At 52.3% G+C, this 71,437-nt stretch overlaps 1 pseudogene; it reads right to left on the minus strand.

Annotated features, from left to right (window-relative positions):
* Positions 1–30,611: 30,611 nt before the first annotated feature.
* LOC140901061 (syntaxin-binding protein 2-like) lies at positions 30,612–43,581 on the minus strand (annotated as a pseudogene).
* Positions 43,582–71,437: the final 27,856 nt, after the last annotated feature.

Below are 71,437 nucleotides of genomic sequence, written 5' to 3' on the forward strand. Positions count from 1 at the left end.
GGCCTAGAGAGCGCTAAGCCCCTGCTGTGCCCTGTGATTCTGCTGCAGAGAACGACAACCTCCGGCCTTCTCAGTGCAGCTCTCCCCTCTCCTGCCTGGGAGCTGACCCTTAAAGCACGCTTCCCCGGATTTGTATTAGGCGTGTTTTGTAGATTGTCAAACTGAGGCACAGAGAGGCCAAATGACTCTCCCAAAGTCACAGAGGGAGTTGGTGGCAGAGCTGAGCATGACAACCTGGAGTCCTGGTCCCCTGCCCACCAGGGGAGATGGTGCTCCACAACCCCCCGTGTCTTATCTGGTTTGACCTACATGGTTCCAGAGAAGGCCTGGCTGTTCATCTGCCTTTGTCAGGGCAATGTGCATGAAAGGCCAGGATTCCCTGAGCCTGGGAGGGAATCTGTTACCCTGAGTAATGGTGGGGCAGAAGGGGATTGAAGGCCAGAGCCTGAGAGGTGAGAGTCGAGAGGCTGCTCCCCTGTGTCCACTGCTAACTCTCCCCCTTGAGCGTGTTGCTTTGGGCCAGGTCTGGCAGAGCTGCACCCAGTAGTGGGTTTGCGGTGGCCGTGGCATCTCCGATGAAAGGCCGAGTACTAATAACAGGTGCCCACCATACCGGCAAGCTGCCTGACTGCCAGCGTCACACCAGTGCTGCTGCCGAGCTCTGCTGTGGGTCCAGGGCCAGGAAACGTGCTCGGGAACGGGCACTCGTGCAGCCCGCGGAGCTAACCTAGGGGCGGCTGTGTGTGAGGAGCCCAGCTTGGCTGTGCCAGGCCCCCTGTGTCCTAGTGCATGGGCAGCAATGCGGACGCACTGACGGCCAGGCGAGAGCAGAGCCTGGGTATTCGGGCTGCTGCTCACAGCTGGTGTGGACACGCTGCCTCCTTTGCTATGCGAGAGACATGCCTGGCACTTCCCATGCCAGACGCCCTGCGCAGCTCTCAGCAGGAGCCCGGCCTTTACACCCTGCTGCAGCTGCATTGCCTGCTCCTGCTGCTGCTGGAAGGGCAGATGCTGGTTCCTGATGGGGAGCATCTGGCAGTGCCCGTTCTGCTGGGGCCAGTCACCAGGGCAAAGTGTACTTGGCAACGAATTGAAAAGAGAAAATGGCAGAATGAATGCCAAGCCAGATACCAATGCTTCTGGGAATGCCAGCCTGGGCCCCAACTCCAGCTAAGGAGGGTGGCAGATCTCCTGCCTTCAGAAGCCTGTCTGTGGCCAACTCCCCCTTCTGTCTGAACAGCGGCATGCAATGCTGTCAGCCCCTCTGGGGGTGCAGTCAGCGTCCATCTCACAGTTGTCTTGTGGCTGATCTGCCCAGTGTGGGGGCTGCTTTATTGGGGCGTTGAGTTCCCTCCTTTGCCCGGCACCAGCTCTCACTAAGGCTGTTGGCCTTCTGGAGCATCCTCCTTTGCATCTAGCTTGCAGCCGAAGGCACAAACCTCGTGCACAAGAGCAAGTTGACACCTCGCTGCCTCCCACCGGGCATTGCCATCCTGTGCAGGGGTGAGGTCACTCCCTGAGTAGTTCTCCTCACAGGTCGCTGCTCCCCACTTGGAGTCTCTTTTTCGCATTGCCCTTCTCAGCTAATGTGTTGTGTGTGGACACAGCCCCTAATGTGAACAAAGACCTGGACCCTGCAGCTCCAGGCCAGGCCACGATTGAAGAGACGCCATCAGCGTGGGGCTCGCACCAGCTGCTGGGCAAGAGGGACCCTGGCTTTGATTCCACCTGGCAGTTCCTGTGGGCCTAGACAGCAGCAGGTTCAGGAGAGTGGGTGTTCTGCACTTGTTAGACTCTGCACTGAGCTCTGGGAGCGGGCGGGGAGAGTGAGTGGGTGGGTGGGTGGGGGGGCTATGTCTACACTGCAGTGAACCCCACAGCTGGCCTGGGTCAGCTGACTTGGGCTGAGGGGCTATAAAACTGCTGGCTGGGGGACCTGTGCTCTGCTTCCCTGCAGAGAGGTGGGGGAAATCTCCTCCTCGGTTGCTAGGTGTGACTGCCCTGGCTTTTGGGCCTCCCCTTGTCTTTTCAGATCCTCCACTGACACGGGTCAGTTTCAACCAGTCCTTAATGACCCATTCATTCAACTTCAGACAGCGTGACCCAACACCTCTTAAGAACGGCCATACAGGGTCAGACCAAAGGTCCATCCAGCCCGTATCCTGTCTTCCAGCAGTGCCAAGGTGCTGGAACTAGGAGTGCTGGGGGTGTGGCAGAACCCTCTTGCTTGAAGTGGTTTCCCTCATATAGTGCATTTAGTTTTGTTCAGTGGCTTTGAGCACCTCCACTATAAAAATGGTGCCAATGCCCCTACAGCAGTGGCCAGTGCCAGACGCTTCAGAGAGAATGACCAGAAGAAGGCAATTTCGAGTGATCCGTCCCCATCATCCAGTCCCAGGTTCTGGTGTTCGGTGGTTTAGGGACACCCAGAGCACGGGGTTGCATCCCTGACCATCTTGGCTAATAGTCATGGATGGACCTGTCCTCCAGGAACTTCTCTCATTCTTTTTGAACCCAGCTGTATTTCTGGCCTTCACAACATCCCCTGCCAATGAGTTCAACAGCTTGTCTGTGCACTGTGAAGAAGTACTTCCTTATGGTAGTTTTAACCCACTGCCGATAAATTTCATTGGGTGACCCCCTGGTTCTTCTGACACGTGAAGAGAGAACGAACATTTCCTTCTTCATTCTTTTCACACCACTCGTGATTTTATAGACCTCCCGTCGTTGTCAATTTTTCCAAGCTTGTGAAAAGTCCCAGTCTTTTTAATTTCCCCTCCTACGGGAAGCTGTTCTACCCCCTTCATCATTTTTCTTGCCCTTCTCGGTACCCTTTCCAACTCTAAGATACCTTTTTTGAGATGGGTCAATCATCTGTGCATAGTATACAACTTGTGGGCATACCATGGATTTATATAGAGACATTATGGCATCTTCTGTCTCATTATCTATCCCTTTCCTAATGGTTGCTAACATTCTGTTCGCTTTTTTGACTGCTGCTGCACACTGAGCAGATGCTTTCAGAGAACTATCCACAGTGAGCCCAGGATCTTTCTTGAGTGGTAACAGCTCATCATTGATATGATAAACCCCTCTCATTTTATATGTATTGTGGGGATTATGTTTTCCAATGAGCATTACTTTGCACTTACCAACATGGAATTTCATCTGCCATTTTGTTGCCCAGTCACCCAGTTGTCTGAGATGCCTTTGTAATTCTTCACGGTCTGCTTTGGACTTATCTGTCTTGAGTAAGTTTCTATCATTTGCACTTTTTGCCACATCACCATTTACCCCCTTTTCTAGATCATTTATGAATATGTTGAACATCACTAGTCCCCGTACAGATCCCTGGGGGACACCACTGTTTACCTCTCTCCATTCTGAATATTGACCATTTATTCCTATCCTTTGCTTCCTGTCTTTTAAGTTACTGATCCATGAGAGGACTTTCCCTCTTATCCCGTGAGTGCTTACTTTGCTTAGGACCCCCACCAAAGCCTCTTTGTCAAAGGCTTTCTGAAAGTCCAGAAACCTCATGTCTCCTGCTTTGCCCCATGGGCATTTTAACCCTCTGGACCCATTGGGTAACAGTGTGAAGTGCAGAGGGAAACTGAGGCATGCATAGAATTAATTAAAAATATTACAGAAAATTCCCACTTTATTATGCTCTGGTAGGTTTTAAACCTGATGCTGCACATGGAAATGTGTCCAACTGTCTCTCAGGCATGGGCCATGCCCCTTGTGTGCTCCTTTCTCCCCAATATCACACTTGTGACAGAGTGCTCCTAAGCAGGGCACAGCTGGGCACCTGGGAACAGAGCTGAGCCTCCCCTGAGCACAGCCAAGGTCACTGACTCTCAGGAGAACTGGTGGCTTTCTTAAAGTCCCAGCTCCTGGAGTCATGTGAATTTGTGAGAATTCCAGTTTTTGCGAAGCCAATGAAGTCAGTGTCTAGCGCTCATGGCTGGGGAGCACAGTCCAGCAGCTCCATGGAGAGATGAATAAAGAATCCAAACTGATCAGTTTTGTAATCCCATGATTTTGGGGGCCTCACTTCTGAGCTCTGAAGCTGGTGATGCTGCATAGATGGTGGGCTCTATGTGCCTATTAGCTCCAAAGTACGCTAGCAACAACCAGCACAGAGATGTCCTCTGAAGTAGCTGACAGTGTTAATGAGGGGAGCTGCAAGGCTTAGCTGAGCCACTGGGTGGGAAAGGGTGGGTTGTGGGTTGGGATGCTGGGTGGGGCAGGGCAGGCTGGAGAGAGTGAGGTGGCAAGTGGGGAAGACTGATTGGGCGACGGAGGGAAGGCTGGCTGAGGGTGTCAGGGAAGGCTTGTGGGGAAGGGGGTGGGGCGGTGGCAGCAGCAGGTGCTGGAAGGAGGGTGGCAGGCACTGGGTGGGAAGTTGAGGGGGTGTTGGTTGCGGGAGGCTGGGTTGGGGGAAGCAGGTGCTGGGTGGGAAAAATTGGGGGGCTGAGACATGGGGGGCATGGGCGGTGGGCTAGGAGGCGCAAAGGCTAGGCTGGGATTGGCAGATGCCTGGCAGGGAAGGCTGGGCTGGTGGGGTGGGGAAGGCCACGGGCACTTTGCTTGGCCTTTCCACACAGCATCTGTCTGTCCAGCCCCGTTATCAGGGCGTGGCCTCGCTTGCTGATCAGTTTTCAGAGGCTGTTGCTGCAGTGCAAAGGCAATAAAGAGCTGGATTAACCTGACTGCTTCTGCTCCATGCCTCAGTGGGCATCCTGCATGAGAGCCGGCATAGGGACCCTTGCATCCTTAGCAAAGCTCCCTGCCAAGGGGTTCTCCCAGGCAGCCTTTCCTTCTGTGCCAGAGCTTTGGGGTGAGAGGAGATGGCTGCCCTGGCAGGAATCTGGGGTGAGAGGAGATGGCTGCCCTGGCACGAATCTGCGTCCCATTGATCCAACACCCTTTGTCCCTTGGGTGGCTGTTAACATCATCACGGGCTCGTCTGTGAGCCTGTGTGGGATAGAGGGCGGCTGCAGTTCATTGATCCCTCACCCTCGTTATCTGTAGCCTCTTCCTGGCCGATAAGGGGGCTCGAGGGTGAGGGCAGGGCGGGGCCTGGAGCCTGAGCTTTGGCAACCTGCCACCGACTGCCATGCCGGTGTTACGGTAACACCAGGACTCTGATTTGAACTCTGCTTCATGCTGTCACCTTGGGCCTGGAGCTTCGCCACCTGGCGTTCGCCTGAAGGTGGCGAGTGGTTTTCTTCTAATGTCTGAGCCAAATCGGTGCAGCTGTTTGAGTCCCACAAGGTGGGTCTCTACGCTGTGATGTGGAGAATGAACTCCGCGGGTGGGGCAAGGGCTCTGCTGCTGGGGCAGCGGGGGCCTACTCGCCAGGCCAGTTCTCTAAAGTCAGCCCTTGTATCTTAAGAACATAAGTGTAACCTTTCTGCCTGTCAGAGTTGGCAGCAACAAGGGCCGGGGTCAGTATCTAGGGGTTCCATTCCAATAACACAATGGAAAACCGGCTCGAGCCCCCACCCAGTGACCTGGGACAAATATATACCACCCCCGCTGGGCGCCTCCATGAGGCAATATTTCCCCTCTCGCAAGCACAGAGTCTGAGTGTAGCAAAAAGCCTTTTAATAACAGAGAGAAACAATGTGGCATTATGTTGGGGAAACACCACCAACAGGATTCATAACACAACCCATGAGCCAAAACCCCACCCCAAGCAAATTGGGGCATGTCCTTTCCCTTTGGTTCTTGAGTTCAGCAACTCAAAATCACCCAAAGTCCCGAAAGTCCAACGACCCAAAAGTCTCTGTCCCTGGTCAGGGCAGCCCCAGAGTTCAAAAGTTTATCTGCAGAGTTTTACCTCCCAACCTGGGTGGAGACTGGGGTTAAGGGGCACCTTAAATGGTCCAAAGCTGATGGCCCCACCTCTCCATGGGGCTCTGCTTTGCCAGCCACCCCATGAGTTGCTCTCGGCATCCAACAAACTGCTCTGCTCCCCGAGCCGCTCTGCTCCGCTCGCCATCCCGCAACTGCTCCACCATATGTCTTCAGCCTCCCCCACTACTTAACACAACACTCAGTGATTTCAGCTCTTAGTAAGTTTAGCTCTTTCATGATTTCAGCTTCTAGTAGGGGAGCCTCAGTGTGGGTGCACCATTAGCCCAAAGTGAATTCAGCTCAGCAGCCTGTAACTAGACTCCTAATGGAATCAAAATTATAGTGGAAAGAGGAAGAAGTGCAATTAGCATGTAAGGCCCTCACGAAAGGCGGGGGGGGGCGCATACCACCAAGTATTAATACCTGTCCCCAGCCTCTCTCCCTTCACAGAGTTTTGGAACCCATGTTCCTTGCCTAGCGAGTGAAACTTAGTTGATGGAGAGTCCCTCCATCATAACAAAAGGCCAAGTACAGTTCCATTGTCCTTGATTCCCATAATCAGGGTAATAACAATTTATTCTTCCTGCCCCAATAACAGAGACAATGGGGATCCCACAGCAGCCAAAGTGACCATTTGGGCAGCTATGGCCTCATTCTAGGCGGGCTGGGTGTGCCTATGCAAATGAGATCGGCCCCTGAAGTTCTTTTCCACAACTTGCCACACCTCACCACCAGATGTCAGGGTGGAGCTCATCCCGATTCTGCTTCCGAGAGGAAAGTGATCAGGAACAGTCAGCATGGATTCACCAAGGGCAAGTCATGCCTGACTAAACTAATTGCCTTCTATGATGAGATAACTGGCTCTGTGGATGAGGGGAAAGCAGCGGATGTGTTATTCCTTGACTTTAGCAAAGCTTTTGACACGGTGTCCCACAGTATTCTTGCCAGCAAGTTAAAGAAGTATGGGCTGGATGAACGGACTATAAGGTGGATAGAAAGCTGGCTAGATTGTTGGGCTCAGTGGGTAGTGATCAATGGCTCCATGTCTAGTTGGCAGCCAGTATCAAGTGGAGTGCCCCAAGGGTCGGTCCTGGGGCCGGTTTTGTTCAGTATCTTCATTAATGATCTGGAGGATGGCATGGATTCGTGTTTGCAAGTTTGCAGATGACACTAAACTGGGAGGAGAAGTAGATAGGCTGGAGGGTAGGGATAGGATACAGAGGGACCTAGACAAGTTGGAGGATTGTGCCAAAAGAAATCTGACGAGGTTCAACAAGGACAAGTGCAGAGTCCTGCACTTCGGAGGGAAGAATCCCATGCACCGCTGCAGACTAGGGACAGAAAGGCTCGGCAGCAGTTCTGCAGAAAAGGACCTATGGGTTACAGTGGACGAGAAGCTGGATATGAGTCAGCAGTGTGCCCTTGTTGCCAAGAAGGCCAATGGCATTTTGGGATGTATAAGTAGGGGCATTGCCAGCAGATCGAGGGACGTGATCGTTCCCCTCTACTCGACATTGGTGAGGCCTCATCTGGAGTACTGTGTCCAGTTTTGGGCCCCACACTACAAGAAAGATGTGAAAAAATTGGAAAATGTCCAGCGGAGGGCAACAAGAATGATTAGGGAACTGGAACATGTGACTTATGAGGAGAGGCTAAGGGAACTGGGATTGTTTAGTCTGCGGAAGAGAAGAAGGAGGGGGGGATTTGATAGCTGCTTTCAACTACCTGAAAGGGGGTTCCAAAGAGGATGGCTCTAGACTGTTCTCTGTGGTAGCTGATGACAGAACAAGGAGTAATGGTCTCCAGTTGCAGTGGGGGAGGTTTAGGTTGGATATTAAGAAAAACTTTTTCACTAGGAGGGTGGTGAAGCACTGGAATGGGTTACCTAGGGAGGTGGTGGAATCTCCTTCCTTAGAGGTTTTTAAGGTCAGGCTTGACAAAGCCCTGGCTGGGATGATTTAGTTGGGGATTGGTCCTGCTTTGAGCAGGGGGTTGGACTAAATGACCTCCTGAGGTCCCTTCCAACCCCGATATTCTATGATAAGTCTCTGCCTGCGCTAGAGCTTAAGTCTTTGCAGTTAATGTAACCCTTCTGAAACAGGAGGGAAGTTACTCAATGTTCAAGCTGAGGCCACGTCTATATTGGGAGCATTTTGCCAGTACAGGTAAACTAGTGTGGACATAGAAGAGCACTACTGTCCCCCACTGAATGAAGAGCCTTTACCCTTAGAAAAGAGCAAGAATACAAAGAGGACGAACCCACTGCTCAGGCTTGCTCTGCATGGCTTTTCTATCACTATAGCGATGTTGGCTAGGGGTGTGATTCCTAACCAATACCATCATACCAGGACATCATCTTAACACGTGGATGTGCTTATACCAGTACAACTAATATACACTAGCACTGGAGAGCTTAAAATAAGATACTAGACTGAGAGGACAAAAGAAAGGAGCAGATTCTCCTCTTAAATATACAGCATTCTCGCCCAGGATAGAAGACTGAGAAGAGGGACTTGCAGACAGATGTACACTGAATAGAGTTATTAGCAATATAAAAAAAGATGGCTTAGCAGCTCTCCTGCTCTGATTGCAAAGTAAAGAATTAACTGCAACATCAGATCACTTCTGCTTTGGCCAGCCAGAAGGCATCCATCTAACACTGGCTGCATTTGCTCCATGGCCTGTATTGGGAAGTAAATACCCTGGTCCCATGAGTGAACTGTTGGAAGAGAATAGGATCCCATCACTGAGCTAGGTATTCTGAAGAACCTGTTTCGCCTTTCTTCAGGGTAAATGCACTGATCTGAAGGGCATGACTAAATATGAACGGGATGCTTTTATGAAGTGGTAAATGGATGAGCGATATAAATATGAAATAAAGACGGCTTCTTCCAGCCTAATAGCAAGTGAATGCATCCTTCTAGCAAAAGGCAGCACAGCGTACTGAGCTCACCATGCATTAGCATTTACAAAAATATGATTTCCCAAGTGCATTAGAGACCTTAACATCCCATCCTACCTTCCTGCACTTTATAAGATGATAGGGAAACCAACAGGCCCTGATTTGATGATAGTTATCATAGGGACATTGTATTAACCTCTCCGGATCCAAAGCATCAACTGGAAGAGAAGGAATAAAAAGACAAAAAAAAACATTCTGTAAAACAAGATCTAAGTTCATCATCAACACAATTAACAAGAGTGGAAACATACTAGCTACTGGAGCTGCCCTCTAACGGGGTTAAGCCATCAATTTTTAATAGCCGAGACAAAAATGCTAAACTGCTAAGTCGGCACACACTGTGTGTACCCAACCAAATTCACTTCGGATTTTGGGTGAGTGGAATGTTCAATTAAAAATGAGGAAAGCGCAATCAGTAGGGCAGAGTGGCCAGTACATATTAATGACTATACTTATGCAGAACAGTGAGCTGGAAATAAACATTACTATAAAACCCCTTGAAGCTACCAAATTAGCTAGTTGTTCAGCAGTGAAATGCTAAGGATTGGCAGAAGCACGGCATTCTGAAGTAAATCCTTTTGCATTTACCTTCAGACTCCAAGGCCATCTCTGCTGGATTAAGAAAAAAATCAAACTCAAACAAACATGTCTGGAGTTAAGGATGCAATTTGCACTATAGTGCACTTGGCCCTGTAAAGTGCAGAGGTTGGCAGGTGCTTAAGAGCCCAACACTCACTGAACATAGTGAGGGGCTAAGTCACAGGCACTTTTTGAAAATGTTCCCTCCTAGTCCATACTATGACTCAGAGACAGGCACGAATCACCTTAATCACTTAACAGTTACACAGAAGGGACAAGGTAGGGGAGGACCAACTTCTGATAGTGAGAGACACAAGCTTTCAAGCATACATAGACCGCTTCTTCAGGATTCAGTTTGTGTCCGTGCAGCAGCTTTCTTGCCATCACAAATGTGTCTCCCCTCACACCTTCCATGCTATTTATCCATGTTTGTATCAATGTACAGAGGGCATGCACAGAAGGAACATGGGCCAATGGACTGTGGGAGGTTTTCTAGATAGCTGGAAGTAAGGAGGATGGGCCAGATTGATTACATAAATCAGTATTTTTCAAACTTTTTGATACCAGGGACCAGCTTAGAATCATTGAATATCAGGGTTGGAAGGGACCTCAGGAGGTCATCTAGTCCAACCCCCTGCTCAGCACAAGACCAACACCAACTAAATCATCCAAGCCAAGACTTTGTCAAGCCGGGCCTTAAAAACCTCTAAGGATGGAGTTTCCACCATCTCCCTAGGTAACCCATTCCAGTGTTTCACCACCCTCCTAGTGAAATAGTGTTTCCTAATATCCAACCTAGACCTCCCCCACTGCAACTTGAGACCATTGCTTCTTGTTCTGTCATCTGCCACCACTTTGAACAGCCTAGCTCCATCCTCTTTGGAACCCCCTTTCAGGTAGTTAAAGGCTGCTATCAAATTCCCCCTCACTCTTCTCTTCTGCAGACTAAATAACCCCAGTTCCCTCAGCCTCTCCTCATAAGGCATGTGCCCCAGCTCCTTAATAATTTCCGTTGCCCTCCGCTGGACTCCCTCCAATTTGTCCACATCCTTTCTCTAGTGGGGGGACCGAAACTGGACGCAACACTCCAGGTGTGGCCTCACCAGTGCCAAATGGAGGGGAATAACCACTTCCCTCAATCTGCTGGCAATGCTCCTACTAATACAGCTCAATATACCATTGGCCTTCTTGGCAACAAGGGCACACTGCTGACTCCTATCCAGCTCCTCATCCACTGTAATCCCCAGGTCCTTTTCTGCAGAACTGCTGCTTAGCCAGTTGGTCCCCTGTCTGTAGCAGTGCATGGGATTTCCTTCCTTCCTTCCTTCCTTCCTTCCTTCCTTCCTTCCTTCCTTCCTTCCTTCCTTCCTTCCTTCCTTCCTTCCTAAGTGCAGAACTCTGCACTTGTCCTTGTTGAACCTTATCAGATTTCTCTTGGCCCAATCCTCCAATTTGTCTAGGTCACTCTGGACCTTTCCCTACCCTCCAGTGTATCTACTTCTCCTCCCAGTTTAGTGTCACAAATGGCTACTTGTGATGAAGTGGAAAGTGTCTTAGTGTTTGTATGAATACTGTGCACACCTCAGTTTTCCCTATGTGTTGCACAAGTATCTAGGTGGTGGGATAAGGGTGTGTGACCTTTGCAGATACCCCGAGAGGGAAGGTGCAAGTGCCTTCTAGCTCCCTGGGCCCAGACAATAGATGTATCTTGGCAACTGATTGCCGGGCCGCATCCTCTGCAAGAGCCAGCTGGAGGAATTGGAGAACAAAGGGAGGTGGAGGCCAGGTGACCGGTTTGCCTGGGGAACAGCATACAGGATGGAGGAGGGGCAACTGGGTGTGACTGAAGGTGGGCTGCTGGAGGCTGGTCAGACTCCTGGTTTGGGACTCAGGAGGACAGCCCATGGCTCTGGGTCTCCTCAAGATGAACTTTGCTGTAACTTCCTGCTTTCTGTGCTAACAAGATTCTGCTCTATGCTGTGTTCCAGACGACTAATAAACCCTTCTGTTTTACACCGCTGGCTGAAAGTCACTCCTGACTGCTGAAGTCGGGGGTGCATGGCCCCTTTGGAGGGCGTGTAAGGTTTCCCCAGGTATCCTATTCAGGTGGCTCACTGCAGGGAGCTTATGGCGTGAGACAGGGATGCTGAATGCTCCGAGGTCAGACCAAGGAGAAGCTGAAGCCCAGGAGGCTTGTCCTAGTGAGAGTGTGCCCCGAGGGATAGTCACACTGCAAGAGGGTCCTGGTCCGGGGGCTAGTCTTCACCAGACTCACTGCAGCTGCGCTAATGTAGGGCAGTAGTGTAAACGCACTATGAAGACCAGAGAGCGCTTTCCTGTCAGCATAATTACTCCACCTCAGCGAAAGGTGGAAGCTATGACAGAATGAGAGTGTGTCCCACTGACTTAGCGCCGGTGCGGACAGCTCGGGGGGTGGCTTTTTCATATCCGTGACCGACATAAGTTACATCAACTTAAGCGGAAGCATAGACAAGCCCTGAACTTCATTCAGTGGTTCCAGAGCACCAAGCCCGTGCATCCATGAACTACTATGGGGGGAAAAAGTCCCCAATGCCTCAAACCAACACCGTATATCTGGCTATGCCTCTGGAGAGGGCAGCACCCTTACCTGACCATGGTACTAATTAGGGCTGTCAATTAATCACAGTTAACTCACGCGATTAACTCAAAAAAAATTATTAAAAAAATGAATCGCACAGTTACATTTCAATTGGTATTCTATTGCGTATTACACATTTGTGGATGTTTTCTACATTTTCAAATATATTGATTTCAGTTACAACACAGAATACAAAAGGTACAGTGCTCACTCCATTCTATTTATTGCAAATATTTGCACTGTAAAAATGATAAACAAAAGAAATCCCATTTTTCAATTCACCTCATACAAGTACTGAAGTGCAATCTCTTTATCGTGAAAGTGCAACTTACAAATGTAGATTTTTTTGTTACATAACTGCACCCAAAAACAAACCAATGTAAAACTTTAGACCTTACAAGTCTACTCACTCCTACTTCTCGTTCAGTCAATCACAGAGAGAAACAAGTCTGTTGACATTTATGGGAGATATGCTGCCCACTTCTTATTCACAATGTCACCTGAAAGTGAGAACAGGCGTTTGTATGGCACTTTTGTAGCTGGCATTGCAAGGTATTTACATGCCAGAGATGCTGAACATTCGTATGCCCCTTCCTGCCTCGGCCACTGTTCCAGAGGACGTGCTTCCATGCGGATGGCACTTGTTAAAAAAATTATGGGTTAAATAACGTGTGACTGAACTCCTTGGGGGAGAGCGGTGCCCCCCCTGCACTGTTTCACCGCACGCTGCCACAGATTTCCTGTTATAGCAGTCGCGGATGATGACCCAGCAAATGATGTTCATTTGAAGAACACTTTCACTGCAGATCTGACCAAACACAAAGAAGGTACCAATCTGAGATTTCTAAAGATAGCTCCAGTACTCGACCCAAGGTTTAAGAATCTGAAGTGCCTTCCAAAATCTGAGAGGGTCGAGGTGTGGAGCATGCTTTCAGAAGTCTTAAAAGAGCAATACTCCAATGTGGAAATTACAGATCCAAACCACCAAAAGAGAAAATCAACCTTCTGCTGGTGGTATCCAACTCAGATGATGAAAGTGAACATGTGTTGGGCCACACTGCTTTGGATCGTTATTGAGCAGAACTCATCATCAGCATGGATACATTATCTCCTGCAAATGTAAACAAACTTGTTTGTCTTAGCAATTGGCTGAACAAGAAGTAAGACTGAGTGTACTTGTAGGCTCTAAAGTTTTACATTGTTTTGTCTGAGAATGCAATTTTTTTGTACATAATTCTACATTTGTGAGTTCTACTTTCATGATAAAGAGATTGCACTATATTGCTTGTATTAGGTCAAGTGAAAAACACTATTTCTTTGGTTTTTTTGTACTGTAAAAATATTTGTAATAAAAAATAAATATAAGTGAGCACTGTACACTTTGTATTCTGTGTTGTAATTGAAATAAATATGTTTGAAAATGTAGAAAACATCCACAAATATTTAAATGGTATTCTATTATTTTTAAGTGCGTGATTACATTTTTTAATTGCTTGACAGCCCTAGTACTAACAGGATATTAACCATGTTGCGTCTGTAGCAAAACGCATTTTGGAGCCAGCCACTGGTAATAAAGTCAATTATGAATTATGGCAAGGACAGGGCCTTAATAAGAACAGTCACTTCACTGGGATGATCCCCAGGAAACTGATTTAGGCCCTGGATGCACAAGACATGACTGTAGCTTTATAACCAGTTTGTACCCCACACAGCAAATTTGATCTGCTAGTTGGATCCTCCATTTCTCCAGACCACAGACATGCTGCAGCTGGGGGACATAGTCCACTAGGTCAATGTGGGAACCCACAAACCATGATGCACACTGTGGAGGACTGCAAAATGGCAACTTCCTGGAGGTCTTCATGCCTTGAACATGACTGATAAGAAGGCTGCGGCACCTTAGAGACTAACCAATTTATTTGAGCATAAGCAGAATTAATATCATATTGCCTCTATATAAATCCACACTACATTCCTATCTTGAATACTGTGTGCAGATGTGGTCGCCCCATCTCAAAAAGATATCTTGGAAATGGAAAAGATACAGAAAGGGGCAACAAATATTATTAGGGGTATGGAACAGCTTCCTTATAAGAAGAGAGAAGACTGGAACTTTTCAGCTTGGAAAAGAGATGACTAAGGGGGTGAAAGTAACTAAGGAAGTGTTATTTCTGCTTCTCATAACACAAGAACTAGAGGTCATCAAATGAAATTAATAGGCAACAGGTTTAAAACAAACAAAAGGAAGTATTTCTTCACACAATGCACAGTCAACCTGTGGAACTCCTTGCCAGAGGAAGTTGTGAAAACCAAGACTATAACAGGGTTTAAAAAAGAACTAGATAAGTTCATGAATTAGTCAGGATGAGCAGGGATGCAAAACCAAGCTCTGAAGTGTACCTAGGCTCTATTTGCCAGAAGCTGGGAATGGGCCAACACTAGGTAAGGAGGAATTCTAGGCTACCCTGAGCTGTATGGTTATGACACTATCTGACCCCCCTGCTGGATCCCAAGGCCATAGAGCCATTCAGCCAAATGGATGGTATTGAGATGGGGGACTATGACCTGTTCAAACAGGCTTTGCTGCTGAAGTTTGAACTGACCCCCGAGGCGTACAGGAAACAATTCCGGGGTGTACGCAAGACCCCAGGTGTCACTTACAAGGAGGTCACCAATCTGCTGGGGGAATATCTCCATAGGTAGGGGAAGGGCACAGGGGCCACTACCACAGCGGAGGTGTGTAACCCGGTGGGGTTGGGGCAGCTGTATGACATCTGCCCTCCAGACCTGAAGATGTGGTTAGTGGACCGGAAGGCTAAAGATCTGTGCAGTGCAGGGGCACTAGTGGATGAGTTTGTGAACAGCAGATAGGGGGCAGGAGGGAGACTGGATGGAGCTGCAGGAGGATCCCTCCTTAGAGAAGCTGAGGGCCCTTGCTGGCCACAATGGTGCAGGATCCCAGGGGGAGGACCGCCGGGAGAGATTCCTGTGGGAGAAGGGATTCCTGTACCAGGAATGGGCTGGTTCAGGGCCAACTGAACCTTGGAAAGCCAGGAGGCAATTGGTGGTCCCCCAGAGGTACCACCACAACAGTCCCCTTTCAGGGCATCTGGCGCACCAGGCAGAGGCTGCTGCAGAACTTTTAGTGGCCCGGGGCCTTTGACGCCGTCCAACAGTATTGCAGGGCCTGGGACTCCTGCCAGAGGGTGGGGAAGGGCCAGGATAAGTGTAAAGCAGCTCTGAGACCTCTGCCCATCATAGAGGAGCCTTTCCAGAGGGTGGCCATGGACATAGTGGGGCCCCTCAGCAGGGCAACCCGGTCGGGGAAGAAATACATTCTGGTGGTGGTAGATTTCGCTATGCGCTACCCCGAGGCAGTGGCCATGTCGTCTATGGAGGCAGACACCGTGGCAGATGCGCTGCTCACCATTTTCAGCAGAGTGGGGTTCCCCCAGGAGGTCCTTACAGACCAGAGGTCCAACTTCATGTCAGTCAACCCTGCTCCAGTGCTTGTGGGAGAAGTGTGGGGTCCGACACACCTGGGCCTCGACGTGTCACCCTCAGTCCAACGGGCTGGGGGAGAGGTTCAACGGGACCCTAAAGATGATGCTGAAAACCTTTATGGACCAGCACCCACAGGACTGGGAGAAGTATTTAACCCACCTGCTGCTCACATACAGGGAAGTGCCCCAGGAATCCACAGGGTTTTCCCCTTTCGAGTTGTTGTATAGGAGGAGGGTGAGGAGACCCTTCGACTTGATGAGGGACGAGTGCGGGGGGAAGGCCTCCCCCGATGGAGTATGTACTGACCTTTCTGGAAAAGCTCGCGGAGCTCATGGGCTTGGCCAGGGGAAACCTAGCCAGGGCACAGAGGAAGCAGAAGGTCTGGTACAACCGCTCAGCACGTGCCTGCTTCTAGGCTACCAGGGACCAGGAGATACTTCTCATCCCCATGAGGAAGCACAAGCTGCAAGCTGCCTGGAACGGCCCCTTCAAGGTCATCAGACAGGTAAATGAAGTGAAATATGTAGTGGAACTGTCCATCCGGGCACACCGCCACCGGGTGCACCATGTCAACATGATGAAGCCATACTGGGACAGGGAGAAGTTGGGGCTGGCTGGGTGTGGGCAGTGGGAGGAGAAGGGAGAGGATCCCCTGGTGGGACTCCTCCCTGAGGTGGGGGCTGACCCCTCGCTGGAATCAATTCTCCTCTCAGACCAGCTAACCCCTGCCCCACAGGCAGAGATCAGAGACGTGCTGCCTTCACACCGGCAGCTGTTCTCCAGCCGGCCTGGGCTCACTAACCTGGCTGTTCACTGGGCGGAAACAGGAGCCAATCTTCCCATCAGGTGTTCCCCATTCAGGGTCACTAGGAAAACAGCCCAGGACCTGGAGAGAGAGGTTGGAGACATGCTGGCTTTAGGGGTGATCCAGCCGTCCTCCAGCCCCTGGGCCTCTCCCATGGTGCTGGTCCCCAAGAAGGACGGATCGATCCGGTTCTGTGTGGATATGGGAAGTTCAGTGCCATCACCGTGTCCGATGCCTACCACCGATAAAATCTCTAGACAAGTTGGGGGGGTGCTGATGTGATGAGGTGGGACTGTTCTTAATGGTTCCTCTGAATAGTGTGGGGGTGCCTCAGTTTCCCTATGCAGTTCTTAAGTATCTAGGTGGTGGGATAAGGGTGTATGATCACTGCAGAGCCCTAGAGGGCAGGTGTGTGCAGGAGTCTGGACACAGAGAATGGCTGACACCCTGTTTCCTGGCCACTGATGGCCTGGGCCCTTCCCCCCTGCAGGGTGAGAGCTAAAGGGTTGGAGAACAAGGGAATCAGGTGACCTCCTGGCCCGGGAAAGGAACAAAGCCCAGAAGAGGAGGGGCTGGAGGGAGTTTCAGTTTGGGGCTGGCTGGGACATGGAGTGAAGGGCAGACGTGGTTGTCTGGCTCACTGCCCCCCAAAATGGACCCAGCTGAGGGGTCCTGTTCTCTGCACCTACAAGCTCTGTTTTAGACCATGTTCCTGTCGTTTAATAAACCTCTGTTTTACTGGCTGGCTGAGAGTCACATCTGACTGCAAAGTTGGGGTGGAGGACCCTCTGGCTTCCCCAGGAGCCCCGCCTGAGCGAACTCACTGTGGGAAGCGCACGGAGGGGCAGAGGATGCTGAATGCTCCGAGGTCAGACCCAGGAAGCTGTGTGAGCTGTGTGTCCTGCAGACAGTCTGCTCACAGACAGGAGACTTCCCCAGAGTCCTGACTGGCTTCATGGGAAGCAGTTCCAGAGCATCGTCCGGGGACTCCATGACAGCTATCAAATCCCCCCTCACTCTTCTCTTCTGCAGACAAAATAACCACAGTTCCCTCAGCCTCTCCCCATAAGTCACATGCCCCAGCTCCCTTCTCATTTTCATTGCCCTCCACTGGACTCTCTCCAATTTGTCCGCATCCTTTCTGTAGTGGGGGCCCAAAACTGGACGCAATACTCCAGATGAGGCCCTCACCAGTGCTGAATAGAGGGGAATAATCACTTCCCTCGATCTGTGGGCAATGCTCCTACTAATGCAGCCCAATATGCTGTTAGCCTTCTTGGCAACACGGGCACACTGCTGACTCATATCCAGCTTCTCATCTGCTGTAACCCCAGGTCCTTTTCTGCAGGTCCTTTTCACCAGTTCCTTATCCACCTTTCAATTCTCATAGTAGACCCCATCTTCTCCAATTGAACTAATAATTTCCCAATTGTATCAAATGCCTCACTGACATCCAGGTAGATTAGATCATTGGTTCTCAAACTGGGGGTCACAACCCGGTTAAGTGGGAGGGTCACGAGCCCCGACCCCAGCACGCGGCTGTAAGTTGCGAGCCCCGACCCCTGCGCCAGGCTGTCAGCTCCGACCCCTGTGTGGAGCTGCGGGGCTACGAGCCCCAACCCGGGCACACGGCTGTGGGTCCCGACCCCTGTGCTAGGCTGTGAGCCCTGACCCCGGTGTGCGGCTGTGAGTCCCGACCCCGACCCCTGCGCCGGGCTGTGAGCCACGACCCTGGTGTGCAGCTGTGAGTCCTGACCCCAACCCCTGGGCCGGGTTGTGAGCCCCGACCCCTACAAGGAATCGTGGTTGTGAGCACCGACTCCAACCCCCATACAGGGCTGCAAGCCCAGACCCCAACCCTGGCCAGGAGCAGGGCTGTGATCCCTGAGTCCAACTGCCACATGGGGTTGCAAGTCCTGACCCCAACCAGGAGTGGGGCTATGAGCCCTGAGCTGGGGCATCCAGGAGGCTGTGAGCCCCGATCCCTGTAATGGGGTTTCAGGCGGAGCCCGGCCATGCTGAGGGTTATCAGCCGGGAGCACACACAGGGTTGTCAGCCCCGAGCCCCGCCACCCTCTGTGTTTTAGTCTTAATTTAAAAGCAGTGAGTAAAGGTAAATTCATTTTAAGCCATAGGGTTTAAATTTAGTATTTAACATAGTGTTAAATATCAAAAATGCGTTTTTAATTTTTAAGGGGGGGGTCGCACTCAGAGGCTTGGTGTTCGAAAGGGGTCACCAACACAAAAAGTTTGAGAACCACTGGATTAGATCTACTGCATTTCCTTTGTCTAAAACCTCAGTTATCTTCGCAGAGAAACAGATCAGGTTGGCCTGGCAGGACCCACCGATTGTAAAACCAGGTGATATTTTATCCCAGTTACCGTTCACCTCTTTGTCCTTCATTACTTTCTCTCTCAAAATTTGTCCCAAGACCTGGCAGACAGTTGAGGTCAAATTAAAAGGCCTGTAGATACCTGAACCACGTTTTTTTCCATTTCTTAAAAATAGGAACTATATTAGCAATTCTCCACTCCCCCGCCCCGAGTTTACAGAGTCATCAGAAATCCTTGCTATTGGGCTTGCAATTCCATGTGCCAGTCCCCTTACTCTGCATGGATGGAGCTTATGGGGTGCTAGGGGCTGCAGTTAGTGGGGTGGGAGGACCCTGTAGGGGGCACTCGCCCCTTCTAGTCTGTGCCGGCCCCAGCATAGTGCTCAATTTGTGCTATTTTGGGGGTTGTAAATCTAAGCTCCTGAGCACTTGTCACTAAGGAGCCCATGTGCAGTGCAGCCTGGTCATAGAATCATAGAATATCAGGGTTGGAAGGGAGCTCAGGAGGTCATCTAGTCCAACCCCCTGCTCAAAGCAGGGCCAATCCCCAATTTTTGCCCCAGATCCCTAAATGGCCCCCTCAAGGACTGAACTCACAACCCTGGGTTTAGCAAGCCAATGCTCAAACCACTGAGCTATCCCTTCCCCCTGGCTCCCTGGCCGAGATCCCCACGCTCTGTGCAGCACAGTGCAACTAGATGTGGGATTCTTCACTTGTTCTAATCTACTGTGCTGTGTGGCTGTTAAACAGCTGCTCCGTCCCACCCCAGAGGTGCCTGCATCTCAGTGCTGGGCAAAGGATCCCTGTATAAATAGCCCCTGTGCCCCACCCCAGAAGTGGCTACATCTCAACCCCAGGGATGAACTGAGTGACTGGAATACAAGTGACTCTAGTCCTGGGAGTGACCAGGGCTGCTGGGCCTCTTGCCAGGGAGGTGGGCAAGAGATTGGGGCCCTGAGGTGGTGCAAAGCCGGGGCCGAGATTCTTCTGGCCGTGGGAGCCCAGTGACTCAATCAGTGCCCTGCTCCCAGCCAGCCCTCCCCATTCACCGAGCCCTTCGTGCCAGCCATGTCGCTCTGAGGCGCAGTAGGTGCCTCTCGATAGGTCACCTACAATCACACGGTTTCTTTTCGCTGTCTCAACTGGGCAGCGGGTAATGAGAGGTGGATAACGGATTCTCCAGGCCAGGACTACAGACCTGCTCCCCCGCTGCGCCAGGGATGCCCCACTGGTCCCATCTCTGCCCCAAGAGCCTCCCCCTGCAGTCCCTGGCAGGGAAGGGATTGCCCCACTGCCAGCGCCCAGCAGGCCTATGTGTGACATGAGTTTGGGGGTCTCAACCCCGTCCCTAGGGGGATGGGTCCATGCTCTGACGGGGATTAGCTGACAGCCAAGGACTGGCCAAGAGTGCCCTCCCCGCCTTCTCGGGCAGGGCAAGGGGTGGAGTCCAGAGTGATCTGCTGTGGGGCCCAGGCCCTCAGTCTCTGGGGCTGGCAGCACTGCCCCAGCAATGAACTTCCCCCAGGGTCAGGGAGCAGCTGCCGGGTCCAAAGCATCCCAGCAAACACTGGCCATTCGGCACCAGCCAGGGGAAGGTCTCGCACCCAGGCCATTCTGGATCAGAAGCGTGTGTGGGGAGATGGGAGCTGAACACGGACCCCTCTCCAAACTCCCAGCAGCCCCCAGGGCCTCGTCCCTGCGATCCCTCTACCGCCATGGGCACAGGGACCCTCAGCCAGCCCCCCCATAGGGCCCAACAGTGGGGAACCCAGCCCCTTACCTGGCTGGTCCCTCCCATGGCCTTGACGCTGGCCCCAGTTCAGCCCCGTTCCCCCACTCTGCAGGGCTCTGGAGAAGCCTCCACTGGCAGCTTTGCGGCTGGCGCTCTGTGGCAGCTCCTGCCGAGGCCCCAGGGCCCAGGTCGGGCAGCGCTGCCCTCCCAGGGGTCTCGTTAGCCAGGGCCATGCAGAAGCCTGGGGCCCAAAGGCCAACCATGGCTCCCCAGCCGGGAGCTGGTTTCCTTGACACCTGGGTACCCCAGGGGGCCAGATCCTAAAGAGCAGGAGGGAAAGATGCAGAAAGAGGAGAGCTGTGCCCGGGGCCGTGGAGCGGGGGGATGGGACAGAGCGACGTTTAAACCAGAGGGGCGGAGGGCGCGCCCCATCTTCCTCAGAGCCCTGGGCTGGCCTGTGCCCCCTGGCCCCAGGGGTGGGGGCTGGAAAGTGACTTGCCTTGCCCCAGAGTGCCAAGGCCACTGGCTGTACCGGAGAGACAGGGCAGCTGCAGGAAACCGCCCCCCTCCCCCCCCCCCCCCCCGAGCTGGGCTCCGTGGGGCCAGGATTCAGGCCTGGGGAGCTTTGGGCCTTGTGGAAGGGACTCCAGCACTGGGGAAAGGGCCAGCTTGACTGCCCCAGAGCCCAAGGCTTGCGTCACACCCCCATCCCCCACGCCAACGGCCCTGCCCTGAAGGGACCCATCTAGGGGCAGAGCGGAGCTCAGGCTCTAGCCCCAGCGTGCCAGTCCCACAGCCGGCAGGCAACGCGGGTGCTGTCCCAACAGGAACTGGACTGAGCCCCTCTCCACAGCCACCACCCACTGTCAGACACTGCTCCCCTGGGACAGATTCGAACCCGTGCCCCAGAGAGGAGAGACGCCCCCTACCCCCGCCAGCCCAGAATATTATTATTCATCTTACATAGCACTGTCCAGCAAAGCACTTCCCAAAGGAGGTCAGTGTCATCATCCCCACTGTACACATGGGGAAACTGAGGCAGAGGGTAGGGAAGGGATTTGCTCAAGGTCACCCAGTGGCAGAGCCAGACATAGACCTCCAGTCTGCTGCATCCCAGTTCAGTGCTTTACCCACTAGGCCACACTGCCTCCCTTGAATCATAGAATCATAGAATATCAGGGTTGGAAGGGACCTCAGGAGGTCATTTAGTCCAACCCCCTGCTCAAAGCAGGACCAATCCCCAATTAAATCATCCCAGCCAGGGCTTTGTCAAGCCTGACCTTAAAAACTTCTAAGGAAGGAGATTCTACCACCTCCCTAGGTAACGCATTCCAGTGTTTCACCACCCTCCTAGTGAAAAAGTTTTTCCTAATATCCAACCTAAACCTCCCCCACTGCAACTTGAGACCATTACTCCTTGTCCTGTCATCTTCTAAAAGAAGACTCTGTGGCCATAGCTCGGGAGCGGCTTTCCCTCCACGCACTGCCAGGGGAAGCCATGAGATGTTTAGTATTGTCTGTCCCAAGTGTGAGGAGGCACGAGCCACCCCGGGTCCCACACAGGTGTCTCTGTCCAGATGGCACGAAGGCCGAGTGGGCCCATCAGCTTTGGTGCCCCTCTTGCGCCCCAACATTCAGAAGTCACTAGTCAGGCCTCAAAATCATGAGATTTGCTTAAAAAATCACAAGATTTTAATATTTGTTTGCATTCTGGCGTGGCTGTGTTTGGGAGGTGCGAGGTCTGGGGCTTCTCCTCCACGCCGAGGGTGGGCACTTTATCTAACGAAAACGAAGATTCTTCGTTACTGATCCCATTCCAACTCACCCACTGCTGAGCTCACCATGCAATGATGGGCGTTGGCAACGCTGGCCATTTAAGGGTTAAAGTGTGACAGGGTGTTGGTCTACCCTGGCACTAGAAGGGCAGCAGGAAGAGCAGCAGCCCCACAATTGAGTTGCCTTGGAAATTTGGGGGTGTGTGTGGAACCCTTATGTTTTCACCCCTTGCAAAAAATTTTCAAAAGCCAAAAATGTCTATGTGTGTGTGTGTGTGGTTTTTTTCATCCCCTCCCATCCACTTTCCAGTGGCAAATGAGAAAAGGACAAAGGGCAGAGAAATGGGGGAGGGAGGGGTAATTTTTCAAAGGCTTTTTTTAAATTGCTCATCAAAAACCTGAAATGTTTAGAAAGAAGCAAATTTTTTCTTCAACACTGTCAAGAAAAAGGCCAATTTACCAACAAAAAAGCTCAGGCTTTAGTTAAAAAAGGAGCGAAAGAAGCAGGGCTGAAATAGGTACAGAATATAATGAAAGGAGGGGGGTGCTCCTATTTGCCCCCCCTTCACCTGCCCCAGTGTTACAAGAACAATGGGACGCTCTGTGAAAGCAAATGTCAAGGGAAGTTACATAGTTAGCCAGGGGAACTCACTGCCACTAGATGTCACTGACATTGCGAGCCTGGCAGGATTTAGACAAGGATGGTGGGGGTGGGGGAGCAAGGGTGTCAGGACAGAATTTAGAAAACAGGGCACAAGGCCACTGCTGACTGTCAGGATGAGGGAGATATGCCCCCGTCCCCCGAATGGCTAGGCAGCAGTTCTGCGGAAAAGGACCTAGGGGTGACAGTGGACGAGAAGCTGGATATGAGTCAGCAGTGTGCTCTTGTTGCCAAGGAGGCCAATGGCATTTTGGGATGTATAAGTAGGGGCATAGCGAGCAGATCGAGGGACGTGATCCTTCCCCTCTATTCGACATTGGTGAGGCCTCATCTGGAGTACTGTGTCCAGTTTTGGGCCCCACACTTCAAGAAGGATGTGGATAAATTGGAGAGAGTCCAGCGAAGGGCAACAAAAATGATTAGGGGACTGGAACACATGAGTTATGAGGAGAGGCTGAGGGAGCTGGGATTGTTTAGCCTGCAGAAGAGAAGAATGAGGGGGGATTTGATAGCTGCTTTCAACTACCTGAAAGGGGGTTCCAAAGAGGATGGCTCTAGACTGTTCTCAATGGTAGCAGATGACAGAACGAGGAGTAATGGTCTCAAGTTGCAGTGGGGGAGGTTTAGATTGGATATTAGGAAAAACTTTTTCACTAAGAGGGTGGTGAAACACTGGAATGCGTTACCTAGGGAGGTGGTAGAATCTCCTTCCTTAGAGGTTTTTAAGGTCAGGCTTGACAAAGCCCTGGCTGGGATGATTTAACTGGGAATTGGTCCTGCTTTGAGCAGGGGGTTGGACTAGATGACCTTCTGGGGTCCCTTCCAACCCTGATATTCTATGATTCTATGATTCTATGACTGGTTATGTCATCATTAGCCACTAGAGGGGGTTCTTGCACTTTCCTCTGAAGTCGCTGGTGCTGGGGTGGCTGGCCCCATTGATCTGATTTGGGGAAGGAGGCAGCAGGGAGAGGGCAGGGTACTGGGCTAGATGGGTCCTGTGACGCTAGCAGACCAGGTGCCAGCTCATGCCCAGGCCTCACTGAACACTGACAAATGCAGAGCTTGACCCAGCCTGTGTGTTAGCCGTGTTAAAACAGCTGCTGATCAGCGTGTGTGGAGTGTTTCAACTTGTGGAATTGCTTGCAGGATTGATCTCTCCCATAACCTCTGTAGCCCGTGGTATAAAGTCAGAATGAATGTTTGCATCATAAACCTCTGTAACTGCTCTACACCACTGAGTTTGCAAGGCAGCTTACGTCCACCTAACACTGCGTCTACACTAAAATTTGGCTCCCGCTGATGTAACTCACCTGCTTTGCCGACTTAATCATGCCACTTCCCCCAGTCAGCGTAGTTAGGTCAATGCAGTGTCAGTGTACATACTGCGTTGCTTACATCGACTGTCCCGCAATGCCCCACACTGACAGTACAATCGATACCACACACCACAGACACAAAGAGCCAGGTGTACACACACACAAGTGCTGTAACTACTGTGGCGGCTGCATGCAGGGCGATTTGATTTTGTAGTGTAGCCGTGGCCTGTGTAACTCCCCCAACAGGGGAGAAGCATGAATTAGTGTAAAGTGCTGGGCCTGCCCATTGAAACCAAACGAGCCATTGCGAAACATCTTACTGATTGCCTCTGTTGTTAGATATTTCACTGCATGTGTGTGTGTTCTCCCTGTGTGCTGCCCCAGCTCTGTGCAGACAGCCAGCACAGCAGACCTTGAGTGAACCGCCCAATGACCACAAGATCCGTTAAGGGACGAAGGCACCCGGCCAGGTTTATTGTTGACAAGGCATGCTAATAGCACCTGGCAGATTCTACGAGGATACTAAGACACGTATGCCTGTGACAATGGACACAGCTCAGTGAATGGCGGGACTTTCCATTGCCCCCTTGGCTGGACCAACACATTCTCTCAGAGATACCCTGATACAAACAAGCTGCCCCTCTGACTTAGATACTGCCCTCTGACCTGGCTAGTTATTGTCCATTTTTTTTTGTACATGTTGGTTTGATTAAAACATTTGTATTTATTACGTTGCTATTTGACCTTATCTTTTAGGAGGGCTCAGTGTGTTCCTGTTATCCTTGGGGAATGTTTTTGTGCCATTCTTGATATCGTGGTTTTTGTACCACGCTTCTGGAATGTGTTTCTGTGAGTCCTTTGTGGCGAGCACTGTCCAGGACTGCGCGTTTCTGCACGATCAGCGCTGGGCTGGCCAGATTCTGGGAACGTGCAAGTGGGCAGGGCCTGATGTTTGCTCACAGCAGGGAGAGGGGATACTGGGCTGGATGGGCCCTGTAGGAACCAGCCAGGCTGAGTTTCCTGCAGGGCAGAGGGAGGTGAGTGGGCCTCGTTAGATGCAGCCTGGGGGGCTGGCTGTGGTGAGGGGGTCTTGGGCTTTTGGGGGGTTCTCTGCAACAAGCTGTCTCTGTGACTGATGCTGATCACACTACGCTGCCCCCTTCTTAAAGCCCAGCCCAGCCCAGCCCAGCAGCTGGAGCCCACCCAGTAATTAGGAAATGAGATTTAATTTCAGGCAACAAAATGCCACGAAAGTGGCGGGTGAGCCGGCTTTGGGCTGTGAGGTAAGATGATAAGCAGCATCACACGGGCTGGTTGGTTGCATAATTGTGAACTTGGCTCAGGCTGGTCGCCTTCCCCACCCCCGCCCAGCCCTGGAGGTTGGGGGCCGACTCTGGGGAGGGCTGGGGAACGAGATGCTGGGTCCCTGCCCGGGAGAAGGGGTTTGCGCTGGGCATCATTCTGGGATTGCTCAGCCCCCAGCATGGCCTGGCCCAGGGCAGGGACCCAGCAGTCCATACCCACAAGGGATGGGCAGGTTGGGGACAGGGCTAGCTCAGCCTGGGTTTGGTGAACTCTGATCTTTAGACAATATTTCCCCTAGGGCCCATTGGATGCACCCGTACTGCCTACAGGGGGCACTGCTGCTGCATGGGGGTATCACCCACCCGCATCTCCTGCCTCCCACTGCCCCACCCCAAATCACCCCCTGGCACCTCCACCCATGCACTGTATACAGCTTGCAGTTACTGTAAACCTCTCCCCCTCCCTGCTACCCCCACTGCCTCCCCCCAGCCCTGCTGTAAGCCCCCCAAGTCACCCCGCTCTGCCCCAAACAATCTCCCTCCAGCAGGGTCTGCATGCAGGTCTCTGCAGGATGAGCTCTTCTGCAAGCCTGGTGCAGCTTCACCTGTCCCTGGGTCCCAGCTCCGCTCTAGTCATGATCCCCCCAATCCAGGCCCAAAGGTCTTGGGGGCCCTGGCACAGCTGGCACTGGGAGACAGGGGCATCTTGGCACCCCATTCCCACCAGCCCCCAGGGCTGGGACCAGCACAGTGATCAGCTCCCCCAGGCCCACTGCATGGGCTGATGCGTGCAGCCCTCTCCAGCTGCCCTCACCAGGGCCTGGGGCAGAGCATGGCAGAGCCAGGGCAGAGGGGCTGGGCCTGTCTGCTGGACCCACCCTCCCTCCTGGCACCGACCAGGCCCATGGCCAGCTGTCTCAGGCCTGCACCCCCCTCCTGCTTCTGGGGGCAGGCTGAGGGGTACAGTGTGTGTGGCTGGGGTGCCCCTTGCTCAAGGTGCAGGCCCGGGGTGCACACGGAGCCCCAGTGGCAGCTCAGCTGTAAGGGCAGCCATGGGGGGAGCTGGCGAGCCCACAGTCGGGCAGGTGTCTCCACCGGAGCTTTTTAATTCCGCGCCCCCAATTCGCCGCCCACCTGCCTGGCAGCCGCGCAGCAATTATCCAAATGGCTGTTAATTGCGGCTGATAATTCCCCACGGGGATCAGGGATGGAAAGCTCCGCAGCTGAGCAGATTGGGGCTGGGCCCAAGCAGCAGATCCCAGGTGCCAGGGTCTCTCACCCCGTCCACAGCAGGCACGCAGTGCTGGCCGTGCTGGTGTGCCCAGCAGGGAGACAGGAGCTGGCCCAGGGGGAGGGGAAACGGGGCCTGCTGGGCTCTACGGGACTGACCTGTGCCGGGGCACGTTCCCCAGCAGGCTGCGTGTGCAATTATTAGCAGGAGTATGGGGGGAGAGAAGGATGGGCAGAGCCAGGGGGGCTGGGAGGCAGGACTCCTGGGTTCTGTGCTGAGCTCTGGGAGGGGAGTAGGGTCATAATCATAGAGTCATAGAATCATAGAATATCAGGGTTGGAAGGGACCCCAGAAGGTCATCTAGTCCAACCCCCTGCTTGAAGCAGGACCAATTCCCAGTTAAATCATCCCAGCCAGGGCTTTGTCAAGCCTGACCTTAAAAACCTCTAAGGAAGGAGATTCTACCACCTCCCTAGGTAACGCATTCCAGTGTTTCACCACCCTCCTAGTGAAAAAGTTTTTCCTAATATCCAATCTAAACCTCCCCCACTGCAACTTGGGTCTAGGGGTTAGATCAGGGGCTGGGAGGCAGGACTCCTGGGTTCCATGCCCAGCTCTGCCCCCAAATCCATGTGAGTCACTCCCGCTCTGGGTGCCTGTTATTGAGGTTTCGTGTCACATGGGTGCTGCTGGGCATTTTCCAAGCCCCCTGGGGGGCTGGGATCGTCTTTTGCCAAGCCTGGGGCACTCTGAGGCTGGCAGGTGCTGGGGAGCCATGGCAGGGTGAGATGGGTAGGGGCACAGGAGGGGTGCAATGCAGAGTCTGGGCTGCAGGGGGGCGCATAGGCTGAGAGTGTCTGACCTGGCTGGTCCCCTCCTGCTGCGGAGAGGAACTGCATTTTCTCCCTCTGCCTGTCTCCCACCCAGGGCAGCCCCCAGCTGGGCTGGGAAGCAGCTGCCTGCCCTCCCGTGAACCAGCCAGGGGCACTGGGCTTGAAGGGGTGCTAGCCTAACGTGGCCTAGGCCAGGCCCAGATGATCACAAACAGGGCGCGCCCAGCCAGGCCATCCCTGCGCCGAACCTGGCTCAGCCCAGGCCCCAACCCATGGCTACATGGCCAAGTCAGTGCCCTCCAGCCCCCGGCCCTCCCCAGCTGCCTGCAATAGCTGTGCTGCTCCCCCCCCTCCACCCCTCCCGCCCCAACTGGCCTGGCTGGGACACCGCAGGTCAGGGCGGGAGGGGTCACAGGCAACCAGAGCAGTGACTCTGTGCATCCCGAAAATCTCCCAGGACCAGGGTAAGCTGGGTTTGGTCCTTGGCACAGCACAGCTCACAGGCCTGAAGCCTCCTTCCCACCTCATGGGGTGCGTGACCATGTGTGGCTGGCTGAGTGCCCCCTGGGCACCAAGGGAGCAGGGGATGGGCTGGGAGAGGGCAGGAGGGGTCACAGCCTGCGAGCAGATTGAGAGGAGAAGTTAGACAACCCCAACCCTCATGAGTGATGGGTCTGATCCCCCACCACGGTCACCCCTGCTCTGGGCCCTGATCCCCCATAATACTCCTCCGGGACCTGGGGCAGGTCCTTGACCTGGCACTGGTCTCTCACTGTCTCCAGCTGGTGGGGGTGGGGTTGCTGAGGGCGCTAACCCCCATGCCCAGTGACTACAGAGGCAGGACGAGTCTCCGAGCTGAGCCGGGGGAGCAGGGTGCGGGAAGGGTAGGAGAATGGGGCTCTCTCACAGCCCCTCCTTGGCTCCTTTCACCCTCCAACAAGGAGGGGGGTGGGGACACTGCCACTGCACCCCCAGCTGTTGGCACAGGCTAGAGGGTGCCAGAGGGGAGCCCTGGCCTGGCTGGTGGGACGAGCCTACACAGCTGCTCACACAATGCAGGTGCCAGCCAGGGCCCCAAGGGCTGGGGGCCAGCAGCAGCCGGGGTGGCGGGACCCTGGGGCAGCTCTAGGCACAGGAGGATGGAGGAGGTGGGGGTTGGGGCAAAGGCCAAGCCCTAGAGGGGGACCAAGGAGGCAGGTGTTCTGTCCCACATCTGAGAGGGAAGCAGGGGCTAGTGGTTAGAGCAGGGGCTGGGACGCAGAGGGCTGGGTTCCAGCGCTGATTCTGGGAGGGGCAGGGGCTGGGTGGGTATGGTTCCCTGTGGGGCCAGCCTGGGGGCTGGGCCCTGGTGCTCGCTCAGTGCCTGTCCCAACCCCACACTTGATGGGGATCCCATAGCTAGCTTGGGGGAACTCCTGAGGCTCCCTCCTGGTCCCCCTGGCACACGGACCAGAGGCAGAACAAGGCACTAGGAGCAGGGGGACACAGGGAACTGTGGAGGTTCTGGGGCATGGCTGGGTGAGCCAGCACTGCACCAGCAGGGGGCGACCACAGGCCAGAGCAGAGCTGCCCCCAGGCCCTGGTCCAACAGTGAAAGGAGCAGCCACTGCCCCACCCTGCTCCTGGGTGCGGGGAGGCAGCGCTGGCCTGGTGACTCGGAGCCAGGACGCCTGGGACCTGCAGCAGGGCTGGAGGGGGAGTTGGGGAGATCCCGCTCCCTGGGCCCTCAGCCACCTGCCCCGCCCTGTGCCCTCCCTTCCCCTGCCTGTGAACAGCAGCAGAGACCTCGGCCAGCCTTTGGCAATGCACTTCATTGGCCCAGGCACATGCCCAGCAGGGCAGTAGCCGGGGGCAGGGCCAGCACTGACTTTGTGATAATGGGTGGGGGAGGGGCAGGGGCTCAGAGCTGCGAACAAACAAACTCTCCCCCTGCGCCCCCCACCCCCTGGAGGTCACTCCCAGTAAAGGAGGTCACTGCCTTTACCTGGGATCACTCCTGCCAGCGCTTGCCCCAGCACAGCCCGCCTGGCAGGCAAGAGGGAGAGGATCTCTAGGGCCCGTGGGATTCAGGGGGTGAGGCTTGGCTCAGGGCTTGATCAGACCCAAGGGGGCTGGAGCTGGCTGCCTCAGATGGAGCTGGGGCTCCAGGTGCCCAGGGCGTGGCTCTGATACCCAGGGAAAGGCAGTGGGGAGGTGTCTGCACTGGGCAGGGGCATTTGATCCAGGCCCATCAGGTGGCGAGCCCGCTCTGCCCTGCTGCTAGGGTGACCAGACAGCAAGTGTGAAAAATAGGGACAAGGGGTGGGGGGTAATAAGAGCCTAGATAAGAAAAAGCTCAGAATATCAGGACTCTCCCTATAAAATCGGGACATCTGGTCACTCTACCTGCTCCTGACCAACCCTGGACGCGCCTCCTACGCAGTCCTGGCTCCACCCCCACTTACTTGGGCACTCTGACTGCAACTCCTGCTAGGACCCCTCCCCCCTTCGGGAGCCGAGGTCCCCACTGGGGGACAGGGCCAAGAGGCCAGGGTGCCAGGCTGTGATGGGAGGGGTGCAGGGACCAGGGCTGGGCCAGCACCCCAAGGCGGTGAATGGGGATGATATGGGGGCAGAAGGGGGGTTCTCTTTAATCCTTTGCAGACTGGACAGACACAGCTTGGGGCTCAGTGGCTGGGTCACAACCGCCCCAAAGCCAGATGGTGGTAGCAGCCTCTGCGTGCCCCGCATCACTAGCGGAGGGCTGACAGGAGGGGGAGGGGGAGGTGCTGTGCTTTGGGTCCCAGGCAGGGGAGGTAGGAATGGCTGAAGCTGGTAGATAATGGAGCCAGACTCTGCCCCTACCCCATCAGGGGCAGGGTGGCCACAGGGCACAAAGGGTGACAGCCCTAGAGGCTGTGCCAGAGGGAGGGAGCCTGGCCTGCCCTCTGCCCTAACAGCCAAGGAGTCATTCCCCCCCCCCCCCCCAAGAACTGACACCGCAGCCAGGAGTAGGGGGGAAGGTGCCTTGTTGAGAAGAGGAGGTGGAGCTGGGGACAGCGAGCTGGAGCTGTGGGGGGCAGAGTCTCTGGGGGGAGGGGGCTGCCTCTAGGCCTCCTCGGGGTCTAGCTGGTTGAGGGTTTGGATGTCATCCAGGAAGCGCTTGGGGGTCAGGATGTGACTGGAACCTGGGGGAGAGAGAGGTGGTTGGCAGCGGTCGGCACAGTGGCGCGGGTATGAGGCTGGCATCACCATCACCCCCATTTTTGCAGCTGGACCCTGCTCTAGTGCAGGAGGGGAGGGACTCTCTCCTACCCCCTGTTGTTGTACCAATAAAATAAAAACCAGCAGGATCTTATTAAAGGGAAAAGGCAAAATGCCACATTTATTGTAAATATAATAAAGAAATATAAAACTCACACTGTCCTATCGTTACTTATTCCTTACTTAATTATATATATATCTATATATTCATTCATTCATTCATTCATACCAGTTCTGCATAGGGGTTTATAGTTACCAGCCTAGAGGTTGCTCGTGACAGGGTACCGGCCAGGTAACCTGTACACGAGAGTGGAGCCGAGTCCATGTCAGATGCGCATCCGATGCTCCTGAAGGGTAGTGGCAGAACTGGAGACTCAAAGTTCTCAGTCCTTAGTGTCCATTTTTATAGGAATTTCTTCCTATGCCAGTCCGTGGAATTTGCTTTGTCATATTGTTAGTCATGACTGCTCCAGGACGGCTGTCAGGTGCTCATCAGCTTTCTTCATCCTTTGAATTGGTCGGGTGGATCCCAGTTTGCCCTCCGGTGGGGTTCTCTGGTTGTCTCCACCTGGCGTCTTCTTCGGCCAATCGATGTTAAATTCCTAGGCTGGCACTTCCCTGTTTATTCAAAACCCACCATTCATTCACATACATTCCTTACTTTAATAAAAAAAACACATTTCTCATTTCACCGAGTATTGTTATTTTATTTGAGACTCCCTGTCTCTTGACATTCCTTCGGTATTGCCTTTCTTTTATTATACAAAGGTGTTATTTATTTGAGACTCCCCGTTTTTTTAACATTCCTGATCCAAACTATAGAAGGTGGGAGTCTCTATGTGACATTTCTATGAGCGCCGCTCCAATTCGCGGTTCTTCATGGGTGTTACAAACAAGCATGTCAATCTCCATTACAAAGTATCCGTTTGCAAAGTAGAGCCAATTGAACATAAAGTGAAGTTAGTTAAAAAGCATGTCAATCTCCATTACAATCAATGGAAAGCGCCAATACAGAGAAAGCAGAGTCAATTAAGCCGTTTAGTTTTACAAGCGTCCATCTTAATAACAAGTGAGAAAGTATCAATTCAGAGTCAATATGAGCGGTTAGGTTTTCCACGCGTCCATCTTAATAACAAGTGAGAGAAAGTATCAATTTAGAGAAAGCAAAGCCAATTGAGCGGTTTGCAAGGTACGGTTTGCAAGCTTTAATACAGAATTGTAAATCAATATTGCAGATTTACAATTATGTCAAAAAGAAGAATTATAAATGCAGATTTAATAAATATTATAAATCAATATTGCAGGTTTACAATTTCTTATGAACAGAATCACAAATATTGGAATATGCCTACACTGTGGCCTGGCACCGCACCCCTCGTGCCGCTGTACCCTGCACAGCCAGGCAAGAATCCCCGCGCTGACAGTGTTCCTCACCCTTGGGTCTTCGAGGGGTGTGTGCAGGGGGTGAGCCATATCCCTATGGGAGTTACTGGGGGTGTCTGACTGGGCCCCCACACATGGTCCCTGGGCAATGAGAGGCCTGGGGAGCCAGCGGCCAGGAGATCAGGTGGCTAGATACAGGCCTTGTGGGACAAGCACATCTGTTCCCAGACCCCTGGGTGCGGGAGGACAGAGGGTAGCATGGGCCCCCTGTGGGTGCTGGGCAGGCAGTTTTAGGGTCTCCCCCACCCAGGGGGTCCCAACTGTCCCTGACCTGGGCATTCCAGCCACCCTTCCCCCCAGGACTCGCCCTACTCACCGATCACCACCTCCCACTTGCCCCTGGTGGCCGGGGTCAATTCGTAGGCGCAGCGCATCTCAGACATGGACACCCCACCCAGCACGTAGATGATGAGGCGCGGGCCCATCTGGTACTCAGTCGCTGGCTTGTTCTTGTGCCAATGCCTGAAGCGGGAGCTGGGGGAGAGAGGGGCAGTGTGGATACCAGGGGCTCGCTGAGGGAATGCCAGGTGTAGGGGTGGGCACTGCCCAAAGCGGGGGCTGGGGGGAGAGAGGGGCAGTGTGGATACTAGGGGCTTGCTGAGGGAATGCCGCATGGAAGGGCAGGGCCTGGAGGAGGATGGGAGGCAGAAGGGAGTAGGGGAGGGTGGCACCTGCCCTGGGCTGGGGGTGCTGTCTAAAGCTCGTCCAGTCCCTTTCCTCTATCCTGGACCCTGGTGTGTTGAGGGACTGCTGGGGCGTGGGGGACACGGTAAGAGGGGTCCAGGGCTCCAGGCTCTTGGGCACCCCCTCCCCTGCAGAGGACAGGGCCCTGGCCATGCACTCCCAGGCACAGAGGCTCCCACACCCTGGGGTGTGTGTGTCAGGGCTCTGCTGTCCACAGCCCAGCCAGGCTCAGCCTTACCTGACAGCAGCCTGGGAGCTGGTGGTAGGGACCGGGTCTGACACGAAGGGCCACAGACTCTTGTCCAGTTTGTCCTCAAGGATGTCCTGGCAGGGGAGGACAGATCAGCAGGGGCCAAGCAGCAGGAACCTCTGACCTGGTGGCCAAGCCAGGCCCCATTGGGGCGGAGGGGCTGAGATGGCTCCTCACTCAATGATTGACAGTCCCTGGGGGGGAGCAGCCTGGGGCCCACTTTCCAGGGTGGGGCATGGGGAGCCAGCAAAGAGCACGCTGACTCCTCCAGTGATGCCCCCAACTCTCCACATCCCCCTCAGCTGCTCAGTGCCCTGCTGTGACCTGCCTACCCATCCACCGTTATGGGGAGGGCAGAGACCTCCTGCAGCCGGATCCAGGGCCCCTCACTTGGGGTGGGGGAGGCAGGGGGCTGCCCCCAGTGCCCCTTCCCTGCTGCGGGCAGATCCAGGCCCTGCCTCTTGCTCCATGAGGTGTGTCCCAGCCACGCAGGGGGCCCAGGCTATGATACATCCTAATGCCACATAATAGGGGCTTTTACATTAGTCCGCTGCTTTGACTTGTACAGGGAAGCTTAAGGCCTGCCAAGCTGTGGCTGGCGCAGAAGGGGGCGCCCCTGATTGGATTATGCATGGGACTGAGGTTACTGCAACTACCTGCCCCAAAATCCCACAGGAGGAACCATCACAATGCTGGAATAGGGGCCTGGGAGCCTCCCACCTCTGATCTGCCAGGGACAGGAGCTCTGGTCGGGGGGTTAATTCTTGGCCTGGAGGAGCCCCAAGCCAGTAGGTTGAAGGCAACTAAGTGTGCCCCCCACCCCCTTGAGGAGTGCCCCACAGGACTGGGTGATGAGGGGCTCAGCCCCCAGTAAGGGTGGGGGGAAGGAGTGACCATGTCACCTTTCACAAGCTAAGCAGGTTTGGGCCCAGGCAGTGCTTGGATAGGAGACCTCTAAGGAAAAGCCACTGGGTGCTGGGAGGTGCGAGTGAGTCAGCAGAGGGTGCTCTATGACCCCAGGGAGTGGGCGGGGGGCTCTGCAGGGGGTGCTCTCCCCGGTCAGTCAGTGACCAGTACTGTGCTGCAGGAGTTCATCCTTTAGATGAACGTCACACAGCTGCTCCTCACTGGAGGTTAGACCAAGGACCCTGCCAGCCATTCAGATTCCAATGCCAGTCATGACAGTGTGCTGCCTGGATCCTCTGCACTTCCAGCCCCACACACTGATCACCTCCTGCCCTAGACTCTTGGGCAGCGCTGCTGGGCGGCTGTTAACAGCTGCCTGCCACTCCTTAGGAAGAATTCAGCCCTGGTGAGGAACCCCTGTATATACTGCCCATACCCCACCCCAGAGCTGGCAGCATCTCAGCACCGGGTAAGACAACTCCCCTGCACTCGTGTCTATGATTTAAGACCCCTAAGGATGGCAGCAGGAGAGGACTCGCTGATGAGCCCCTCACATGGCTAGAGCCCTGCGCAGATACAAAAATGTGGATGTGCAACAGCCTGCGATCCACAAGCCGCCTTTTACCTGTATCCGCATCCACACCGACAGCAGCTAGCGAGGGTGGGGAAGGGGTCTTGCAGGGAAGAGGCAGTGTGGAGGGGGCAGGGTCTCTAGGAGAAGGGGCAGCTTGGAGGGGGCGGGGTCTCGAGAAGGGGCAGTGTGGGGGCGGGGTCTTGAGGAGAAGGGGCAGTGTGGAGGGGGTGGGGGCTGGGGGGGGAAGGGGTTTCTCATCACGTGCCGCTCCTGGGGGGTCACGAGTGTACACGGCAGCAGCAGAGCATGTTGCATCACAGTGGGGTGGAGGGGTGGGGTGCCGGGGCCTCACCCTCTCCAATCCCAAATCCTGCTGCTCAGGAGCTGGTGGGGACACTGGTGCTGCTCGAGCTGCTGGACAGGAAGCCGCGCGGTGGGGCGAGTGGGTGCCGGACAGCCCCAACTCCGACGTGTTGCCTAGCCACTGGCTGTGGGCCGGCGGCCCCGAGTGCCCTGCGTCCCCCGGGCTGCCTGAGCCAGATGCCGCGGGCCAGGCGCTGCTGGGGAGTACAGCCCTGCACGGTTGTATCTGCAGCCAATCCACTATCCGCAGAAATGGGGCACGGATATGCAGGGCTCTACACATGGCTGCCCCCAAACCACCCCCTTGGGCCCAGCCTGCCAGGTGTGACCCCAGTCCCCAAGGCCAGGAAGCAGATGGCCCGGTACCTCCATGATGTCCTTGAGCATGGGGATCCAGTGGGAGAGCTGGTAGCTGGACTCCAGCCGCGCTTTCCTCTTCGGTCGCAGCTGCCTGCTCTGGGGGAGGAAGGGAGAGGGGGTGAGAGGCAGCAGGGAGGAGGTGCGGGCTGGGAACGGGGGCAGACAGGGAGAGCGTGGCCTACCTGAGTCGCGCCAGCCAGGCTGGCAGGGGAGAGGCAGAGAAAACAGAATGGATCACTGAGTGAGAGAGAGAGAGAGAGAGAGACTGATGGGAGAACAGAGCTGCTTCCCCTCATTCGCCGCATGGCCACCCCAAGCAGTGGTCACCAGCTCCAGCTCGCTGGCGATCTGAGGTCCTGACTCCCAGTATCCTCTGCCAGGGCAGAAGAAGTCACCCCAGATGGGGAGTAACTCGGGGTCACCCTCCTATGGGGAGGGCGTCACCCCACTGTACAGGGACAGAGGCCACCTCTGTGCTGGGAGTAGGTCACTGCCATAGGGCGGCACCTCCAGGATGGCCTGGGCTCCCCTGTGCAGCACAGATCTGCCCCCTGGCATGAGTACAGCTGCTGGCCCCTGGCTCCAGTCCCTTACCCCAGGCGTGAGAGAGATGCCCAGGAACAGCATGTTGTGGATGATGTCTCTCTGCTGCTGGATGTTGGCATGCTGGATCAGCTTGGTGAGGTTCTCCTTGTCCACACCTGCACGGGGACAGACAGGTCAGCCCTAGCACCCCTGGGACGCACCCACAGCCCAGGCACACGAGTCCGTGGCCCCAGGAGTCCTAGTTCCCCGATCAAATCCTGAGATCCTGCTCTTCCCACCCCTCTCAGAGCTGGGGGTAAACCCAGGAGTCCTGGCTCCCAGGCCCCCTCTATCCCACTAGACCCCACTGCCCTCCCAGAGCTGAGCATAAAACCCAGGAGTCCTGGCTCCCAGAACCATCCGCTCTAACCCACTGAACCCCACACAGTTAATGATCGAATTTAGGTTCTTGCTGCTCCTCCCTCAACAGGTTCTCTCGGGCGCTGGGGTCAGGGGTCTCTCTAGTTCCCCCTGGCAGTGCAATGGGAGCCCCCGTCCCCCTGATCTGGGCTATTCCTATTCCTGCCTCTGCCACCTACTCCTGGCATGCTGCTCCATGCCTCAGTTTCCCCCGTGTAACATGGGGATAGTGCTTTCACCTGTGACAGGGAGGCTTGGCAAGAGCCTCAGGAATATCCCTGGGGGGACTCAACGGGAGTCACAGCAGCAGGGTGTGCACAGAGCAGGATTTTCCCTCCCCAGTGCCGCTATCAGCTCCTGAGAATAGCCCAGATCAGACTGGGGCTGCAGGCTGGAGCCAGCTCTGCTGCAGCAAGTAGCTCCGGTGGTTAACAAGCATGCTGTCAGTCTCTTCCCTGGGTAGATGGTTTGGGCAGCCAGGTGTGTGCCAGGCTCCCCTCTGGAGGCAGGCCTGTACTGCCAGCTGTGAGTTACAGAGCATCTGTGCCATGGGAGCCAGCTATCCCAGAGGGGGCCCCCCTGCCCGAGATTGGTAGCATTATCTCCCTTTTACAGATGTGGAAACTGAGGGGTAAATAGGGGAGGTGACTTGCCCAGAAGGGCTGTGGCCATTAATCCAGCCACACAGGGAATGCTATTGTTCTGCCAACCCCTCAGGATCTCCAAGGGTGTCTAGACCCCACCCCTCCCCCCGCCAGGATCTCCGAGCAGGTTCTAAATCACTCCTCCCTCCTTCTACTTCTCATGTGCTCCCCCGCGGCTCTGTCCCATGGCAAGGGCGTGGCCAGCACAGCTCGCTCACCTCTCCCATGCTGGGCTCGTATGCCTTGAACGCCTTGAGTTTGGCCAGCACAGCGTGCACCAAGTGGAAGTTATCTTCATGGTCCCTGCAGCAAAGACAAACCCTGTGGGTCAGAAACAGCTCCTCCCCCAGGGGCACATGCACTTCCTGTAGGAGGTAACCAGGTACCCTCGCCCTTTGGGCACACTCACTTCCTGTAGAGGATGGCTGGGTACTTCTCCATGGCACACTCACTTCCTATAGGGGATACCTGGGTACCCTTTCCCCTGGGCACACTCACTTCCTGTAGTGGATGGCTGGATACTCCTCCAGGGTTTCACACAATGTGGCAATCTGCTCTGCCAGATTCTCCATCTGCTTGTTCTTTTCGAAAAAGCGGTAGGGGCTGAACCAGTTGTGGAAGCTCTATGGCCTGTCCAGGGAGTACACCTTGGGGACAGGGGAGAGCAGAGATCAGACCCCAGTGCCAACTGCTTGCAGCCAGGCCAGCTGTGCCCCATAGACGCGCTGTTGGATCAGGCCAGCCTGGTGGAGCTGTAGCGAGCCCCTAGTGAGGAAGAGATCCCTTTGCCAGTGCCACTCCTGTTGTGGTAGAGGGATAGCGAGCCAGAGATTCATGTACCAGCCTGGGATAAAGATGCCCCAGGTTCAGGTCCTTACTTGGCTGCAGACTCCCAGGTGTCCTCAATGTTGGGGGAAGGGGCTTGGCGACGCTTCTCGTCTGGCGAAAGCCCCAGCATAGCCACGGGCAAACCCGGCATCAAGGCGCGTCTGCCGCTGTCGCTTATTTCACTGGCCGAACAGAACGAGCCATGGGGACAAAAGTGCTTGGACACCAATAAATAGTATCGGCCCATGAAGGGTTTGCTGGCGCAACGGGACGGGTGAGCCAGCATAGCCTCCTGACGGACACTCAGCTTCTACCAGCCAAAGCTTCTCTTGGCACAGCTGGCACCGGTACCCCGGATGAAATCAGCTAGAGTGGCGAAAGGACTGCTTTGCCAGCGTAACGGCACCTACCCAGGGGCTCTGCCACCACAGCTGCATCAGTTACAGGGGGATTTTTTCTCTCATGTCCCCGTAACAAACCCATACCAACAAAGCTTTTGTATGTAGACCAGGCTCATGTCTCTCTGTGCCTCAGTTTCCCCATCAATGCAATGGGGCTGACACCCCAGTCCTGCCCCTCAGGGGCAGGAGGGGGGAAATCCACTGATGACACAAGGAGGGGATGGGGTGGTTGGGTAAAGGGCAGGCGTGTAGAGTATCGGGCTGTCTTGCAGGCCTAGTATAAACCACCAGTAAGAGCTGGTAAAGCCAGGGAGGCAGGGCCCTCCTCCCCCATACATCTACCATCCCCACCAGGTGCAAGCCAGCGATTCCAGGTCTCACAGGGTGTGAGCAGCCAGCTAGTCCCTGCTGCCCTGTGCTGGCGTCAAACCCGGGGCCCTAGAAGGGAAAGGTTCCCCCGCCAAGCCACATGAACCACTAAGGGTGGGGTGTCGTACGTCACCATCCGCCGCGCGGACCTGCTCCTCCAAAGCCCGGCCACCCCTCACCCGGCTCTCGTAAGGCAGGAAGGCCATGTTGATCTCCTTGAGGGTTTTGATGACCTTGGTGATCCGTGACTTCCTCAGCTCCTTGAACAGAGGCTCAGGACAGGCTGCAAGGCAGAGGCAGTGGGTGGGAGTGACAGGCACAGGGCTCAGGACCCCCAGCACAGCACCAGCCCCCACGGACGGGGCCAGACCGGGCACAGCAGGGGCAGTAGTGCTGCACGCCTGTGGGGAACCTGGGCGAGCCAGCAGGGCCACACAGGAGTCAACGATGAGTCCAGCCCCCCCGAACCAGAGTCATGCCGGGTTCTTGCCTTCTGCAGCATCAGCAGCGAGGGGGAGCCACAATCTCTCCTACGCAGCCCCTGTCTCACACCCTGCCCTCAGCCCCCCGGCAGGGCTGAGTGACCAGAGTGTACAACATAGGATGATGCACAAGGAGGAACAGGGACTTGGGCTCCCCCTGCCGCTGTAATGGGGAGAAGCAGATCTGACCCTGACACACTGGGTATTCTGGTGCTGTCCCATCCCCCCACCGAGTTGGGACTGATGGAGCAATGCATGCTGGGAATGGTAGCCAGAGGCCTCCTTTCTGGGCACATGCTGCAGGTGTCTGTGAGCCGTGCTGGCTGGAGGCAGGCCCGTGGGGGAGAAGGGGGGGAAGGGATAGGTGGCGTCATAGAATCATAGAATATCAGGGTTGGAAGGGACCCCAGAAGGTCATCTAGTCCAACCCCCTGCTCGAAGCAGGACCAATTCCCAGTTAAATCATCTCAGCCAGGGCTTTGTCAAGCCTGACCTCATTCGGTCTGGCCTGCTGGGGCTGCATCCCCTGCAGGAGGGCAGAGCATAATCAGGGTGCTGCGCACTGGCCTGCCGGCAGAGAGAGTCTCCCCCACCCCCAGGCTCCAGTGTGCCGCTGTCCAGGCTCCCAGCTGGGGGATCCCCCGACCCCCGATACTCACGGCTGAGGAAGAAGACGTGAACTGCCTTGTAGTTGAAGGTGGGGGTGCCCTGGAAGTCATTGATCAAAGCCTGCACCGACTGCAAAGGGGGAAGAAAGGGTGTGTCAGCACCTGCCGAGGCCCCTCCCTGCTGCTCAAATGGCCCAGCCCATGCCCAGCCCCTGGGGACTCAGGGCCTAGCATGATGCCATCAGGAGGTGGGCTGGTTTTTACCCCCCTGGCTCTGGGCTCCCTCCCCACCTGGAGCAGGGCTTGTCCCCATGTGCCCGGGACATCCTTAGGGCCCAGTCATGTCTCTCGCTGCCACAGAAGTGTCCATGCCCGGCCACAGATGGGGCCTGGCATTGCCTTGCTGCTGAACTAAGTGGGCTCTGAGCAGTGCCCAGGGAACAGCCGGCCGAGCAGCAATCCCAGGCAACTACCATCAGGGCCCCCTCCCTCCCCGGGCGCCATGCTGGGCACCTGCAGCTTCGCCACGCCAGCTAGCCTGGCAGGGTGTTTGGAACCTGTTCAGACCCCTCGACCAGCCATTGTGACAGGTGAGAACCTGGCTGCCCTGTCCCAAGCCCCAGGCCCCAGCTTGCAGTCCTCTCCTACAGCGCTCCCTCCGCGGGCAGCCCCTGCGGGTTCTGGGCTTCACCCTGCTCTGCCAGCGCCCCCTGCCCCTGGTCTCCCTCCACTCACCTTGCTGCTGCAGATGCAGGAGCCTCCTCCCCAACAGCCCCTGCTCCCTGAGCCTCTGCCTCATCGAGTCTCCTTCGCTTTGAGTCTCAGCTGAGGTCGCCTCTCTCCGCCTGCTGCACCTGCCCATCCAATCCCCACAGGATTGCACTGCGGAGAGGTCTGGGGGACAGTCTGTGCCTCACGTGGCAAAGAACATGAAGCCCAGCTCCGGGGAAGCAGCCTCCTAGGGAGCCCCTACTGGCCCCATTCCCATCCTGACGTTGTGCTGCGCACAGAGAAATGGAACAAGGGGAGTCTCCGTGTTCCCCTAGGAAAGCCCTGTAGGCCATTGGCCCAACATCTCCACCACCTTCCTGCCGTGCCGAATGCTCCCTCTGCCGCACCGGCCTAACCCGCTGCTCCACATCCCCCGGCCCAGTCCATGCCGGGGGCTCAATAACCTGCCTGGCCAATGGTGCATACTGCCCCATGCTTGGCACTCTCCTGCTCCTCCTCCCACCCAGGCTGATTCACTGGTCCCAGTGGTCTGATCCGGTGTGTGTGTGTGGGGGAGATATGGGGCTAGCTGGACAAGCTGGGTCTGATCCAGCGCGGTGGGAAGGCAGACATACCCAAGCCTAGCTGGGGACGGATGATGGGCTAGACAGAGCAGGGATCTGATCCAGCCTGGAAAAGCTCAGGTTCCTAATGAATCTCAAGAGGCTGGAGGGGGAGGAGCATGATATATGGATACAGCATATCCCCAGGGGGACACCAGGGCAACAGGTTCGGCCTGCTTACCTTCCATTCTCTTTCCTTCTTCACGAGGACAACGCTGAGGATCTCTGCGAGGGAAAGAGACGGGGATTAGTGGTGGGGCTCAGACGGGACGGCTGTGCCCTGAGCCAGGACCCACTGGCTGGTGGAAGGACGCCTCGGGGAAGTGGCTCAGAGGCTGCTTTCAGGCCAGATAGTGTTGTGCTCCTAGCAGAGCCCCCAGTCAGCGATCGTGGTGGGGTGACAGGCTAGATGGGCCATGGGTCTGATCCCCCTTCCTTTCTGCCAGGCTGGATACGAGCGCAGCTGAACTAAGGATCTGGCCCCGTGCAGGAAGAAAACAGATCCTGTCCAGCACCTCTTGACTGGAGGGGATCCAGGGACCCTCACTGTGTATGGGGGACAGCAACACAACAAAGACTTCAAATTCTGAGTCCTGCACATAGAACCCCTCCAAGGCATGCCCCACTCAGGGAACTGCTGGCCTGTCTCCTGGGCACCTTCCACAGCCCAGCTAAGCAATTAGATAGTCAGCTCTTCGGGCCAAGCACCATCTTTTTGTTGGTGATGACTGGCGCTCCTGGGCACCACTGTAATACACCTAATGAATAATGTACAACGCCTTGCAAAATGGGGCCTTGGTCCATGACTGGGACTCCTGGGTGCTACCATAATACATCTGTTTGTTTTACCCCTACGAAGCACCTGATTCTGGCTGGCCCCGTAGGGCAATAGCCCCGAGACCCTGACCTGTGCTCTCACTCTCACTCCCACTCCCGGTAGCTGGTGTGCGTGAGTGCACTGCCCAACACACTATGTTTCCCCCATAACTCAAGCAATGCCTCTCCCTACCCCACCTCTAGCCCATCAGGACTTGGCTGCTTGGTCCTAATGAGGCTCCAGGGGCTATTCTGCACCAGGACGCGCTGGCCTCCCTGCTGCTTTCCTGCAGTCCTTTACACCTGCGGCATGCGGACGCCCCGTTCACTGGGGCACGTGGGGCTCGAGTGCACGGTAAGGGGCTGGCAGCACAGACTGGATCTAGACATGGCGAAGGCAGACACAAACCTGCTTTCTCCACGCATTTCGACCCTGAACTGCAGCTACACCCGCCCCTCCCAAGCCAGCCCTGGACTGCCCCCACCAGCTGTGCCAGTGCCCCTCACTACTGACTGGAGCCCTTGCTATCCCAGCCCTGGCTCCCACCCACTCCCAGCTCCGCCAGTGCCCCTCACTCCTGTCCACAGCCCCCTGCTATGCCAGCCCTGGTCTGTCCCCCACCAGCTCTGCCTCACTCCTGACCTGCAGCTATTCCAGTCCTGGGATCCCTGCCTCACGGCTCTGCAGATGCCCCTCACTCCTGACTGCAGCCCCCTGCTATCCCAGCCCTTTGCTTACCCCCCCCCATTCCCAGCTCCACCAGTGCCCCTCACTCCTGACCCGCAGCTATTCCAGTCCTGGGTTCCCCCCCTCACAGCTCTCAGATGCCCTTCACTCCTGACCCGCAGCCCCCTGCTATTCCTGTTCAGAGACCCCTCTTGAACCAGGGCAGTATGGCCCACCCCAAGTATTCAGAAGTCACATGTCAGGCCCTCCTAATTGTGCGATTTAGTGAGGAAAAGCTAAGAGAAGAGCTAAGGGTTATTAGCACCACCGGCCGTCCTGAGCTGTGGGCCACTTTTGCTCTGTCCCAGTTCTGGGGGCAACCATGGAACATCAGAACTGAATCCACTTTGCAAGGGTCTTTTAAACCCCAGGTCTGTGGTCTGGATTTAGCCACAGGCCCCGTCCACTGCAGCCTGGGCTGGAGATTCAGCAGTGGGTTGGGCTTCTGAAGTAACAGAAGTGGGTTGGGCTTCTGAAGTGTAAGGCTTTACCTTGATCTCTCCTACATTACAGCTATAGCCTACGCCAGCTCTGTGTTGGGGCCGGGCAGAAGTGTACTGCTTTACTATGTTACGAAGTGGCTATGACGTCATTTTTCTCCTTCCGCACAGCCGTTACCCGTTCTGACAGGCTGTTTATAATGCTAACTTTACTAGTTTTCAGAGGTTGTCGGGGGTGGGGGGGGGGGAATGTGCAAGGTGGAAGTTTCGCCTAGTGCACAAAATATCCTTGCACTGGCCCTGGTGGGAGTCATCCTGATGGAAAGAGATGACGACGATGACGCCCCCACAAAATGCAGCTCCTATGGGAGGGGGCAGCCCTTGGGGGTGGGGCAGACAGCCTCCTCCCCTTCCTGGTGTGTGACAGGCAGGCGGGGGGGAGCTCTCTGCTCCGACTGACTCCTAATCCTCCCCGAGGGTGAGACACACCCAGGAGCACCCCTCCCAGGGCTCCCCAACTGGGCCCTGCCCCCCCAGACCCACACCCAACCAGACCCTGCCCCCGACCGGCTCCACACTCAGACCCCCCGGCTCTGCACTCACTCTTGCGCACCACTGCCTTCAGTCCGGACGGGGCCATCTCCGCCTCTTGCCACGTCCCCTCGAGCCCTGTGGGTAGAAGTAGGACTCAGCTGTGTGCGGGGTGGGGCTGGAGTCAGGACTCCTGGGTCCTGCCCCGGCTCTGCTCCTGTCCTTGGGCACGCCCTGGCCTCTCCCTGCCATGCTCTGGGGAGTGTCTGTGACGCTGGACGACGGCCCCTAGTGACGCTGAAATCAGTCACTGGTGGATGGGCCCGGCCCCCCCTTGTGTCACTGATGGACGGGCCCAGCCCCCCCAGTGACTGATTTCAGTATAAAGCAACTGGGGTGCTGGCGGGTCGATGTCTGCAAGGCTGAAGACGGCCGAACGCCGCAGCCCCCCACTTCTGGCGCTGCGAGGGCTGGGCCTGGGCACCAAGGGGCGGGCGCCCAGTGACAGGGCCACGCAGGTCCCCACTGAACCCCCACCTGGTCATGTGGGGCGCAGAGGGAGGCGGGGGCCTCGGGCAGGGTTAAAGCGAGGACTGGGTTGGGGTAGTGGGGCCTCAGCCCACTCCAGTCAGGGCCCCCCAGTGAGCTGCAAGTCCCTCCTCCAACCAGTGTCCCCCCCTCAGCAGTGCCCCTCGCCCCCCCCTCCACGCACCTCCCCCCTCGGTCAGGCCCCTCGCCCACCTGCACCCAGCCCCCCTCAGCCAGGCCCCGTGTTGTACCCAGGAACAGGAGCAGGTCGAATGGACCTGGCTTTGCTAAAACTTTTTGTGTAGCCTGTTGGTGTACCCCCGGAAGACCTCTGCGTACCCCCAGGGGCACCCGTAACCCTGGTTGAGAACCACTGGGTTAGAGAAACGTGTGTGTGTGTGTGTGTGTGTCTAGGAATCAGGACTCCTGGGGTCTATCCTGACTGCGAGCGGAGTGGGGTCTAATGGTTAGAGCAGAGAGCTGGCAGGTAGGATTCCTGGGTTCTAGTCCAGGCGATGCAACTGATTCATTCTGTGACATGGTTTGTTCTGCCTTGTCCTCCTGTGACATGTGGAGCGCAAAGACCTGCCCCAGCCCTTCCCTTCCGGCTGGGTGGTGCAGGAATTAATGTCCATAGAGCCTGGGCTCTAAGATCCTGGAGCAAAGCATCCTGGAGAAGGAATTAGTTCCCCAAGCTTGACTGGCTCCCTGCCCCATCCCTCCCTCCATTAATCAGAACGAATCCCTCATGGCAGAGCTGTTGTCTGGTTACCCGCAGTGCAGACCCAATTTATTGTGTCCTGGCTGCTGTTCAGCTCAGGTTAACAGCATGGTCTGTTTCTGTGAACTCCCCCAGAGCTTTCGAATGGAAGTGAGAGTCTTCTTCACATCCTGCTCTAAACTGTGAGTAGTGTCGCTCTGTGGCTGTTGAACAGCTGCTGCATTCCTACCCCAGAGGTGGCATCATTTCAGTGCTGGGTGGGTGATCCCTGTGTAGTGTTGTTGAGTGCTGTTGCACATCAGCTATGCTCCATCCAGAGCTGTCTGCATTTCAATGCCAGGTGAGTGATCCCTGTATTGTGATGTGGGGGGGGGAGGGATAGCTCAGTGGTTTGAGCATTGACCTGCTAAACCTAGGGTTGTGAGTTCAATCCTTGAGGGGGAGCCATTTAGGGATCTGGGGCAAAAACTGGGGATTGTCGCTGCTTTGAGCAGGGGGTTGGACTAGATGATCTCCTGAGGTCCCTTCCAACCCTCATGTTCTATGATACGCTGCTGCGCTCCACCCCAGAGGTATTTGTATTTCAGTGCTGGGCGAGCAATCCATGTGTTGTTATGCAGCTACTACACTCCACTCCAGAAGTGGATGCAATTCAGTGCAGGGTGAATGAAAGTCCATGTCTCATTTTGCAAAGCATGGGTTCTCCAAGCAAGGGTGCTGTCTGTCCCATGTTCCTGCTCAATAGACTCTGGATTCTTAGCATCAGCGGAGCTACATTTTGAGCCGTGGTGGAACCAGGAGGCAGCTGGGTCATTGGTGGTTCCACCTTCAGTTATACCTATTGGCTTGAAAAGGCGCCACACGTATACCTAATGGCTGGTGAGGGGGGCAGTTGCCCCCCAGCCCACTATTAGCTCTGCCACTGATTCTTTTTAAATGTTCATTGCGCTGCTTCCACCAGCCACTTTGATTTCATTTCGTTTTACAGACCCAAGCAAAATGCAAGCGGCAACCTAGCCAGAAGCAGATCCATGTAATTGAACAGACTCATCCAATTACTGAGCCTTCCCAGAGCCAGGTGCTGCCCTCACGATACATCAAACCTAGAGGACCTGCTAGGCTCCCAGTAGATGTAGCCTAGAGCCAAACGCAGGCCAGGCAATGTGGCTTCGCCCATGGAGTTCAGGTCCAGGGATTCAGTAGGGAGTAAATGGCCAGCACTGGATGCTTCAGGTTTTGGTGCCCACCCAGAGACGGCTGGGGGCTGATTTTCAATTACACACCTGTGGCTGGCCCAGGCCAGCTGACTCCAGCTCCCGGGGCTCGGGCTAAGGGGCTGTTTAGCTGCGGTGTAGCCTTTGGGGCTCAGGCTGGAGCTTCGACTCTAGGACGATGCGAGGTGGGAGGTTCCCAGAGCTCGGGCTCCAGCCCAAGCCAGAACGTCTGCACCACAAATAAACAGCTGCTCAGCTCGAGCCCTGTGAGCCGGAGTCAGGTGGCCCGGGCCAGCCGTGGGCATGTAACTGCAGTGTAGACACACCCTAAGTGCCCACAAGCCCCCTGGGAGCTGCGGGTATTTAGCACCTCTGAAATCTAGGCCCCCGGTGTCTCAAAGTTAGGGGCCATTCAAAATCTTCTTGCCAGTGTCTTCCTCCACCCCCCACTGCTCCTCGGACGTTCCTGTTAACTGCTGGAAATGGCCCACCTTGATTATCACTACAAAAGGTTTTCTCCCCCCCGCTCTCCTGCTGGTAATAGCTCATCTTAAGTGATCCCTCTCCTTACAGTGTATATGATATCACCCATTTTTTCATGTTCTGGGTGTATATAAATCTCCTCACTGTATTTTCCACTGAATGCATCCGATAAAGTGAGCTGTAGCTCACGAAAGCTTATGCTCAGATAAATTGGTTAGTCTCTAAGGGTATGTCTACACTACGAAATTAGGTCGAATTTATAGAAGTCGGTTTTGTGGAAAGCGTTTTTATATAGTTGATTGTGTGTGTCCCCACACAAATGCTCTAAGTGCATGTAGTCGGTGGAATGTGTCCACAGTACCGAGGCAACCGTCGACTTCCGGAGCATTGCACTGTGGGTGGCTATCCCACAGTTCCCGCAGTCTCTGCCGCCCATTTGAATTCTGGGTAGAAATCCCAGTGCCTGATGGGGCTAAAACATTGTCACGGGTGGTTCTGGGTACATATCGTCAGGCCCCCGTTCCCTCCCTCCCTCCAGGAAAGCAAGGGCAGACAATCGTTTTGCGCCTTTTTTCTTGAGTTACCTGTGCAGACGCCATACCACGGCAAGCATGGAGCCCGCTCAGATCACTTTGGCAATTAGGAGCACATTAAACACCACACGCCTTATCCAGCAGTATATGCAGCACCAGAACCTGGCAAAGCGATACTGGACAAGTAGGCAACGTCAGCGTGGTGACATGAGTGATGAGGACATGGACACAGACTTCTCTCAAAGCACGGGCCCCGGCAATGTGGGCATCATGGTGCTAATGGGGCAGGTTCATGCGGTAGAATGCCGATTCTGGGCCTGAGAAACAAGCACAGACTCGTGGGACTGCATAGTGTTGCAGGTCTGGGATGATTCCCAGGGGTTGCGAAACTTTCGCATGCGTAAGGGCACTTTCATGGAACTTTGTGACTTGCTTTCCCCTGCTCTGAGGCACAAGAATACCAAGATGAGAGCAGCCCACACAGTTGAGAAGCAAGTGGCAATAGCCCTGTGGAAGCTTGCAACGCCAGACAGCTACCGGTCAGTCGGGAATCAATTTGGAGTGGGCAAATCTACCGTGGGAGCTGCTGGGATGCAAATAGCCAACACAATCAAAGATCTGCTGATATCAAGGGTAGTGACCCTGGGAAATGTGCAGGTCATAGTGGATGGTTTTGCTGCAATGGGATTCCCTAACTGTGGTGGGGCCGTAGACGGAACCCATATCCCTATCTTGGCACCAGAGCACGAAGCCGGCGAGTACATAAACCACAAGGGGTACTTTTCAATAGTGCTACAAGCACTGGTGGATCACAAGGGACGTTTCACCAACACCAACGTGGGATGGCCGGGAAAGGTACACGACACTCACATCTTCAGGAACTCTGGTCTGTTTCAAAAGCTGCAGGAAGGGACTTTATTCCCAGACCAGAAAATAACTGTTGGGGCTTCATCGTGTGGACGGGTGCAGGGTTAAATCGATTTAACGCTGCTAAATTTGACCTCAACTCCTAGTGTGGACCAGGGCCTAGTGTGGTTGCAGTTCTACATCTTTATACCCGTGGAGCTTATTCCGCTTCTCCTATAGGAATAGCGATCCCAGGACTAGCACTCCTATACCAGCATAACTGCCTCAACACGAGGGTGCCTCACTTTAACTGTACTGGTCTAGCCAGTGGCTCAACCCTTCTATTTGATGCCTGGGCTTCTGACTCTGAAAACATGGTCGTCATCTTCTGTAACCTTGACATAACTCAAGCATAGCATGTGACATTACAGCAGGAGCTGCTGTTTATAAATGTAGTACCTTCCCCGCCAGTATTGTTGTCATTCCTGACTCTCTCTCTCTCTCTCTCTCTCTTTTCAGGCTCTCTGTGAGGCTCTTGCTATGGGAAGGAGCAGCCTGGAGAAGAGCTGAAGCTTTCAAACTTCGTCAATATTTTTAAACTTGTAGATTCCCTACCATTGGGGTGTTGGGGTGTCCAGGTGGAAGGGGTGTCAGGGTGGAAGGACTGTCTAGCCTGTGTTATACAGGAAGTCAGACTTGATGGTCCAATGTCCCATTAAATTCTGCGAAATTATGTAACTGGAAAATGGCCCTTCCTGAGACCCTGCACTGGCCTCACCCGGCATCTCGCCAAGCCCAGACCGGCTGTATGTTCGCAGGCACGTTTCTTCCAAACCAGAAGTGGGAAACGTGATAGGCTGTGAGGCCAAGGCCAAGGGAACCATCGAGAGCTCAGCAGGGCTGGACGACCCTCAGGGCTTCGGGAAGAGAGGAAGGAGCAAACCCCTCCCTTATTAGGGAAAATGAGGGCCAGTGAAACATGCCCAGGGCTAGGGAATATAAACGCCAACTCAGGAAAGGTAAGGACACCATGAGGCAGGGTCTGATCCTGTGCAAGGAAGAGCTCTGCTCCAAGAACACAGCCTGTCTCGGTGAGTAGAGCAGTGCCATCAGCCTGTCTCGCAGTCAGGCAGTGCCCAGCCTCCAGATATGAGCTACAGACAACTCAGAGTCCTGGCAGCAAAGCTGAGAGAGAGCATCTCTCTCAACCCCTGTCCTGCGCTGCTCTCCAGATCCCCTCAGACACTGACGTTCCTCCTCTCCCATCTCAGCCAAATCCCAGGGGAATCTGTGCTCGGGGCCAGGCTGGGACAGAATCTGTCCTGCAGCTTTTGAGTCATGGGCACAAATCCACTTTCTGCTTAAAAAAGAATTCCAACTTTTCAGTGGCTGGGGCTGAGTCCCAAAGAGCTGAGCAGAAGGGCTGTGAGTTGCAGGCAGGTGGAGATGCTGAAGGGCTGCGAGCCCCAGACCCGGCGCAGACGCTGAAGGGCTGCGAGCCCTGGGCCCAGCCTAGAGGCTGAAGTGTTGCGAGCCCTAGGCCCAGCCTAGAGGGTGAAGGGCTGCGTGTCCCGGGCCCAGCCTAGAGGCTGAAGGGCTGCGAGCCCCGGGCCTGGTGCAGCTGTTGAAGGGCTGTGATCCTTGGGCCTGTTGCAGCCAGACATCCTGGGCCCTTTCCAGTGTATCAGCTGGGGGAGAGAAGAGGGGGTGCCACCTCAGTTTGGAAGGGAATTTGTTATTCAAAAGTATCTGCTCAAGATGAAGCAGTCATTGGATTAGGGTTGTTGGCTTGAGCTGCACAGCCTCAATTCTCCCTTCCTTTCTCCATCATCCCCAGGGCTACTGGCTCCGGCGTTGTCTCAAAATTAGGCAAATCATAGATTCATAGATTCCAGTGACAGAAGGGATCATCTAGTCTGGTCTTCTGGATAGCACAGGCCAGAGAGCTTCCCAAAAATAATCCCTAGAGCAGATCTTGTCGGAAAACACCCAATCTGGATTTTAAAATGGTCAGTGATAGAGAATCCATCACAATCCTTGGTAAATTATTCCAATGGTTAATTACCCTCACTGTCAATCATTTACACCTTTTTTCCAGTCTGAATTTGTTTAGCTTCAACTTCCATGTTATACCAATCGCCGGTAGATTGAAGAGCCCATTATTAAATATTTGTTCCCCATGTAGGTACTTGGAGACTGTAATCAAATCAACCCTTAACCTTCTCTTTGTTAAGATAAATAGATTGAGCTTCTTGCCTGCATCGCTATAAGTCATGTTTTCCAGTCCTTTAATCATGCTTGTGGCTCTTTTCTGAACCCTCCAATTTATAAACATCCTTTTTGAATTGTGGATACCACAACTGGACACAGTAGGGATCACACTGGTGCCACTATTGAGGTACAGTAACCTCTTTACTCCTACTCGAGATTCCCCTATTTAGGCATCCCAGGATCACTCTAGCTATTTTGGTCACTGTATCACACTGGGAGCTCATGTTCAACTACTTATTCACTTCTACCCCCAAATCTTTTTCAGAGTCACTGCTTCCCAGGATAGAGTCCCCCATCCTCTAACTAAGGCCTACAGGTTTTGTTCCTGGATGTATATGTTTACATTAGCCATATTAAAATTAGGGCTGTCAAGCAATTAAAAAAAATAATTGCGATTAACTGCGCGATTCAAAAAATAAACCGTGCGATTCAAAAAAGAATTACGCGATTAATTGTGCTGTTAAACAACAATAGAATACCATTTCTTTTAAATATTTTTGGATGTTTACTACATTTTCAAATCTATTAATTTCAATTACAACACAGAATAAAGAGTGTACAGTGCTCACTGTATATTTATTTTTGATTATAAATAATTGAACTGTAAAAAACAAAAAAAAACTATTTTTCAATTCACCTCATACAAGTACTGTAGTGCAGTCTCTTTACCATGAAAGTTGAGCTTACAAATGTAGAATTATATATATATATATATATAAAAATTGCGTTCAAAAATAAAACAATGTAAAACTTTAGAGCTTATAAATCCACTCAGTCCTACTTCTTGGTCAGCCAATCGCTCAGACAAACAAGGTTGGTTACAATTTGCAGAAAATAATGCTGCCTGCTTCTTGTTTACAATGACACCCGAAAGTGAGAACAGGTGTTCCCATGGCACTGTTGTCGCTGGCGTTGAAAGATATTTTTGTGCCAGATATGCTAAAGATTCATATGTCCCTTCATGTTGCAATCACCATTCCAGAGGACATGCTTCCATGCTGATGAGGGGCTCTGCTTTTGATAACAATCCAAAGCAGCGTGGACTGACACATGTTCATTTTCATCATCTGAGTCAGATGCCACCAGGAGGTTGATTTTCTTTTTTGGTGGTTTGGGTTCTGTAGTTTCTGTATCAGAGTGTTGCTCTTTTAAGGCTTCTAAAAGCATGCTCCATACCTTGTCCCTCTCAGATTTTGGAAGGCACTTCAGAATTTTAAACCTTGGGTCGAGTGCTGTAGCTATTTTTAGAAATCTCACATCGGTACCTTCTTTGCGTTTTGTCAAATCTGCAGTGAAATCTTAAAAAGAACATGTGCTGGGTCATCATCCGAGACTGCTAATACATGAAATATGTGCAGAATGTGGGTAAAACAGAGTAGGAAACATACAATTCTCCCCCCAAGGAGTCCAGTCACAAATGTAATTGATGCATTATTTTTTTAATGAGCATCATCAGCATGGAAGCATGTCCTCTGGAATGGTGGCTGAAGCATGAAGGGGAATATGAATGTTTAGCATATTTAGCATGTAAATACCTTGCAACGCTGGCTACAAAAGTTCCATGCCTTCTCACTTTCAGGTGACATTGTAAATAAGAAGCAGGCAGCAGTATCTCCCCTCAATGTAAACAAACTTGTTTGTCGGAGCGATTGGCAGAATAAGAAGTAGGTTAGGTAACCAAAAAAAATTTGCATTTGTAAGTTACACTTCGAGGTCTAGTGGGTATGAGTGGGGGCGCTGGGGGTGGGAGTCAGCACTCCTGGGTTCTATTCCTGGATCTGTGAGGGAGGGTTGTCTACTGTTTAGATCAGGAGATGGAGAGTCAGGACTCCTCCTGGCTTTGCAGCTGACTCCCTGTGTGACTGAGGGCAATTCCCCGCACCCCCCCCCCCCCGTGCCTCAGTCATACGGGGATAATGACACCGACCCAGCTCCTGGGGGTTGGGGCTGGATTCATTCCAGGGTTTCTTCAGGTATGTTGGCAACAAGAAGAAAGCCAAGGAATGTGTGGGCCCCTTACTGAATGAGGGAGGCAACCTAGTGACAGAGGATGTGGAAAAAGCTAATGTACTCAATGCTTTTTTTGCCTCTGTTTTCACTAACAAGGTCAGCTCCCAGACTGCTGCGCTGGGCATCACAAAATGCGGAAGAGATGGCCAGCCCTCTGTGGAGATAGAGGCGGTTAGGGACTATTTAGAAAAGCTGGACGTGCACAAGTCCATGGGGCCGGACGAGTTGCATCCGAGAGTGCTGAAGGAATTGGCGGCTGTGATTGCAGAGCCACTGGCCATTATCTTTGAAAACTCGTGGCGAACCGGGGAAGTCCCGGATGACTGGAAAAAGGCTAATGTAGTGCCAATCTTTAAAAAAGGGAAGAAGGAAGATCCTGGGAACTACAGGCCAGTCAGCCTCACCTCAGTCCCTGGAAAAATCATGGAGCAGGTCCTCAAAGAATCAATCCTGAAGCACTTGCATGAGAGGAAAGTGATCAGGAACAGCCAGCATGGATTCACCAAGGGAAGGTCATGCCTGACTAATCTAATCGCCTTTTATTATGAGATTACTGGTTCTGTGGATGAAGGGAAAGCAGTGGATGTATTGTTTCTTGACTTTAGCAAAGCTTTTGACACGGTCTCCCATAGTATTCTTGTCAGCAAGTTAAGGAAGTATGGGCTGGATGAATGCACTATAAGGTGGGTAGAAAGCTGGCTAAATTGTCGGGCTCAACGGGTAGTGATCAATGGCTCCATGTCTAGTTGGCAGCCGGTATCAAGTGGAGTGCCCCAAGGGTCGGTCCTGGGGCCGGTTTTATTCAATATCTTCATAAATGATCTGGAGGATGGTGTGGATTGCACTCTCAGCAAATTTGCGGATGATACTAAACTGGGAGGAGTGGTAGATACGCTGGAGGGGAGGGATAGGATACAGAAGGACCTAGACCAATTGGAAGATTGGGCCAAAAGGAATCTGATGAGGTTCAATAAGGATAAGTGCAGGGTCCTGCACTTAGGACGGAAGAACCCAATGCACAGCTACAGACTAGGGACCGAATGGCTAGGCAGCAGTTCTGCAGAAAAGGACCTAGGGGTGACAGTGGACGAGAAGCTGGATATGAGTCAGCAGTGTGCCCTTGTTGCCAAGAAGGCCAATGGCATTTTGGGATGTATAAGTAGGGGCATAGCGAGCAGATCGAGGGACGTGATCCTTCCCCTCTATTCGACATTGGTGAGGCCTCATCTGGAGTACTGTGTCCAGTTTTGGGCCCCACACTTCAAGAAGGATGTGGATAAATTGGAGAGAGTCCAGCGAAGGGCAACAAAAATGATTAGGGGACTGGAACACATGAGTTATGAGGAGAGGCTGAGGGAGCTGGGATTGTTTAGCCTGCAGAAGAGAAGAATGAGGGGGGATTTGATAGCTGCTTTCAACTACCTGAAAGGGGGTTCCAAAGAGGATGGCTCTAGACTGTTCTCAATGGTAGCAGATGACAGAACGAGGAGTAATGGTCTCAAGTTGCAGTGGGGGAGGTTTAGATTGGATATTAGGAAAAACTTTTTCACTAAGAGGGTGGTGAAACACTGGAATGCGTTACCTAGGGAGGTGGTAGAATCTCCTTCCTTAAAGGTTTTTAAGGTCAGGCTTGACAAAGCCCTGGCTGGGATGATTTAACTGGGAATTGGTCCTGCTTTGAGCAGGGGGTTGGACTAGATGACCTTCTGGGGTCCCTTCCAACCCTGATATTCTATGATTCTATGATTCTATGATTCTATACAGCACCTCTGAGGGAGGTGCTAGGAAAGGGCAGGACATAAGTAACCAACAGACACTAATGGGATGCACCATGTGATTCTCTTTCTGTCCCTAGCGCATGTGACTGGACCCCAACACAGCCAATGCCTACCTGCTCTTGTCCCGGGATCAGCGGAGCGTGAGGGTGGGCAACAAGAGGCGGGACGTCCCCAGTAACCCCAAGCGGTTTGACACGTGCACCTGCATCCTGGGCCGGCAGCGGTTCACAGACGGGATGCACTACTGGGAGGTGGAAGTGGGGGACAAACCATGTTGGACACTGGGGGTCTATGAGGAGTGTGTGAGCAGGCAGGGAATTTTCACGCCCTCACCAGCGACTGGTTTCGGGACGGTGTGGCTGCACAATGGGGATGAGTATGCAGCGCTCACTTCCCCCCTGCCCGAGCTTATGCTGAGAGCGAAGCCTCGGCAGATTGGCATCCTCCTGGACTTTGAGGCCGGAGAGGTGTCCTTCTACAACGTGACTGGCAGCTGTCACATCTACACCTTCAGTGGCATCTTCTTGGAGCCCCTGTGGCCATACTTCTACCCGAGGGTGCGGGCAGGCAGCCTGAATGATGCCCCTCTGACCCTCCCACAGGGAACACAGCAGCCATGAGCCAGTCACAGCCGCCTTGGCACCTTGGGCTTTCAGGACTTACCAATGAAAGGCTTTCTTAACAACACATAATTCACCAGCGGAACTAACTGCCACAGGATATTGAGGGGGCCAAATGTCTAGTGGGATTCAAAAAAGGATGAGACATATATATGGATGATCCAAATATCACCAGCTAGAGAGGGCAGGAGACACCAGGACTATAAAACCATCTCCACAGGGCAGGAGCCAGCCACTGACTACAGGGGGGCACATTCCCCAAAGAGAAGGTTATTCCATAATTACACACTGCAGGGTCTCTGGTACCTTCCTCGAAGCCTCTATGGAGACAGGATACCTGGCTTTCGGGCGCTGCAGTGAGCTAGCACAGCAAATCCTGTGCTCTCTGGGTGCTGTTAGAGCAAGAAATTGGTCACTGAAGCTGATAATCAGCCACAGAGCAGGAGCACTGATCCACGATAAATGCTCCCACACTGCTAGACCTTCCTGCACAGCCCCAGTAGGGGAGTCTCCATCCAGCATTGCCATTCCCCAGCACTGGAATGCAGAGTCAGCAGCATCTGCAGGGAGGCCCAGGGAGCAGGAGAGGGTGGGTGAGAGGACCTGAGGGCCTTGCTCAGTTTGCAAAGAATCCAGCTGCATCATCTTTCGTAGGTGGTGTGGCTGGTGGAGACCTTGGGTCTCTGGCATGTCATGCTCCTGGCTTAGCCGCTTGGTTCAAGGTAGAGCATTGCTGCCTGTGTCCTGTAACCTCCAGCAGCCAAGCTCCTTGGGGCAGCCATGGAAACATTGCCTTTGGCTACCCTTGTTTTAAAGGGCTCGGGGAGCATGGACACGAGGATGGAGTCGCGTGTCTGTAAAGGGCGGGGCCTGCCAACACGAGCAAGCCAGCTCCAATCGGCAATTCGCCTCTGACCTATTTCCCCTTCTAGTGAAATACCGAAGCCTTCCTTCCGCTGGATGCTTCTGAGCCCAGCCCAGCCCATGGGCCAGAGCTGTCCACAGCCCTGTGCGTGTTCTGTCCCTGGTCTCACCGACGGTGTGCGTCAGCACGCAAACCCAGTGCAGACTGCAAAGCCTGTTGGCCCATAAACTTCAGCTCTCTAGGTCATTTTCTCCCACCAATAAACCATGCATTCCAATAGCCTTGTATAAGCTGGCAAAGCATCCCTTGTGATCTGAGAGCTGCTCACCCCCACCTTCTGGGGGAAGGGGGAGAGCTAGGAGATCCAGTCCAGCTGGAGCCGTGGTGCTCTCAGGACTCAGCACTCTCATGGGCCCTTCGTGGTGCATGTGTGATTCAGGGACTACTATGACTGTCTGAGGGAGCTGCCCATTCCCTAGCCCTGTGTGCACCTCTCTGTGATGGGACTTCACCCCAAGAAGCCAATGTGCTGCATGCAGCTAAATAGTCCAGCCCCCCTCCAGCCCCGGTAATGAAGGCAGAGTGAGAGGAATTTCACACACAGAGAACCCCCTAGACTGTTCCGAAGCTAGGCAGAGAGGGTGGGACAAGGGTGTCTCTGAGGCCCTCAGGCTGGGCCTAGCTCACTGCCATGCCCCTCTCAAGGAGTGGTTTTGTCTTCTTGACATATATTCACCCTAACCCAAATCATGACAGGTTTCAGAGTAGCAGCCATGTTAGTCTGTATTCGTAAAAAGAAAAGGCGTACTTATGGCACCTTAGAGACTAACCAATTTATTTGAGCATAAGCATCCGATGAAGTGAGCTTTAGCTTATGCGCAAATAAATTGGTTAGTCTCTAAGGTGCCACAAGTCCTTTTCTTTTTCCTAACCCAAATGTATCCCATTGGCTTCAGGGAGTTCCAAGCTAGGACAAGTTCACCTTGATGTCTTTCTCCAGCAGGCGGATGGTTGCAGAATCTCTCCTGGGTTGCAGAATTGCTCCTAGCCAGGGCTGGCTTTGATGCAGCAGCCTGGGGATGGTGCCCCATCCTAGCTGGGCAGGGCTCATGCCCTCCTTGCCTGGCCAATCCCATCGGGCTCCCCTTGAATATGTCCAGGACGCGATGGCTGCAGCCCTGCAGCCGCTGTACAGCCATGGGCACAGTAGGCCTGTGTGTGGGTGTTCGTCTGGCTCCAGGGCTGGGGAGGGAGGAGGAGACCCGGGAAAGAGCAGCAGCAAGCCGTTCGCTGAGTAGACAGGACTGGGCTGGCAGCTCCAGGTGCATTCCCAGCTCCGCGGAGAGGGACGTCAAGGCTGGCTGGACTGATCCCTAGATCTAGATCCCTAGAGGGCAGGTGCGTGCAGGGGTCTGGACACAGAGAATGGCCGACACCCTGTTTCCTGGCAACTGATGGCCTGGGCCCTTCCCCCCTGCAAGGTGAGACCTAAGGGTTGGAGAAAAAGGGAATCAGGTGCCCTCCTGGCCGGGGAAAGGGACAAAGCCCAGAGGAGGAGGGGCTGGAGGGAGTTTCAGTTTGGGGCTGGCTGGGACATGGAGTGAAGGGCAGACGTGGTTGCCTGGCTCACTGCCCCCCAAAATGGACCCAGCTGAAGGGTCCGGTTCTCGACACCTACAAGCTCTGTATTAGACCATGTTCCTGTCATCTAATAAACCTTCTGTTTTACTGCGGGAAGCAGCGCGGGGCGAGGGATGTGCTGGCCACGGCTTCCTGCAGCCCCCGTTGGCCTGCAGTGGGGAACTGCGGCCAGTGGGATCCGCGATCGGCCAAAGCTGTGGACGCGACAGGTAAACAAACTGGCCTGGCCCGCCAGGGGGCTTATCCTCGGGGGTTGCATGCCAAACGTTGCCGACCCCGGTGCTACAGCAATCTCCCATACAGCAATGGCTGTTACAAGACAGCATAATTTAGAACAACCCAGAGTCTAAAGCTCAGGTGTATTTGAGGATCTGGGCCAGTACTTGGCTGTTTCTATAGTAATGACCCCTGAGCAAGCAGTGTAATGTACATGCTTATCTCTGAGCTTGTCCAGAGGCTGCATGTCCATCAGAGTGACTAGATGTCCTGATGTGTAATAAAAACACTTGGAGTCATAAAAAATCAACCCAGCCTACTTTACAGGGCCTGAGCCTTCTCTCCCTTACAGCATCTGAGCAGTAGGAGAATGGCTCATACGGGCCACTGTTATGGTTGTTGTATTCTATTGATAAAAGCATAATACTGGCCAGTATTATAGTTGCTGTATTCTGTTATAAAACAACAACAAAACATAGAAAAATAAAAAATACAATTTAACGTTTTGAATTAATTTGGGGAAAAGAATTTACAGGACAATACAAGAATTCAAAACATTTAAAACATTCCTTTCTTTCTCTCCAGTATTTTCATCTCTTTTGTTCCAATTTTGGGTAGCGGGAGCGAGTAGTATAAGAGCCCTACCATCAATCAAACGTTAACCCCACCCCTTGACCCCGTAAGCCCTGCACACAGGTCACTGGAAGTCCCACCTCATGGGAGTATTACTTCCAGAGTCAAGGTGGACACATGTCCGGAAGCAAGGTGTGTCATGTGACCCCAGTAAGAACTCCTCCCACTGTCCTCTGCTGATCAGGATGGATTCTGCCCCCACAGGAACGCTTCGAGAGAAGATTTGACCAATCAGGGGGAGTTCCGGGGTTTGTGTGACCCCTCTAAGAACTCCTCCCACTGCCCTCTACCAATCAGCAGGGGTTTCAGCCGCTGGGGACCACCCCGAGAGGAGATTTGCCCAATTGGGGGGAATTCTGGGGCAGGGTGACCCGTCAGGAGGTGGCTCGTGTGACCCCTCTAAGAACTCCTCCCACCACCCTCTACCAATCACGATGGGTTTTGGCCACAGAGGACAGCCCCAAAAGGAGATTCGACCAAAATAGGGTGGGTTCTGGGACGGGCTCAACCACCCAGAAGAGGGTCATGTGACCCCTCGAAGGACTCCTTCCAATGTCCTCTGCCAATCAGAGTGCAGAACCATCACCTCATAAGTCCCAGCGCTGGGAAGAGGAGGCCATCTCTTACCAAGAAGACGTGTTTTAGAAATTGTGGAAAGGCTGAGAGGAAACGTGGACTCCTTTACCACCCCTGTGAGAACTTCAGATTTTGTTTTAGCCCCGAGGACCTTTGGAGTTGTGTGGAGAAAGCGCTACAGCAGCGACAGTTCTGAAGAGGATGAGAGAGAAGCCAAGGGGATTCCTTTGGCCCAGCCATTGATGGATATGCCAGAATCCGAACCTGAAGCCCAACTGCTCATGAGACACCCCGATGAGCATGGTGGCCTCTCGTCATCCGCCACCCTGGAGGAGGAAGGCGATCATGGCTTGGGGGAGGCACTGGCAGACAAGGTGAATGGAAAAGACATAGCTCAGGTAAATGAATGATTAAGAAGCGACGGTCGATGATTGGGTGTAATGAGGTTAGGAACCAGGGGTTGTGTAAATCTAAAAACAAGGAGTGGGAACTTACTCTTGTTTCTTGTCTGAAAATCTCTCGACAGCTTGACGATGCCTTTCCAGAGGACCCGGAGGCCCTGGACGGCGTTGCATCAAGCAGCGAAGGTGAACCAGGCCCGCCTTGTTTTTGCTCAACGCCGCTAGAAATTGTTGAAGATGACTCCGAGGAGGACGGCTACGAGGAGTTTAGGAGGAGGCTTGGCATGGAACTCGCTGAGCCAGTGCCACGTCACGAGCGTAAAAATGTTATGCGGACTATTGTACGCGTTGCTGTTTATGCTGTTCTTCATCACTGTCTTAGGGAAAAGCTTTTTGAAAATGGTGAGGGCTGTGTCATAGATGCCTCAGCCCAATGGCACCATGACTGTGTGACTTGGACTTCAATGGATAGAAACTGCAAGCTCTGGGGCCTGTGTGCTGAGCTATATTTGGAAAGCTTATTGAACACTATTATTGCCATAGGTTATGTTATGCAACATCTGTGCCTAACCCAAGAACATTTAGCGCAAGGGGTGACCTTGAGAAATGCTGTGCAATTCAGTGGAGACCCTGACCTTGTTTTAAAGACAATGACCAAACTGGAAGATGCCTGCTTACAGCGTTACATTGACCGTCTGGTCCACACAAAAAGTGACAGAACCCTGCTTAAGAAACAGTCTATTTGTAAGAAATCTAAAAGGATTAATTGAGAGAATGATGACGGGACAAACTTGCAATATAAAACTTGGCTGCTGTAGATTTTAAAAAATCAAATGAAAAGGGCTTTGTGATTATCTGTGTTTCTGTTAGAAGGTCTCTGGCCCTTAAGTGAGCTAAAAGTTTTAATGGAGCCTCTGGGTTTGTTTTCAAGAAGCTGTATGACTTTTAAATGAAAAAAAAATGGTTTGTGAGAACCTAGGTCTTGTGTCTTTGTGTAAAAGAGACCCATTTACAGCAAAAAGCTGTGAAGTGGGAGGGGAACAAATCCTAAAAATGTGTTTACAGTGTAACCCTTCTGCCCATCAGAGTTGGCCACAACAGGGGCTGGATTCAGTATCTAGGAGTTCCCTCCCAGTAACACAATGCAAAACCGGGTCAAGCCCCCCACCAGCGGGGCACTGAAGCTCCCCTATGACAAGTTGAAATCACTGAATACTGTGTTAAGTAGTAGGGGGGCCTCAGAGCTGGGGCACCGTGAACCCAAAGTGACGTCAGCTCTGCAGTCTGTAACCAAACTCCTAATAGAATCAAAATTACCTCTGACATTACACAATGGAGAGAAAGTGCAATTGGTGTTTGGGGCCCTCAGAAGGGGGCTCACATCACTAGGCACAAACCTCCAAACTCTCTCAATTCACTGGGTTTTGGAATCCTTGTCCCTTGCCTAGCGAGTGCTACTTAGTTGATGGCGAGTCCCTCCGTCATAAAAGGCCAAGGACAGTTCTACTGTCCTTGATTCACATAATCAGGATAACGACACTTTATTCTTCCTGCCCCAATAACAGAGAAACTGGGGATCCCACAGCCGCCAAAGTGACCATTTGGGCTCCTGTGGGCTCATGCTAGGTGGGGTGAGTGTCCTGTGCAAACGAGATCAGCTCCTGAAGTCCTTTCCCACAACTCACCACCAGATGTCAGGGTAGAGCTCATCCTGCCTCTGCTTACAACACGAAAACAAAACAGGGATGGTTCAGACATGTGTTTGAGTACAATAGAGTTGACTCATCCTGTTCACACCCCCACTGAATAGCGAAGGTAACTGTGATTACTTACCCTTGTTGCTAGAGGGATAAATGTGATGGGTGTGCACCCATAGTAAGGGAAGCGGGTGGGTGAGTTCGGATTAATATGAAATGAAATAAAACCTCAGGAATTCGCAGATGCTATTGGGCAGTTTAAATATAATCCCTGGAGTTGGTAGAGCACTACTGGACAGTGAAAATGACCCAGGAACTGGCAGAACTCTACTGGACAGTTTAAATATGACCCAGGAGTTGTTTGAATGCTATGGGTCACTCTTTCTAGCAATTCAAAGCCATTAAAAGTTTAAAATACTCTATTTACCCAAAAAACCCAAAACAACCAACCAAAAAATCCCACCACACACACACACACACACACACGGGTCTAACCCAAAACTGAAATGTTTGAAGGGTTCACAAATCTTCCCCATGCTTTAGAACAATCATTTGCTCGAAAGACAAATTTTTAAAAGCTGTGGGTGCTTATTATGGTTGTGATACAACCATTTTATTTCAACCCCCAACCCCAAAGTTTAAGCATGAAAGAAACATGTTTAAAAAACAAGCCCCAAAGACATTTACTGAGATCTGCAAAGGGTCCCCACTGGGAAATGGGTACAGTTACATTACAGATTGGTGATTTACTGTTTAATACTGTAAGAAGGCCCTACAGAAAAATGTATTTTAACTAAAAGGAAAAAAATGTGGCCAAAAGCAGCTCGGTTGTGCAGACAGCTTAATTTGTTGGATCATACTAAAGAAGTTCTGTATTAAAATCACAAATGAGTGTGATTCCCCATAGTTTAAATTCCAGGGTCTTGCTAATTAAGAGGTCTCTTGGGTTTTGGTGCTGTTTCTCTCCCTCTCCGTGTGAAAGTTGCAAGCTGCTAATTGTGTTAGTACATCCTTGACAGAGTCTGTTCTCAAAGCAACACTTTGTAACAACAGAAACAGCACACAGAGACTCCCCGCCCTTGTGTTGTATTTATCTGGCTTTGTTAACAATTGTGCTTTAAAATAGAGATAGAGGATGTATGTGGATGGATGCTTGGTGTGGATAATAACTGAATGATCAGGGAGGTGCCAGCCTAAGAATCCAGTGTCCGTCGGCCAAAGAAGGCGTCAACCAGAGGACCCCCGGAGGGCAGACTGGAATCCACCCAACAGCCTCAAGGATGGGAGAACCGAAGAACAAGACGGAGCCGTCAGGAATGTGCCATCTGCTGATTGATTCAGCAACAGCATGATGAAGCAATTCCCATAGGCTGGCATAGCAATAAATTCCTATAAAAATGGACTCTAGAAATGGAAAACTTTGGGGTCTGATTCTGCAAACCAACTTCCAGGCGCGTCAGATGTGCATCTGACAAGGCCCTGCTCCCTCCTCGTGTCCAGGCCACCTGGCCAGTGGCTTGGCATGAGCAACTCTAAGGCTGGTAACTATGATAACAACCTTGCAGAACCTCTCTCTCTGTGTGTGTGTGTATGAATGAATGTGTGAATAAATATGAAATTGAATGGAATGTTATAGCTATAACTAACTGCTTACTATGATTCTTTCTGTATGCACAATAAATGTGGCATTTTGCCTTTTCCCTTTTAATAAGATCCTGCTGGTTTTTATTTTATTGGTATAACAAATTCCCCCACCCCAGATCACAAAAGGGAATGTTAGGGAGGGGTTCCTAATGTCCTTAAGTAGCTATTATTTGAGAGTTGTAGCAATCAAATCAACCTGCTAGCTCCTATTTTGAAGTCTGTTTAAAACAAAGGCTTAGGATGGTGTAAAAACCTCATGTATTTTGGAGACTCTTTCAACAGAAACTCTCTTGAATGGCTGCTGGACTGCAAAAGGAGCCATGCTCCCTGTTTTTAACTCTGAAAATATATATTCTATTATATCACTCGTTGGCCATGCTGTCTTAGTAAATAACGGTGCCTATGTTTCTTGCAGTGTGATCTGTTTAGCATGGAACCAATCACTTTAAACTGCATTTCATCACCGGGCCAAGGTAAAAACCAGTTTAACTGTAGTTTTGCTTAATAACTTCAGGTATTACACAGGTTGGAAAGGGATTTGGGGGTAATACTAACTAACATTTTTGCTTGTTCTTTAATCCAAAGGCCCAAACACATGTGGGGGTGGGGTGGGGGGGGCGTAACTTTCTGCAATTGGCTTTTAAATGCATGTGGGTTTATTGAAAAGTATTTTGTTGCAAACTGTGTTTTAAACTCTCACTCTCTCTCTCTCTCTGTGTAAAAAAATATAGGTGTTTTTTTTTTTTAAGTATATGGCTGCAAACTGATGGTAATGGTGTGTTTCTAATTAACAGGGTGCTTTTTTAATGTGCAAAATGTGTTTTAAACTGGATTTTAAAAGTTGATTTTAAAAGCAGTTTGGTTTTTATTTTGCAAACTGAGGTGCATTTAAAAAAAATGTTTGTGGGTTTGTTGTTTTTTGTTTTAAAGTGGTAGAAATAAACTCAAAACTCCTGTTTGTTGTACAGCCTGAAATGGATTATTTTATTTTAAAGCTCTGACTTTTTAAATAGAAAAACACCCTAATGAATATTTTATTTTTAAGTTTACAAGACAGTTTCGTGTGATTTATAATAATCATAATCATATTGTCTGCTCCACAGTACGGTCAAAACATGAGAGACCCTTAGACCAGAGGGTAAACAAGCTTAAAAGAAAAAGAAAAGCGACAGCTGAAAAGAAAAATTCACCAGATGGATGGATGAAGCCCAGTAAATATATTGTGTTTGGGAGGTTATGAGGTTTTGTATTTTAAGTAAATACATCGGTGTGGGTGAGAAAGATGGTAAAGTTAAGTTTTGTAATATGTCCCTTCCCCCCCAATCGGGAATGTGCAGTTCTCCTGACAATGCTGTAGTCAGAGCTACAGGGACACCTCCACCAGACCAGCCAAAGAACCAGAAATCTGCTTTGAGACCTTTAACAACTCAAAACAGCACAAGAGTGCAGATGAAGCATCAGGACAGTCCAAACCTCAAATACGTCAAAGCCAAGGACAAAACAAAAGACTCTGGTGAAAACCAACCACGCAAACACAACGCCAGTTCCTCAGCGGCCACCTCCACACCAAGCCCTGAGAAAACCGTGAGTGAAAACGCCCACCTACGATGCTTCGTTCAGAAGACTGAGGGACGCTGTATCCTCGGGGGTTCTAAAAGAACGGTATTCTAAAAAAGGTTTGGGGAAAATATGATGCCTCGTTCAGAATACCGGTGAATGGTGTATCTTCAGGGGGTCTAAAAGAACGGAGGGCTGGAAAGCACATCAACAAAGCAAAAGCTTTGGTGGGTGACTTTTTGAAAAATACTTCAATTTTTGGCTCTGCGCAGGCGTGACTAGTCGTGGAAAGGGACCTGGGTAAAAGGGGTACCCTCAAGGATACACATCAGCTCAGGTGTAAACAAAAGGGGGGACAGCGCTTGGTGGACAAACAAATGGCTGCCAAAAAGTTCCAGGCCAGGGTCGCTGTAAAAATTTTAAAAAGGGCTAAAGAGGTAATGGGGAGGGGGGACAAAAAGAGATGCCCTCGACTGGAGGCTCTCAAACTGGAATGTCTGAAAATGGGGAGGTGGAATCAGACTCTCACACAGAGTCTGGTTTAGAAAATTCCCCAGAGGGCTCTCTAGAATGATGGGTCCCCATTTCCTCCCGATGACCCTCACGGAGGCGCCTCGGAGTCTGACTCTCAAATAGCATCTGATGTAGATGGTCCCGTAGAGGAACCCCCAAGTAACCCTGAAAATGCAGAGGTGTGTATGGAGAGAGTGAGAAGTTGGCAACGTGAATTACCTAGATTTGGGGGGTTGGTGTATTGTGAGGAATTTCATTTTGTCAATCTTGAGCGAATAAATTCAGCTCAGCAGGTTGTTGAAGCCATACACAGGGGGATACAGTTAGTTCTCGATGACGTTAATGGTAGGGTAGGCCCTGATGATTATGTTCAGTTACATTTAGAGAGCCGTAATTGAACTAACCCGTTGTTTTCAGTCTGAAGAACTAGGGATGAGCTGTCTGCTGAGGATTTCTTCAATCAGACCTCAAAGCTGCCACAGAGCAATAGAGTTGCATGTCAATGGGACATTGCACCTCGTTGGGACAGTTTTAAAAAAACAGGGGTGGGGACCGCTCATAGAGTTTTAAATTCTATCCTCAGTAGTCAAATCATCCATAAAAAAGAGACAATGTTTAGTAGACCTGACTTACACGGCTACCAATCTGTGTTTTGCGCATGGGCTCTTGACCGTCATGTCCGACCATAAACCTACGGACGCAGAATCATTAGCGGGGGCGAGAAAGTTGCATGAGAAACTGGGCTGGTCAGATCAAAAAAAGATTATGCTCAGTGACGTAGCAATGTCTGAACAGCATTTAGGAGTCAACACACAGGTGGTGCTGTATGCGGCGAAAGGGGCTTTTTTTAAATGGGCGGGGGGGCAGTTTACCCCAAGATTTATTTCATCCTGTTGCACGATGAGCATTACTATGGGGTTCTGGTTGTGAAAAAGTTGTTCGGAGCAAAAAAATATGGTGAGTTTTGCCCCATGGTGCACAGTCACGGCCACTCTCACAGGTACAGCTGCTGCCTCTGCTTGAGCGTAACCTGCTCAGACAGCGTGGACGTGCAGCTGAGGTGTCCTCGCTGTAGACTGTATTGTCAGTCCAGAGAGCGTTTAGACAGACACATCGACTGGGCATCGACAGAACAAGCTGAATGCCTGTCTAAAACGTTGTGCGATAAGGGTCAGTCTTACGTGGACAAGCGGCACAGACGTAAAGGGAGGCGCTGTAAGCAGGGTCAGGGTTTGATCGCTGGTGATGTAGACGGTCACCTCGGTTTTATGGACAGCCTTAGAAAGCCCGAATCCTCAGAAAAGTGTATTTGTTATGATTCCGAAATCACACAGGAGACTGGGTTGCACACTCCCAATTACATTTTTGCTATGTCCCTCAAGCCGGAAAAGTCCTGGGAATTTAAGGGTGATGAGTGTCTTTCTATGTTTGTTCAGACCTTTATTGGCAAAGAGTTCCGGGTCTACACGTTCCAGGCGCACAATTCCAAAGGTTACGATGCATACTTCATCATCATTAGACAGTTACTGAAGGAAAAGATGTGCCTAGAACTGATCACTCAGGGTAGTAAACTAATGTGTGTGGAAGTTAAGGCCCTGGGCATTCGTTTTATAGACTCTTTAAACTTCTTGCCCATGAAGCTTGGTTAGCTCCCGCAGGTGATGGGGTTTGAAGGGTGCAAAGGGTATTTTCCACATTTTTTGAACACTTTAGAAAATCAAAATGACGTGGGGCCTATGCCCGGTGTGGAGCACTATGGTGTAGAAAGCATGATGCCCAGGGAAAAAGCAGAGTTTCTCGACTGGTAGCAGGCCCACAGGTAGGAGACGTTTGACTTGCAGAAAGAGCTCGTGTATTACTGTCAGCAGGATGTCAAAATTTTGAGACAGCTTTGTATCCTATACAGAAAAGAGATTATGAAAATGATGGAGAAGGGAGATCTAGTAGAGAGAGAACCTGGTAAATTCACTGAGATAAAACTGTGTATAGATCCATTCTGGTACATAACACTAGCATCTGCCTGCATGGCTATGTACAGGTTTATGTTTTTGGAGCCTAACATGGTAGCTCTTCTCCCTCCAGACAATGATCACAGGCAGAAAAAGATATTCGACCCCGTCTATTCAGTGGCTGTTGTATACCTCTCACCAAGAAACTATACAAATAGGGCATGCTTTACAGGGTGGGGAACTACAGGTAGGCTCCTACTCTTTAGAGGGTTATGCCAGTGTTGACAGGGTACACACAGCCATAGAGTTTAATGGGTGTTCTTTTCCACGGTTGTGCCACCTGTCATTGTGAGAAAGCACAAAACCCTATGACGGGGACAACTTTTGGGTTTCCTTATTACAAGACGCAGCTCAAGACCGACTATCTGAAATAACTTGGTTTTGTAGTGAGGACTCTTTGGGAGCAAGAGTGGGAAGTGATGAAAGAAACAGACAGGGAGCTTGCAGGTATTTAAAATGAGCCCAGTTGCCCTAGCCTCTCGTGCCTAGGGATGCTCTTTTTGGGGGGAGGACAAACGCTATCTGTCTATATTACAAACTTAACTCCGGGGAAGAAATCCACTATTATGATTTTACCAGCTTCTACCCTTTTGTAAAGAAAACCAAAGAATACCCTATCGGACACACCGATATAGTTTATGACAAATTTGGACCCCTTGCAAATTATTTTGGAATTGCAAAACTTAAAGTGTACCCCACACAAGGCTTCTTTTTCCCACTGTTACCTGTCAGAGTGGGTGGCAAGCTTATGTTCCCGCTATGCTGAACCTGTGCGGAAACCGAGCAGCGGGAGATGTGCATCCATACTGACAAGGAGAGGGCCATCCTGGGGACTTGGTGCACGGTGGAATTGAACACGGCCATAACGAAGGGGTACGCGGTGGCAAAAATATATGAAATCTGGCTTTTTAATGAAAAATCTGATGAACTCTTTTCAGAGTACATCAAATGACACCTCCGCCAGAAACAAGAGGCTTCAGGGTATCCCAGCTGGTGCACAGACGAAGAAAAACAAAATAAGTACATGAACGATTTCTACCAGAAAGAAGGCGTGCATTTGTGCCAACACGAGATCAGGTTTAACCCCGCTGAACGCCAAATCGCTAAACTCTTTCTAAATTCCCTCACGAGCGAGATCCCGCCAGATCAGCACATCACCGAGTTTGTGTCGGCAGACCCGAAAACATACGGGTATAAGCTGTCAGGAGGAAAGGCCTGTATGAAAGTCAAAGGTATTACCCTGAACTTGGCAAACTGTCAAAAGATCAACTTTGAGAGTTTGAAAGATCTAGTCCTGGACTATTGCACGGGCCTGCGAGAAAACACCTCAAAAAAGAGAGAGGTTCAGCAGCCCTCTATCGTAAGGAGCAAAAATCAGTGGTAAATAGAGACCAAAACCCTTAAGAAAACACAGAAAGTCATTTACAACAAGAGGGTCCTAGGAGAAGGCTTTAAAACCCTGCCCTACGGATTTTAGAATGGATACGAGGTGGAAACACCCCTTTTCTGCAATTCTCGCGGGCCCTAGCAACTGTGGGAAAAGTTACTTTATAAAAAAATGTGTTGGATAATGCCAAACAAAACATTGTCTGTTATGCCTGAGAATATTGGATAACATGGCTATAAAAAGCATGGCAAGATACACATGTCAGGGCTTGTTGAAACACATTTTGAGCAAGGCTAGGCATGCCCAAGAATTTAAATGTATTTTTTACAAAATTCATCTCCATCCGGTCGTTTTGCACTAAGTCGTTAGATTACAATTTTAAAATCCAGTCAAAAGATAAACCCTTGCTCTGATGATGTAAGAAAAACACTGAGTGATAGCCGCAGGCGACAGAGCGGGGGTCTTGTAATTGTCTATTGTGAAACACAATGCCTGTGGCATTTTTGTTTAAACATTTCATAATGCTTTTAGGAAACAACATGCTCTTCGGGGGGTGCCCGTATGAGTCTAAAAACTCTTCACGGTTACGCTCCGCCAGACACAAGGCAAGCCAGTGTTCACCAGGTTGGTTGTGTGGATGCGCGATACAAACCTAGGGGTCTCTGAGACAGCTTGTCGCCAGGGAGCCAAATCACAAGGGAACACATCTAAGAAATTCTTTTTTGTGTAAGGCACCTTGATAAGACACATGAGAGCTGCACGGTGTCCATGTTCACATATGGTCAAGCAGAACGTCTCTCCTCTGATTTCTCTCTATGATGTTGTCAGAAACCCCATGCACGATCAGATTGATGGTGATGGTTAAAGCCTTCCCAAAACGTATTTCTGCTCTCAGGTTCCCGGTTTTAATCAGGGAATAGTCATCGGTGCATTTCTGGTCGGGAGACAGGTCAAAGGCAAACAAGGTGTAACCCTGTGGAAACGCCTCACGGTCGATTAACAGAGAACGATCTGTCATGTGTTTACCAGTGTCTGTACCAGATTAATGTATTCTCTCACGCAGCATCCTGCCTCCAAGTCTGGTTGCAGAGGCTTGGTTGGTATCTGTTCACCATCCACATACAAGGCCACAAAATTAATATCATAATGTTTAAAATGAAAGGGATTTTTAGTGTAACTTCCACTCAAGGCATAAGACAAACCCTAGGACAAGCATTTTGGGTAACTGTCCCAAAAAACAGGTTCTCCTGGTTATTGACCCTGCTGCCCACGGGGATGCTAAACACTTTCATTCCCACACGGTCCACGGGATATTTAGCATTTGTGGTAAGCAGGGACTCCACGTGCCCCAGACGAACGCTCAGGGCCACCCGCACTTTCTTCACAAAAAGCGATGCTGATACAATGCCAATTTAAAGCCTTCGGCTGCATTGCCCATTAAACAGAAAGCGTCTTATCTGCGCGTCAGTTTAAATTTTCACATCCACTCCGTTCAACAAATGAGACGTATCTGTTCTGATCTGTCTTTATTTCAATGGTAATGGTATCGATGTGGTGTTTTCTGACAGGAACGTGATGAGGTTTATCGTAGGTGATGGTGACAAACTCATTGTTCCTTCCTCAGACAGGGACACAGTGTAACAGGGGAACAGAAAAGTCTCTCACAAACTGGTGTTCTACAATATCTGTTTACAGATACAGGGAATTAACTCCCCCTGTGATGTCTGCCCAGAAGGGGAATTTTTGGACGCTGCGCTTGGGGCCCAAACCTAGAATGTTGGCTAGCTCCCTGCTGGTAGAAAACATAAAAGTAAAATCAGCGGATTTAAAGCTAACTTTTCTACCCACAGGGTCATCGTTCATGACCACCTCAGGCGGTGGGGAATGACGAGCCACGGTACTGTTCATATGATCCAATCATTCGGGTATGGACGAGTAATAACCTCGTCGTAGGATAAAACTCTAGGCCATATCTTCAAAGGTGATTTCAAAAGGGGTGTTCTCGCGGATAGTGTTCCAGCTGTGCGGGTGTTGTATTTCCACTAACCCCACCTTCCAGGCACCCGGGAGATCCAAGGGCTTAATTAGCTGTATTGTAAAGTTCGAGCTGGTGTTTTGAGGAAAAACTGCAGAGCTGGCATTGCTGGGCAAAGTCATTTAAAACCCGCTGTCACTCATTTTTTGCTCCCTCAGTCTTTGCAGGAGGAATCTTTTTGTTTGTTTGTGTCTAAACGTCAGAATTGAGAAGCTTCCACCCAGCTGATAAACTTATCCCCCGCCCCCCACAAACCATTTCACCAGTAGCTGCTTTTTTCTCCCTTTTCCTTTCTCCGCTAGAACTTTTTCGATCCTGCAAATCTTGTCTTGTTTGGGGTTTACTTTTTGTAAATCTTCAGGGTAAAAATATCCAGTAACTGTCTCACTCTCGTAATCTTTTAATCGGTATACAGGTCTCGGGCTCCTGGTTCAGGCTTCATCCACTATAAATATCTCATTGGTAAACGTCTGTTCACAACCTTTTTCAAAAGCTCCTTTGGTTTTAGATAGTCTCACGTGGTCGCCTTTTCTAAAAGGGGCAACAACCGGTTTTATTTTAAAACCGTTTCTATCAACCGGTTTCCATATCTTCAGAGAATTGGAAGGGTTAACATCGGCGGGTCTGGTACGTAGAGTTCTGTAAAAGCTCTGGTTGTAACTCTTCATAAAGTCAGGTAACAGGTCAATGTGGCGAAAGGCGTTATGGGCTGTAAAATATCGCCACATCCTCCACATCTTTTTCAAGTTCTGTTAAATCGCTCCACAACCCCTGCTTTGACTTCATTATCAGTGACAAAAAGCGTTAACGCTGTGCCGTTTCAACAATCTGCTAAAAGGTTTGTTTCAAAATTCTTTCCACCGATTAGTTTGTCATTTTTGAGGCACGCGACCTTGGCTAAAAATAGCTTCCAAGGCCTTGGATTCCTCACCGCTCATCTTGTCTTTTAGGCCTAAGGCCCAGGCATATTTGGATAGAACGTCTGTCACTGTGAAGATGTATTTAAAACCGCTGTTGTGTTTGGAGAAGCGGTGCATACGGACCAAATCTGCCTGCCATTGCACGTCCACATCTGAAACAACGGTCCTGGTTCTTTTAAAACGTATTCGAGCTGGTTTGTGTAAAGCGTAAGCATCCTGGTGTGAAAGCCAAGCTCTGACCTGTCTTCTATTTAAAGTTTTAGGATGCTTTTTGGCCACTTGAAAAAGAAGATTGACCCCGTCAAAGCTTTCCTGGGGGTTTAACAGATTTTCTTTAACAGAGCCGTCTGTGGAGACATGGCTGTTCCTGGGACCGTCTTTTACGAACACAAGTATGGAGGGGGACACGTTCATTCTGGCACATTTAAATAAGTTTTATTAATCGCCTGGTTTAACACAATCTTTTACAGCCACCTGAAACAAAGGACGCCATGATCCCTACCATGAGGGAGTCTGAGCTGGTTCATTCTTCCATTTTTGTCCTTTTCTGGATTTTCCTCTTGAGATCTGGGTCTCAGACAGGAGCAAAAACAGCTGATGCGCGATGGATTTACTCCCACAGGGCTACCGATGTGTAACTTCTCAAAGGCCTCTAGAAAGGCATCGTCGAGCTGTTGAGAGATTTTCAGACAAAAAACAGTGTAAGCACCCCACTGCCTGTTTTTAGATTTATGTAATGCCAGGTCGATTCCTAACCCCATCACACCCCCATGATCGACTGTCGCTTCTTAATCATTCATTTACCTGAGCGCCATCTTTCCCGTTCACCTTGTGACTCCCCCAAGCCACAATCGCCTTCCAACTTTA

This window comes from Lepidochelys kempii, chromosome 20, assembly GCF_965140265.1.
Source record: "Lepidochelys kempii isolate rLepKem1 chromosome 20, rLepKem1.hap2, whole genome shotgun sequence".
NCBI lineage: Eukaryota > Metazoa > Chordata > Testudines > Cheloniidae > Lepidochelys > Lepidochelys kempii.